The sequence below is a fragment of the Syngnathoides biaculeatus genome, chromosome 7 (genome assembly GCF_019802595.1).
Source record: "Syngnathoides biaculeatus isolate LvHL_M chromosome 7, ASM1980259v1, whole genome shotgun sequence".
In the NCBI taxonomy this organism is placed as follows: Eukaryota; Metazoa; Chordata; class Actinopteri; order Syngnathiformes; family Syngnathidae; genus Syngnathoides; species Syngnathoides biaculeatus.
Window position 1 is genome coordinate 26,851,489 of NC_084646.1, and position 56,478 is coordinate 26,907,966.

At 41.6% G+C, this 56,478-nt stretch overlaps 2 protein-coding genes across 3 annotated transcripts; one reads left to right on the plus strand and one right to left on the minus strand.

Moving 5' to 3' along the window:
* Positions 1–22,764: 22,764 nt before the first annotated feature.
* On the minus strand, positions 22,765–35,948 carry LOC133503538 (fibronectin type III domain-containing protein 7-like). Its single transcript, XM_061825239.1, has 13 exons — positions 35,939–35,948; positions 35,384–35,641; positions 34,816–35,076; positions 31,781–32,041; positions 31,239–31,499; positions 30,811–31,065; positions 30,450–30,707; positions 28,264–28,518; positions 25,183–25,437; positions 24,765–25,025; positions 24,642–24,671; positions 23,059–23,096; positions 22,765–22,932 (listed from the first exon to the last, which is right to left on the minus strand). The coding sequence occupies exons 1-13, from the start codon at positions 35,946–35,948 to the stop codon at positions 22,918–22,920; spliced, it is 2,418 nt and encodes an 805-aa protein (XP_061681223.1). The 3' UTR covers positions 22,765–22,917.
* Positions 35,949–37,104: 1,156 nt separating this feature from the next.
* Positions 37,105–55,695, plus strand: stxbp3 (syntaxin binding protein 3). 2 transcript variants are annotated; one of them, XM_061825603.1, is made up of 19 exons: positions 37,112–37,230; positions 38,701–38,750; positions 39,448–39,529; positions 40,847–40,923; positions 41,013–41,085; positions 41,186–41,286; positions 45,453–45,598; positions 45,868–45,961; positions 46,186–46,310; positions 46,457–46,555; positions 46,673–46,730; positions 47,648–47,713; positions 48,063–48,143; positions 48,273–48,408; positions 49,377–49,483; positions 49,646–49,744; positions 51,060–51,145; positions 54,710–54,858; positions 55,217–55,695. In XM_061825603.1, exons 1-19 carry the CDS (start codon positions 37,185–37,187, stop codon positions 55,318–55,320), a joined length of 1,779 nt encoding a protein of 592 aa, XP_061681587.1. In that variant the 5' UTR covers positions 37,112–37,184; the 3' UTR covers positions 55,321–55,695. The 2 variants fall into 2 exon arrangements, with proteins under 2 accessions (XP_061681588.1, XP_061681587.1); XM_061825604.1 differs by lacking the exons at positions 54,710–54,858; positions 55,217–55,695 and adding an exon at positions 53,551–54,453 and having other exon boundaries at positions 37,105–37,230.
* The last annotated feature ends 783 nt before the right edge of the window (positions 55,696–56,478 follow it).

The window sequence follows — 56,478 nt, forward strand, 5'->3', positions numbered from 1 at the left end:
TGAAGTCCACAATCATCTCTACAGTCTTTAGTGTTCAACGCCAGGTTGTGTTGACCACACCAAAGTTCCAGTCTCGCCACTTCCTGTCGATATGGAGACTCGTCACCATCTTTGATGAGGCCGATGACAGTGGTGTCATCTGCAAACTACAGGAGTTTGACAGTCGGATGCCACGAGGTGCCGTCGTTGGTGTAGTGAGAGAAGAGTAGAGGTGAGAGGACACAACCTTGGGGTGCTCCGGTGCTGATGGTGCATGTAGATGAGGTGGTGTCCACCAGCCTCACCTGTTGTGTCCTGCTCGTCAGGAAGTTGTAGATCCACCGGGAGATGGCAGGTGAGACACTGAGGTAGAGATGTTTGGAGAAGAGTGGTTCAGGGATGATGGTGTTGAACACAGAGCTGAAGTCCACGAACAGGATCCTCGCATAGGTATCCTCACTGTCAAGATGTTCAAGGATGAAGCACAGACCTATGTTGACGGCATCATCCGCAGACCTGTTAGCTCCATCGGCAAACCGCAGTGGGTCCAGCTGGGGTCCTGTGATACTCTTGTGGTGGTCCAGCACAAGGCGTTCAAAGGACTTCATGACCACAGATGTCAAGGCAACAGGCCTGTAGTCATTAAGACCTGAGACTGCTGCTTTTTGGGAGACTGGTATAATGGTGAAGCATTTGAAGCAGGCTGGTACTTCACACAGTTCTAGAGACCTGTTGAAGATCTTTACGAAGACAGGAGCAAGTTGGTCCTTTGAGGACTTTGAGGCAGGTTGGTGACACAAGGTCTGGACCCGGTGATTTGTTGATCTTTTGTTGTGTGAAGAGCTGTCTGATGTCCCCTTCATAGAGGTTAAATTGCGGAGAGGAAGGTGGAGTGGAAGGTGGTGCGGCTTTTTGGGTGCGTAGTGTGGAGGTATCGATTTCGAATCTGCAGTAAAAGCTATTTAGGTCGTCCACTAGCCCGTTTTTGTTTCCTTCCAGGGGTGAATGTCGTTTGTAATTAGTGAGCGATTGTAGACCGTGCCAAACTGATTTTGAGTCATTAGCACCAAGATGTTTTTCCAGTTTAACTACATAGTCTCTTTTTGCAATGTTAATTTCTTTAGTCATCTTATTTCTAGTGCAATTGTAGAGGGCCTTATCCCCACTGAGGTATGCAATCTCTTTAGCCTTTTAGAAAGAGGTTAGACAGGATCTAGATGGACAGGGGGAGCTCCCGGAAGACTGGCGTATAAAAGTCTGGACGCAAACAAATACTTTGTTGCTGGATCTGTTCTCAATCAGGAATAAATCCCACATAGTGATGGACCCATTTAGATTTTTTCAATACTTCTTCTTTTCCTTTCGGCTTGTCCCTTTAGGGGTCGGAACAGCGAGTCATCTTTTTCCATCTAAGCTTATCGGGTGCATCTTCCTATCTAACACCCACTGTCCTCGTGTCCTCCCTCATAACATCCATCAACCTTTTCTTTGGTCTTCCGCTCGTTCTTTTGCCTGGGAGCTCCATCCTCAGCACCCTTCTACCAATATACTCACTCTCTTGCCTCTGGACATGTTCCATCCCGCTTGGAGGCATTTCATCACTTCCCTACCACACTCTCATTTGCTCTGTATTGTTCACCCCAAGTATTTGAAGTCGTCCACCCTCTCTATCTCTTCTCCCTGAAACTTCACTCTTCATCCACCGCCTCTCCCATTCATGCACATATATTCTATTTTACTTCAGCTAATCTTTATTCCCCCACTTTCCAGTGCGTTCCTCCATCTTTCTAATTATTCATCTACCTGCTCCCTGCTTTCACTGCAGATCACAATATGATCTGCGAACATCATAGTCCAGGGGGATTCCAGTCTAACCTCATCTATCAGCCTATCCATTACCACCGCAAACAAGAAGGGGCTCTGTGCGAATCCCTGATGTACTCCACCTTAAATTCTTTTGACACACCGACAACACATCTCACCACTGTTCTGCTGCCATCATACATGACTCATACTATTCTAACATATTTCTCTGCCACACCAGACTTACGCGTGCAGTACCACAGTTCCTCTCTTGGTAGTCTGTCATAGGCTTTCTCTAGGTTTACAAAGACACAAAGTAGCTCCTTCTGACTTTCTTTCTACTTTTCCACGAGCATCCTCAAGGCAAATAATCCATCTCTGGTAGTCTTTCTATGCATGAAACCATACTGTTGCTTGCAGATACTTACTTCTGTCCTGAGTCTAGGCTCAACTACTCTTTCCCATAACTTCATTGTGTGGCTCATCATCTTTCTTCCTCTATAGTTTCCACAGCGCTGAGCATTGCCTTTGTTCTTAAAAATGAGGACCAGCACAACTTTTCCTCCTTTCTTCTGGCATCTTCTCACCCACTAGTATTCTATTGAATACTCTAGAAAGAACTCCACAGCCACCTCTCCAAATTGCTTCCATACCTCCACTGGTATATCATCAGGAACAACTCTCTTTCCATTTTTCCATTCTGTTCAGTGCCTTTCTAACTTCCCCCTTACTTACTTGCCACTTCCTAGTCATTCACGCTGGCCTCTTCTACTCAACCTTTTCTCCCATTTTCTTCATTCATTAACTCCTCAAAGTAGTCTTTACATCTACTTAGCACACTACTGGCACCAGTCATCATATTTCCATTTCTGTCCTTAATCACCTTTACTTGCTGCACATCCTTCCCATCTCTATCTCTATCTCTCTGTCTGGCCAACCTGTAGAGATCATTTTCTCCTTCTTTTGTATCCAACCTGGTGTACAAGTCTTCATATCCCTCTTGTTTAGCCTTCGCCACCTCTACCTTTTCCCGACGTCGCAGCTCAATGTATTCCTTCCGCCTCTCCTCAGCCCTCTCCATGTACCACTTCTTTTTGGCTAATCTCTTTCCTTGGATGACTTCCTGTATTTTGGGGTTCCACCACTAAGTCTACTTCTCCCCTTTACTACCAGAAGACACCCCAAGTACTCTCCTGCCCGCGTCTCTGAGTACATCGGCAGTTGTATTCCAGTCTTCCGGGAGCTTCTCCTGTCCATCTAGGGCCTGTCTCACCTCTTTCTAAAACGCCACACAACATTCTTCCTTTCTCAACTTCCACCACCTGATTCTTTGCTCTACCTTGGTCTTCTTAATCTTCCTACCTGCTACCAGAGTCATCCTACACACCACCATCCTATGCTGTTGAGTTTCACTCCCCCCCCCACCCCTACCTTACAATCAGTAACCTCCTTCAGATTACACAATCTGGACAAAATATAATCCACCTGCGTGCTTCTACCTCCGCTCTTGTAGGTCACTCTATGTTTCTGTCTCTTCTGGAAATAAGCGTTCACCACTGCCAATTCCATCTTTTTTGCGAAGTCCACCACTATCTGACCCTCAAAGTTCCTTTGCTGGATGCCGTACTTACCCATCTCTTCTTCATCGCCCCTGTTTCCTTCACCAGCATGTCCATTGAAATCTGCACCAATCACGACTCTCTCTCAGTCTGAGATGCTCAGAGCTACTTCGTCTAGTTCCTTCCAGAATTTCCCTTTCACTCAAGATCACATCCTACCAAAATAACCCCTACTCCATTTCTCTTCCCATCTACTCCATGGTAAAATAATTTTAACCCTGCTCCTAAACTTCTAGCCTGACTCCCTCTCCACTTGCTCTCTTGGTTGCACAATATATCAACCTTTCTCCTAATCATCATGTCAACTAACTCCTGACCTTTTTCTGTCATAATCCCAACATTCAAAGTCCCAACACACTATTGTAGGGTCTGTGCATGCCACTTCTTCTTCTGCCGATTAAGCCACTTTCCTCCTCTCTTTTGTCTTTGACCTACAATAACTGAATTTCTACATATGCCTTGCAGATTAACAGTGCCGGGGGCAGGCAAAGTTAGCCTAGGCCACGACCCATCCATTATGGAAGTCGTTTGATGAATACTCATATATGTTTGGCACATTTTTACGCCGGATGCCCTGCCTGCTGCAACCCTCTGCATTTATCTGGGCTTGAGACCAGCCTACAGGATGCACAGTCAAATAAAAGCAATCAAATAAACACAGTAAGCACATAAGGTACACAAAATGACATACTACCTGTGTGAAAATATAAAAAGGATATGGCGATTTAAAGGATATGTGGATGGAAGGGATTCTAATACAATGGCCCTCCCTCTAGAAGTTGAAGGTTGAGTCCACGTTCAATGTTTGGTCCTCGTTGTATACTCTACCTAGGTAGTGTTGTTAGCGCGCTAGGCTATATTGGGCCGAGTAGCTTCAACATGAACGATACGGCACCAATTTGGATACTAAGATGTACTAAGATAAGACTTGTTTCATTTCCTATAAGTCCTCACGGCACTTACTCACGTTTGATGTTTCTTCAACAGCACGGTTTGATCACAAACGCGTCTCTTGTTAGCCAGTTAGGCTAAGGTGGTCTGGGCCTATTAGCAAGTTTAAATTGACGTTTCTACTTGCCCAACTTCCTACAAAGTACTCACTGTCCTCGTTATAAACGAAACATGGGTTTTGCTGGTCGTTTAAGTACTAACATTTGATGTTAAATATTAGTTCACCTTAGTTAAATATTAGAATATAGATGCGTTTTGTTGTTAGCGAACTAGGCTAGGCTAACTTGGGCCGAGCAGCTTCAATGCGAACGATACGGCTCTAATTTGGGTACTAAGATTACACAGATGATGATTTTAGTCCACTGAAGTCGTCACCAGAAGAGTCCCACGTTGAGTATTCACAACATTCGGTCCAAAGTCAGCAGGATTTATTGAACTACGATCGGGCTGGCCAGAGCGTCCTGTTTAAGCTGCTACCAGTTTGGGGACTGAAAGCAAAAGCCTAGATTTTTTCAATACAAATACCAATATTGAAAAAAATGAACCCTGGTTTTACACAAACTTGCATTCATTGGCTATGATTGGGGGGAAAAAAGAGGACAGGGAGACGACTCCTCCATACATGGAAGCGTATCGCTGTCACACTTAAACCTCACTATGACAGACGTTTTATTTTCATTTTTTAAATACGCATTGTTATCAAATGAATAAATTGCATTATTATAAATACTCCTTGGTAATTTGAGTTTAAGAATAATTCCTACCTGAAATGAAGTGATCGCTACACAGTCATGTGTATTTGGTTGGGCAACATCCATCACGTTTAATTGCCGAAATCTATCGATCTTTTCTGGTCATTTCAGCTGGTATGCTATAGAATGATCTCTGAATATCTGTAGAATGATCTCTGAATATCTGTCTCATCTGTTGTGACAACCAACAGCACAACAGGGTATTTTAAATTTTCTCCTCCGGTTCATTGTCTCCCACAATATCGAGCACCTCTGTTTGACTGGCAGTATGGCGCCGTGAAAATGATGATGTTACGTGCACGAGCTCCATACAGTAGGTAGTTGAAATTGTTCCTGGTAAATGGCTGCACCCAGTGACTGTCGCAGATGGAAAATTAATGATATAGTACTATACTAATTAGCACGGGCCACGACAAATGTCTGTAAGGGGTCACGTTTACTTCCGTAAAATGCAACCTTGCAGTTATGTGCATGCACAATGTGATCTTCGGTTTCTCCGCAGGAATTTGATCTCTAATAATTGTTCCATCCACAGTAGAAGTAGCATTTGTCAATGTTATCGTAACCTATTGTTGTGCATATGTTTATGTGTGTATATGTTGATATGAACTTCAGTAAACATTAAATTTTTTGTATTTTTTTTTTTTTTTTTGTAATGTGAGCCGCCTGCCTAAAAAGATCGAACTTAACAAGAACATCTGAACTGGCCATCATGCCCTGCAGTGGGAACGTAGCCAAAGTGAGGGATAAATCCTTCGGTTTCATGTTCGAGAAAGCAGTCTACGTGGACCACAGGGTGCTAAAGTCCCTTTTTAGCCCCCTGGCTGTTTACTGTAGCAAGTCTGTTTTGTTGGCGAGTGACTTCACAATTCCTATAGTGATTCCTGCAAGAAATGGTGTCAATATCCAATATTTCAAGCAGACTAGCCCTAACAATTGTAGGTGAGCATTGTAAACAAATCACAAAAAAAAAGTCCACTGATATAGCCATCTATCCATCCATTTTCTGAGGCACTTATCCTCACAAAGGTCATAGAAGAGCTGGAGCATATCCCAGCTGTCATTGAGCAGGACCCTGGGTACAGTACACCCTGAACTGGTTGCCAAACAAATCACAGGGCACACGGAGACAAAAAACGGTCGCGCTCACAATCACATCTAGGGGCAATTTAGAGTGTCCAAGTAATGTTGCATGTTTTTGGGATGTGGGAGAAAACCAGAAAGCCCAGAGAAAACCCATGTAGGCACGGGGAGAACATGCAACCTCCACACAGGTGGGGCCGGGATTTGAACCCCTGTCATGATCCTGCCGGTCCAGCCCTGGCTGCACGGGTGCCCGCGCGGTCGTGCTGATTGGGAGGCACACACCTGCGCCTCATGCTGGCTGATCGGCCCCAGTGTATATAGGACCATGAGGACGACTGGTCCGGCACCAAATCGTTGCGGTTCATGCCCCGTTCCAGCACTCCCGTATATCTGATCGTAGTCCCGTGTGTACCGACCTCCGCCTGTCCTCCGACCAATCCCGTAAGCTTGACTCCTTTGATGCTCCTGCCTGCTTTAATCGATCTCCCGTGTACCGACTACTGCCTGCCCACTGATCTGCTCTCTACGCCCGACGTCCTGACTACTGCTGCTGTACCTGACTGCCTGCCCGATCCTCGACCTTGGAATAATAAACGTTTTTCCCCAATTACCTCTGCGTCTCCCGTGTACTCCTGCATTTGGGTCCTACCTCCGTTCCGATGGGTCGTGACAACCCCACTCCTTAGAACTTAGAGGCGAACGATATAACCAGATGCACCACCGTGTTGCCCCACTGAAATATGTCTATTTATTACGTTTATTACAATAAATGTATGCATTGTTATGGTGCAACCAATTTAGCATTACAGAATAAAAATACTAAAAAGTTAAAATGGGGAGAAAGTGCAAATAAAAGAGAAAGATAATGGAGAAGCTGCAACAAACTGCTCATTAAAATAAAACAAAAACAGAAAAATAAGTTTAAAGTGATGGGACTGGAAATGGTAATGGAAGAGAAAAAAATTACTGAGTAGCAGTAAAGAAATCAATCTCCAATCATTTTGGGGAAGACCACAACCACATAGATATTTGTTTGATTTAGCTTGTCCTGAATGTGTGGAAATTTGAGGTGTGTGCCCAAATTATTCTATTAAAGTTCCAAATAGAATTGGTACCAACTGTGCCTTATTTCTTTTGAAGTGGGGTGGGGGGAACTAAATAATAGAAGTGTTTGCTATATTTTACATGGTTTTACTTCAATTCTAATGCTTTCCATAATGAGTATGTAAAGAATATCTAACACTATTCAGTCATCAATATTTTTACATTACTACAATATTAAGTATTTTACTTTTCGGTCATATCACCCAACACTAGTGTTTATGTTCCACTGTGCATGAAGAGTGTGTACTGTAATGTGTAAGTGTATATGGCTGCTGAGTAGTTGTTAAAGTTAATTGCACAATATAATGCATTGTCTCACCAGTCTGAAAGGTGGCCGAGGTGGCGTTGATCATGTTCTTACAGTTTTCAGACATGGGTGTGACGTGTACCATGAATGTCTGCCCACAGCTCAGTCCGCTGATGTGACAGCTTGTGCCCTGGCTGGAGCATGTCAACAGTATGCCATTCTGGTCCATCGCTGTGGTTTTGTAAAAGTTTGCTTCCAACACTGCTGTCCAGTGCACCATGACAGACTGAGTGGCGCAACTGTAGTCCACTGATACTGAAGAAACTGGACTCAACTCTGCATGTCAACACGTACAGGATTACATTTTATACTTTGATCTTATACATTCAACATCAATATGACATGAAACACTGATTTGGGGACAAGTTGAACAGCTTGTTATTGGATATGATACCATACTTTTATTCCTTTTTTCAACACGGCATTATCTGTTAAGACACTTTTAATTGTATCATACTATCTTGACTTAGCGCGAATTGCCTTAATTTGGCTTGGGAAACTAATGAAACCACACACATTGAAGGCATCAGTCAGAACTAGAATCACTACAATGTATGGCCTTTCACTTTATGATTTTTTTCGAAGTTATAATGTTTATCCTCGGCGGACATCGATTCTCCAATGACTGTTATCCTGAGGTAGTTTGGTGGTTACTGAGTAAAGAAAACAGTTGCTAATAATAAAAGATAATTTTTTGACATTCTAGTTAAGTAAGTTTCTTTCAGGCTGTCCCGTTAGGGGTTGCCACAGTATGACATCACAGATGAACGCTGGTATCTGTTTGCCACAGTTTTAACGTCGGATGCCCTTCCTAACGGAACCCCTCTCGGGCAGTAGAGACCCTAATGAGATACAAACTCACGACCCGTGGTTTACCAAACCAATGCCCTAACGACTGAGCTATGGGGTCTCCGTTTTTTGTATTTCTAAATAAAGTGCAAAAACAGTAATCCATTACATATATGGTTGTATTTTTTGACTCGGACTTTTGTTTCTCCGACCTCAACAAGTAGGTTAGCATAACTTGTGAATTCATTGAAGTGCAGTTTCATTGTCATGGGCGTGGCCATTCCCACTGCCTTGCAAGCACCTGCTCCTGGGAGCTTCCCTACCTGTTCCTCATTTGTGTTACTGGTAATTGTGCCATGTATACAAGCATCATGTGTAATGTTGTTTTCTGCTACTTCGTGGTACCTCATTGTTACGTTCCCGTATTTCTTGTTTCACGTTTTTGACTCATAGTCATCTGACCTTGCCTTTTTCCTCACAATCTGGATACTTTTGCTTTCTGGACTGCCTGCCTGTGTACCAACCATTAAACTGTCTTCTCGAGATACATCCTGTTCTCAAGTCGTGGATATTCGGTAGATCATATTGTGTATGTGTAAAAGTAAACCCTTGGACTGACTAGGTATCCTAGATTTTAATCATAAGTTGAACAATGATAAGTTGAATCTGCCTACTCACTGTTAGTAGTGTATGTGTAGACCATGGGCTCGCTCGGCATCAGGAACCAGCTGAATGAGGATACCGATATTCTATAAGTGGAACATGGGAGGATGGTATCGAGATCCACATTGGTGTCAGAAACATTGTACGCAGTTGATCCGTTGTTGGGTTCATCAATGTTCTGGACCTCAACATGGTACAACAGAACGTCCTCTACTGGCAGCCACATCACCCTCGCTGTGTTGTGCCCTGTTTGGGTCACCGTGACGCCCACAGGAGGCTGCATCACTACAAGCAGAGAATAAAAGAGGAACATCTATACATATCCTGGAACCTTCCAATATTACTCATAAGTTAATCTTGGTTAGTTGCATGTACAACTATCAAATTATAATTCTCCATTATTCAAGTTACTGCTTTAGCTTAGGGGTATCATCAAATGTAAAAAGAAAACTGGCTTTATCATAGCAGCGCTCACTGTAAAACAGTAATTAAATTATCTTAAAACTATTTAGCCAAAAGAGAGAAAGACGCCTACCAGTGTGGCTGCCTTCAGGACGGAATCCCTAGTATTTTTTACGCTTGTGTGTTTTCTGTTCATCTCGGGACTCAAGTACACAAGAAATCAATTACGAACCAACAGAGAGTCTGAACTTTTTTTTTTTTGACAACTCTCGCCACTTCGCTGAATCTTTTCCTAGAGTTACTCATTGGTGCTCTATTTGGAGCGTCGCATCAAAGAGAGCACAGAGGCTCGGAATCCGGTGCACAAGTTCAACTCCACAGGAGGGATTGATCTCGCAAATCTACGGTCCCTATCTCCGTAGCTTCCTGAACTCATCTCCTCCAAGCTTCTCCAGCTTAGTGTCTTGCCTGCCATCTACTAGTGGATCTATAACTTCGTGACGGGCAGGACACAGCAGGTGAGGCTGGGGGACACCACCTCATCCATGCGCACTATCAGCATCGGGCCATCCCAAGGTTGTGTCCTCTCCACTCTGGTCTTCTCGCTCTACACAAATGACTGCACCTCAAGGCACCCGGCTGTCAAACTCGTGAAGTTCGCAGATGACACCACAGTCATCGGCCTCATCAAAGATTGTGACGAGTCTGTGTATCAACAGGAAGTGTTGAGCCTGGAGCTTTGGTGTGGCCAACACAACCTGGCGTTGAACACTCTAAAGACAATCATCACAGCGGGCCCTCACGCTGTCCAAGTGTCTTGTGTCAACTGTCAAGACCTTCATGTTCTTGGAAATTACAGTCTCACAGGCCATGAAGTGGGAGACAAACATGAACTCCATCCTCAAAAAAGTCCAACAAAGGATATACTTCTTATGGCTTCTGAGGAAGCACGGCCTGTCACAAGAGCCGCTGAGACAGTTCTACACACCAGTCTTCGAATCAGTACTGTGTACCTCCATCACAGTCTGGTTTGGGGTTCCCACTGGAAAATCAAACCAGTGAACAGATTGTTGGCACCACCCTACTCACCCTTAAAGACTTGCACACCACTCAAACAATTTACTATTAACTAACAATTGTGTTTCCCATCCTGCAATCCCACTTCTGATACCAATCTAGCACTCATGAGGCAACGAGGAACAATTAAATTTTTAGTTTTGTATACAGAAGTATTAGGTTAGTTTCACAATGACAGGTGAAGGCATGTCACCAGTCAACATGTCATGTACAACCATAATGTCACATACAAACCAAAATGATCACGCCTCAGCAAACAGAACAGCACAATTAGCAAATGCCAAAACACCCAAAACAATGACTGAAGAAACAACCGAAACAAAACATGCACTTTAAACACTTTCCACATCATCAGGGCACAAAGCATGCTGGGACCGCTTCCAGCACGCCACAATACATACAAATTACAATAAAAACACTTTGGAAAACGGGGACAGCTATAGTTAAGCATAATTATATTTGTATACACAGGATTTAATATGCAGCCTTTTTGCTTGTTTTTTTTAATTGCAGAGTACATTTGTTAGCTCTAGAGGATGTGACTTACATGTGGTGACAGTCCTCACGTTGCTTTTGCTGCCCATTCCTCCATGATTTACAGTGTAGATGATGCAGTCATAGTTGGTGAAAGGGGTCAAGTTCCCCACCACAGTGGAATGCTCAGTGATGGTCACGTTGAATATTTGGCTGTTGTCCTCAGATCTTATCTGGAGGAGGTATTGCTCCGCGGAGGGAACCTCAGTCCATTTTACCATAATAGAAGTACTTGACAATGCTTCACCATCTATGATCTGTGAGGTGTCAGGGACTGGGCAGGAAAAAAAAATGTATAAAAGTAAATCACCATCACTGTGCACACATTTTACTGGATAAATGCAGATTGAAATGTTAAGTCTATAAAGTGTTTGCTTTTACCTGTAGACGCTTCACTGCTATCTACACACACTACAATGTACAACTGAAAGACCTTCAGTGTCACACTATAGTTAGTTCCAGGTAGCAGCCCTCTGACAATTTTTTCTGTCTGGGTGGCTGGAAGTGTCACCACAACAGGTACAATATTCGTAATGTTTTTCGCCCGAAGCTCCAAAAAATAACTTGTTGCTCCAATATAGTGCTTCCATTTTACCAGGATAGAAGAAGGACCAGAAGGTGCTGCTGTTAAGATTTTGCACCCTGAAAGAAATATACAGTATAGAATGCTGTGAGAGAAAAAAAAGACATTTGTTTTGTCCATTTTGGAAACTTCAATTGTTTACTCACCTTCCGCTTTATATGATATCTGTAAATAGCAAAGTTAGTATAGTAAATAGCTTATCCTAATATGTTTATATTTCAAGGTAGACTAATTGTTATATTTAATATCACAAAATATTTACCTGTGTTAGAGTTAGAAACGCAAAACAAAATCCAATGGCTCCCAACCATCCCATCTTTAAAATTGAGTGGAAGATTAGTATAGTGTACTCAGGAGCCAAATACAAGTCTAGATGTTATTGAGGTTGAACCTAGTGTCTTTGGGAACCAATCAGCACTCTCTAAATCAGGACAGGCTGACCCACCAACAGCCTCAGGCTGTCAAAGCTGCCCTCAGAACAAGCAGGAGGGCAGAATGCAAACATGGAGGAGAGTGTATAGATTCACCTGTCGACTCAGATGCTGCAATTTGCTTCTTCACCAGTTTTCACATATATGTAAGTTTGTATAACCCGCATTAAAGCAAATTTTTGCATTCCATATGTTGCCTTGGTCTTGAAATCATATCCACTTGTGTTGTATGGTTATAATTACCGTGATATTATTTTTGTTTGTTTAAATAAACAAACAAACTCAACGAACTTTTCTTTTTGGATGGATGTAAAATGAAATTTTTTATGATTTCTACTTGATTTCCTCTATGCATACAAAAAAATATACGTATATATTTATGCACACAAATTTGTTGCGTGCATTGCAGTTGGATGTTAATAGAATCATTAAAAAACTGTAAAATGGCTTAATTTCTCTTTTTTGCCTTTAGAATTGTCATCCAAATTTGACTTTGCTCATCTCTGTCTCGCTTGTCCTTTTAATGTTACTTTTTTCACATAAAGGCATCCAGAAATGTCACAGAATTCAACATTTAGTGTCTTATTTTCATCCAAACAAGAATATATGATACAGAGAGCAACTAAAGGATAAAACACAGGGAGGAGCCACTAAAGCAAAGCAAACAAGTGCCGCGAAACCAAAGTCAAGTATGGGGACTTGGGAATTGGGAATTTTGTCTTTTAATGTCATGCACTGTTCTTTACAAAACTCCACCCCTTGCAAGTTAACATGAGGGATATGACTGACAGAAGTCTAAAGTTGTTAGGTAATACAGTTGAACACAAAAAGTAGATATCCTGTTATGTTTCACATTAACGGGATCTTTCATACAAGGATGAGCCAACATGTACTTTTAAACATTCAAGATGTAGAGATTTTTAAAAAGGGAAGTCAACATGGAAGCTGATGAATGTCTTGTTGCTCCTGTACAACAAATGATAAATCATATTCATTCATTCATAGGCTCCTCATGACCCTGAACAAGCAGCATAGAAAATGGATGGATGGATTAGTAACAGAAAGAGACTCAGAACTACGTTGACATTTTGAACAAATTTGCAAAGAATGGTGAAGAGTACTAATAGGTAATGTACTAAACACAGCCATAAACATTTGTCATCGATTAGATGAGTTTCTTCCAAAGTTCTTTTCATTGGATCTTAGAGGGTCATAATTTGGAGATTTTTGACTTTGTGGGAACACTTTGAAAATGGGCCTTCCTATTCCAACAGGAATTATCAGTGCACAAATCAAGATTCTTAAAGACCTTGATGAAAGACTTTAATGTGGATGAACATGATTTCCATGTACAATGCTGACCTCAACCCTGTGGAACACATTTGGATGAATTAGAGCTGACACAGAAAGCAAGGGCATCTAGTCCAACATTGGTGTGTAGCCTCACAAACATGCTCCTGGAAAAAAAAACATCAAAAATTCCCATGAACTTACTCACTCGGGCTTACCCACAAGAGCTTATACCTGCAAAGTGTGGACCAATGTCAGAATATACCCTACAGAGTAAAGAATTGGATAACACTTATTTCATTGAATACTTGTGACAATATAATATATAAATACTAATCAGACAGCTGTGGCGATCTGCACCCTGCGCCTCCCCTGCAGAGCATAGGCAGTGCTCTTTGTCTCTCTCCCTCCCTCTGCAGCACAAATCACGTCTTTGCCTGCGGATCACATCACATCCTGCATTGACTGTAAGTCTGCGTGCTGCAGTGTTCCAGCCCCAGAGCATTCCACCACCTATGTGGTAAATTGGCCGACTTGTTGGCTGTATTTTGCGATTGAAGAAAGTTGCCCGATTGCCTGAGGTTACGTTTTAACCCTCAGGGTTCTCCTTTTCTTCCAGTGCTTTTCTGTGCATGCTGTGATGTCGACAGCCCCGACCACCCAAGGGAGTAGAGAACACCATGAAACAAAGTATTACCTCGTGTTTGGGGCTGTGAATCTTCAGATGATGCTGAAGCTGAAGTTGACGCTGATACTGGTGTTCAAGCTGATGCTGAAGTGTTTCTTATAGCTGAAGCACATCCCGATGGAAGTATTCTCTCTTCCTATGCAGATTTATGTGCACTGAGGATGCCAAGTTTTTTAAAATCTGGAATCCAACATGGTGCTTAGTGACAAGATACTTTGAGACTGCAAACAGAAGAGTTTCTTTCTTAATTGTTTTTTCAAACATCACACTAATCTTATTCCCTCTGGAGGGTCGAGTGCAGCATGAAGCATGGTAAGCATTGGTATGACTTTAGACCCCAAAACACAGTTTTCCTCTGACAACATAATGGTTGCCTCATTGAATGGTGCCAAAACCTTCAGTGAATCAGAAATTATGCTGAGCTGGTAGGAGGAGAGAGGAGCAATGTCCCTAATCAAGCCACCCAGGGAAGCAGCAACTGGCTCCCTTTCATCAAAAAGGTTCTGCAGCATGTTGTAAAAACTATTCCATCATGTTTCCACTTCCTGGATTAGCTTCAGCATAAGATGACCCATCTGCCTTTGAAACTGCAAAAGTCTTTCCTACAAGTAAAGCAAAATTATTATTATTAATAACTTTCTTTCGGCTTGTCCCGTTGGATAGAAAAAAAATGAAGAAATTACCCGGCATTGTTTTGATGCAGGGCTCTCCGGTGTTCCCATTTTACCCCAGCTCTCTTGGACACAAGAGACACTTCACCTGTGGCAATACACTCGCCCACAAAGTTTATTCTACGTGAACAGACAATGTGTTATTTGCACCCACTGTATGTTCATATGAGCTATGGATAAGAGAATTTCTCTATTATGAAATGAATAAAATCTTTTTTCTATGATTGATTATTATGAGACAATCTCTATTGGGAGTATTGAGGTCAAAGAACTCCGAAACCAGGGAATACTCTCTTTTTTTGCTGGTTTCATCTTTGAATTCCAAACATTTACAAGAACCGGAGCCAAACAAATGACACAAGATGTCCTTTTATGGTTCAACTGACACGCGGTCTACCACAAAACAGCAAACCACTTCCTGAGTCACCAATTACTCGACATACTCTTTGAAGTCTCTGTTCATTTCCCCTGTCACTACCAGGCCACCCTGTTTGTGTTTTCTTTTTGAACTCCTTGGAATTTTCTCAGGCTCACCCTTTTTGGTTATTCATCTCTAGTCGTCTGCCATGGATCCCTGCTAGCCCATGCTCACTTCCTGTGGTCCACCGACAACTTGACCTCGCGCTCTGCCGGCTTGGTCCACATGGAAACTCTACGAATCCCGAATTTGTTCATATGAGTTCCTTGGTACACTTGCTGTTCAATAAACATTAATTCACAACATCAACTCCCTGTCCTCTCTGCACCTGGGTCCTACTTGGAACCTGATCCATGACAGCATAATCTGAACTCATCATGGACCCAGCAGAGATGGATCCCTCCACCCAAACAGAAACTGGACAGAGTGCAGAGCGGAACAACATGACCAACCTCTCACCCTGGTGATTCAGAAGGTACACGACTTCTCGCAAGCCGACACATCCCTCCAAGATCAATTTGCCTCACTCCAAACTTGAGCACAGCTTCTGCTGCAGCATCCACCACTTCCACTGTCCCTGTGACCCACGGAACAGTCAGTAATCTCCTTCAGATTACATCGTCTGCACAAAATATAATCCACCTGTGTGCTTCTACCTCCACTCTTGTAGGTCTTGTAGGTCACTATATGTTCCTCCCTCTTCTGGAAATTTAATACTCTTTCAACCTCTAAGACATTCTTAGCCAGCTCTTCCTTTACAATAACCCTGACTCCATTTCTCTTCCCATCTATTCCATAGTAAAATAATTTAACCCCGGCCCTAAACTTCTAGCCTTACTGCCTTTCCACTTGCTCTCTTGGGTGCACAATATATCAACTTTTCTCCTAATCATCACGTCAACCATCTCCTGAGCTTTTCCTGTCATAGTACAACCATTCAATGTCCCGACACTCAGTTGTAGGATTTGTGCATTCCTCTTCTTCTGCCGACGAATCTGCTTTCCTCCTCTTGTTTGTCTTCGACCCGCAGTAGCTGAATTTCCACAGACGCCCTGCAGGTTAACGGTGCCGGGCGTGGGCATTGTCAACCCGGGCCACGACCGATCCGGTATTGTATTCTTTAGATGAACGCTCATATTTGTTTGGAACAGTTTTATGCCGGATGCCCTCCCTGACGAAACCCTCTGCATTTATTGCTTGGGACCGGCCTACAGATTGCACTGGCTTGTGCCGCCATAGGGGTGCATTAATTTCTGCTCTGACCCTCTCAAACCCTCCCTCACCGAACTCGCCGTGACCATTCCTACTGAGCCTTCAACCAGCCTCCATTCTCTCACAGAGAACCTCACATACCCCTTCCCAAGCCTTTCTCTGGGGATATAGGTTCTTGTAGACATTTTTTTAAAACTGTTTCCTCGTATTTTATCTGCAACTGCTAAGTTATCCCACAGATGAAGCTAAAATTGTTTCTGTTATTAGTCTGTTGTGGGCTACTGGTGGTATTCTTATTGCATAATCCCTCACGTGTTAGCCTTGTTTGACTTATTTTCTGTGGCGCTCAAGAAAGATTTTGAACAACCTGTAAAAGACAGGGAAGCCAGTCGGCATCACCTGGCTCTAACTCTGTAGCTTCGCCATTTGATTTTAGAATTGTAGCTGGTGAGTGTAGGTGGGATGAGGCTGCCTTGATGGGAATTTCCACTGGGGGTTATCTGACCAAAATGGGTATGAGCTAATTTCTAGGAAAGAATCCTGATAATTGGAGGGGTTAATTTCACTAGTAATCCATTTGAATAATCAATTGAGAGAGAGAGATAAAGAAAGAGGAGCTTGCAGACCTGTGCTTGCATTGTCCCTCTGCCCGAGAAGCCAATGCAGCTGTGTACACCTTGTTTGGGACACCTGGAGTCTCAGGCATGAGTCATCGGCTCTGCATCTGCTGTGGGCAACCTGGCCATTTGATTGCCTCATACCTGCAGACGTTAAAAGACATGGACAGAGAGTTCCAAGGTGAGCCAGATTAATTCTTCCTCTAGCTTGCCCTCTCATATTGCTGTTCCATCTTGAATGCTTGGGTGGGGGAGAAGAGAGTCATCTCATCGACTCCGGAACAGATAACTGTTTGATTCACAATGGTTTGGTGCGTCAACTCCGGCTAACACTCAAGGTCCTCTCATTCCCAAAGAAGGTTCCTACCCTGGATTGGGGCTTCATTTCGCAAATTATCTACCAGACTGCGCTGATCTCCCTCCTCATCTCGGTCAACCATTTGGGGATCCTCCAAGTGTTCGTCATCCCCTCTTCTGAGACTGCATCAGTTGTTGGCAAAAGAAGCACAACCCCACAATCAATGGACGCAACCTGTCTCTTACCGGTTGGAGCCATTTTTGGCATTCTCATGATCTTCTTTCAACTGTCCTGGCTTCCACTGAACCTCAGCCACCAGTAGGACCACAAGATCTCTCTCAAGTCCCCAAAGAATACCACAGCTTCTCTCGTTTTCCATAAGGACCTCAGTATTGTTAAAATGACCCCAGTCCCTCACGATCCACTCCACATTTGTGTATGTATCTCTGCTCAAGCCTGTCCCCTCAAGGAGTTTTGGCCCTCGATCTGGCCATACCCAACTGCCATCCATGTCATCGACAACCATCCTGCCTCCACACAATGAAATATTCTGCTTGTGTGGAAGGGAGTTTCAGTTCCTTGTGGACTGGGGGGATTATGGTACAGAAAAGCATTCCTGGGTGTCTTGGAAGTTCATCCTGGATGCTTCGCGAATAAGAGATTCACCCTGGAAAAAAACTTGGTTGGACACCAGGGGGCGTCCGGTAAGGGGAAGGTACGGTGGCAATCGACACACTGTGCCTCCGTACATTGGCTTACTCATTGGTTATACTTTATGTTTAAAACTTCCGGTTGCCAATGTTGACAACATCCATCCATTTTCTGAGCCGCTTATCCCCACAAGTGTCACAGGAGTGCTGGAGCCTCTTCTAGCTATCATCGGGAAAGAGGCGTAGTACACCCTGAACTGGTTGCCAACCAATCTCAGGGGACATAGAGACAAACAACAGTCGCACTCACAATCACACCTAAGAGGAATTTAGAGTTTCCAATTAATGCATGTTTTGGGGATGTGGAAGGAAACTGGAGTGGCCAGAGAAAACTCGCGCAGGCACAGGGAGAGCATACAAACTCTAAACAGGCAGGTCAGTTGTTGCATTGTAAATAGTAAATAATCCACTTATTTTGTTCCATTCTTCAGAAAATGTGTTCCTGTGAAAAAAAAACGTACAGCAAACAAAATAATGAAGAATAGTTTTATTCACAGAAATGGGCATTTGGGTAATGCAGCCCTATGGGGGGCACAAACCAGTGCAATATGTAGGCCGGTCCCAAGCCAGGATAAATGCAGAGGGTTGCGTCAGGAAGGGCATCCAGCGTAAAAACTGTGCCAAACAAAAATGAGCGTTCATCTAAAGAATCCCATACCGGACCGGGTTAACAACGCCCGCCCCCGGCACTGCTAACCTGCAGGGCGTTGGTGGAAATTCAGCTACTGTGGGTCAAAGACAAAGAAGAGGAGGAAACCGGATCCGTCATCAGAAGAAAAAGAGGAATGCACAGATTGTAAGATTGAGTGTAGGGACTTTGAATGTTGGGACTATGACAGGAAAAGCCCAGAAGTTGGTTGACATGATGTTTAGGAGAAAGGTTGATGTACTGTGTATCCAAGAGAGCAGGTGGAAAGGTAGTAAGGCTATAAGTTTAGGAGCAGGGTTTAAATTATTCTACCACGGAGTAGATGGGAAGAGAAATGGAGTAGGGTTATTTTAAAGGAAGAGCTGGCTAAGAATGTCTTGGAGGTGGAAAGAGTATCAGATCGAGTGACGAGACTAAAATTTTAAATTGAGGGTGTTGTATGATGTGATGTATAATGTGGTTAGCCCCGCAGGTAGGATGTGACCTCGAGTTGAAAGAGAAATTCTAGAAGGAACTAGATGAAGTAGTTCTGAGCATCCCAGAGAGCGAGAGAGTTGTGATTGGTGCAGATTGTAAAGAACATATTGGTAAAGGAAACAGGGGCGATGAAGAAGTGATGGGTAAGTACGGCATCCAGGAAAGGAACTTTGAGGGACAGATGGTGGTGGACTTTGCAAAAAGGATGGAGATGGCTGTAGTGAACACTTATTTCCAGAAGAGGTAGGAACATATAGTGACCTACAAGAGCGGAGGTTGAAGCACGCAGGTGGATTATATTTTGTGCAGACGATGTAATCTGAAGGAGATTAATGACTGTAAAGTAGTAGTAGGGGAGAGTGTAGCTCGACAGCATAGGATGGTGGTGTGTAGGATGACTCTGGTGGTAGGTAGGAAGATTAAGAAGACAAAGGTAGAGCAGAGAACCATGTGGCGGAAGTTGAGAAAGGAAGAATGTTGTGCGGCCTTTCGGAAAGAGGTGAGACAGGCTCTCGATGGACAGCAGAAGCTCCCGCAAGACTGGACTACGACAGCCAAGGTAATCAGAGAGACAGGCAGGAGAGTACTTGGTGTGTCTTCTGGTAAGAAAGGGGAGAAGGAGACTTGGTGGTGGAACCCCAAAATACAAGGAGTCATACAAGGAAAGAGATAAGCGAAGAAGAAGTGGGATACTGAGAGGACTGAGGAGAGGCGAAAGGAGTACATCGAGATGCGACGTAGTGCAAAGGTAGAGGTAGCAAAGGCTAAACAAGAGGCATATGAAGACATGTACACCAGGTTGGACACAAAAAAAGGAGAAAAGGATCTCCACAGGTTGGCCAGACAGAGGGATAGAGATGGGAAGGATGTGCAGCAGGAAAGGGTGATTAAGGATAGAGATGGAAATGTATTGACTGGTGCCAGTAGTGTGCCATATAGATTGAAAGAATACTTTGAGATGCTGATGAATGAAGAAAATGAGAGAGAAGGGAGAGTTGAAGAGGCAAGTGTGAAGGACCAGGAAGTGGCAATGATTAGTAAAGGGGAAGTCACAAAGGCACTACAAAGGATGAAAAATGGAAAGGCAGTTGGTCCTGATGACATACCAGTGGAGCTATGGAAGCAATTTGGAGAGATGGTTGTGGAGTTTTTGACCAACTTATTCAACAGAATACTAGCGGGCGAAAAGATGCCTGAAGAATGGAGGAAAAGTGTTCTAGTTCCAATTTTTAAGAACAAAGGCGATGTTCAGAACTGTGGGAATTATAGAGGAATAAAGTTGATGAGCCACACAATGAAATTATGGGAAAGAGTAGTGGAGGCTAGACTCAGGACAGAAGTAAGTATCTGTGAGCAACAGTATGGTTTCATGCCTAGAAAGAGTACCACAGATGCATTATTTGCCTTGAGGATGCTAGTGGAAAAGTACAGAGAAGGTCAGAAGGAGCTACATTGTGTCTTTGTGGATCTAGAGAAAGCCTATGACAGAGTACCAAGACAGGAACTGTGGTACTGCATGCGGAAGTCTGGTGTGGCAGAGAAGTATGTTAAAATAGTACAGGACATGTATGATGGCAGCAGAACAATGGTGAGGTGTGCCTTAGGTGTGACAGAAGAATTTAAGGTGGAGGTGGGACTGCACCAGGGATCAGCTCTGAGCCCCTTCCTGTTTGCAGTGGTAATGGATAGGCTGACAGATGAGGTTAGACTGGAATCCCCTTGGACCATGATGTTCGCAGATGATATTGTGATATGCAGTGAAAGCAGGGAGCATGCAGAGGAACAATTAGAAAGATGGAGACATGCACTGGAAAGGAGAGGAATGAAGATTAGCCGAAGTAAAACAGAATATATGTGCGTGAATGAGAGAGGTAGAGGGGGAAGAGTGAGGCTACAGGGAGAAGAGATAGTGAGGGTGGAGGACTTCAAATATTTAGGGTTAACAATCCAGAGCAATGTTGAGTGTGGTAAGGAAGTGAAGAAACGGGTCCACGCAGGTTGGAACAGCTGGCGGAAGGTGTCTGGTGTGTTATGTGACAGAGGAGTCTCTGCTAGGACGAAGGGCAAAGTTTACAAAACAGTGGTGATTAGAGACGGTGGCACTGAAGAAACAACAGGAAGCAGAACTGGAGGTAGCAGAAAAGAAGATGTTACGGTTCTCGCTCGGAGTGAGCAGGTTGGATAGGATTAGAAATTAGCTCATTAGAGGGACAGCCAAAGTTGGATGTTTTGGAGAAAAGATTCGAGAGAGCAGACTTCGATGGTTTGGAGATGTTCAGAGGCGAGAGAGTGAGTTTTTTGGTGGAAGGTTGCTGAGGATGGAGCTGCCAGGCAAAAGAACGAGAGGAAGACCAAAGAGAAGGTTTATGGATGTGGTGAGGGAAGACATGAGGGCAGTTGGGGTTAGAGAGGAAGATGCAGGGGATAAGCTAAGATGGAAAAAGATGACACGCTGTGGCGACCCCTAACGGGACAAGCCGAAAGGAAATGAAGAAGAAGGGCATTTGGGTGCGCCAAACCTAAGTGACACATTTCATAGATTTGAGTTCAGCCTGAGAAAAAGGAGTGTCCAATGAGGTGATGTTGACATGGGCACTTGTTAACCTTCACATTCAATCTCAGGTGGGTTATTACTTGGGGTAGTTCCTGTAAAAATTGTTTGGATGGCTTGATCATCAAAAAAAATTTTTTTCCAAATGTATTAAATCACCTGATTGGTACATCTTTTAGTCTTCATCGGATTTATTGGTACCCCATTTAGTCGTCATGTGATGTAGCGCTCTTAAGTGGTTATCATTAAGCTTTAGACCCTAGGATGGAGAAAATTCATGATGATCCTAAGAGCTCATCATTGATCAGCGAACCTAGAAAGTAATGCATTAAATTTGTGCTGGCTGATCATGTAGTGGTACACATGCATGACTTTGGTACAGGCAGTCGGATCAATTCCTGCTCAGTGATGGTGTTGATGTCTGGCCAGAGACTGACTGGTGACCAGTTCAGGGTGTAGTCTGCCTTTTGCTCAATATTATATGGGATATCCTCCGATATGCCGTCAACCCTTGTGAGGATAAGCAGCTTGGCAAATGGACAATTTGAGTTGCAAGTACTGAAATGGTGGTGTGCAACATGATTTTTGTGTTGACTAATACTTTGCGATGGCCTTGGCCTCACAGCAAGGGTTCTGAATTAAAAAAAATCAGCCTGGCCCAGAATATGAAGGACACCAAAAATCTTTATCAAGCATAAATGTAGTCAAATTTTCAACTCTTGACACATAGCCCTACTCTTATTTTACATCCACAATAACGTAGGACTTGGCCAAGGCTTGAGAGAGTGTTGATGTGATTTGGTGGCTGACTGGGGAGATAAGATAATATTGATATGAAAGAATGTTTGTAAATTATAATGAATTTTAAGCAGCCCCTTTCAATTCATACAATATAGGCCTCTTGTATTTGACTATTTTTCAGATGAGCCGAACATATTGCTGGCAGCAGAGTATCAATCCATGTTTTTTACAACCCTATAAGCTATCGCAACTCGTGCAGGTCAACATTTGTGCTTCACAATAATTAAATCCATGGTTGAACGGGAGTGCTGAATACTTGGTTTTGTTCAGATAGTTTAATGTGATGGTTACAAGATAAACAGTTGGCATTACACGTCTGGTCACGTATCATTTCTATGGGGACAGATGATAAGGAGCCTTTAAAACTGGCGGATATTATTTTCATCCAAAGAAGGAGGGATAATGCAGGAGGGTCAAAAGGTCTGATGACGATGAATTACGATGAGCTAGTTAGGTCATATGACGGCAAGCTGTGGGTACAAAATAGATGCAGTTACACAAAACCATTTCAGACATCAATCCCGCATGAGCTGATGTTTTTGTTTGAACATTACAAATAATAAAAATTCATTATGCAATACATTTAAGGTACGTACCATCAAGTCATCCACACTCCTCTTGCCTCTGTAATTCACTGCAAGAAAGTAGAAAAAATATGATGTTACAGATGGTACAAAAATGTATTTAAAATGTACCAAGCCAAGATTATAATTTATTTTAATATTACATATTATTATTTGATTCTAAACAAGAGATATATGATATGTACACCAGGTTGGATACGAAAGAAGGAGAAAAGGATCTCTACAGGTTGGAAAGACAGAGGGAAAGAAATGGGAAGGATGTGCAGCAAGTAAAGGTGATTAAGGATAGACATGGAAATATGTTGACTGGTGCCAGTATTGTGCGAAGTAGATGGAAAGAGTACTTTGAGGAGTTAATGAATGAAGAAAATGGGAGAGAAGGAAGAGTAGAAGAGGTAAGCGTGAATGACCAGGAAGTGGCAATGATTAGTAAGGGGGAAGTTAGAAAGGCACTGAACAGGATGGAAAGACAGTTGGTCCTGATGACATACCAGTGAAGGTATGGAAGCAATTTGGAGAGATGGCTGTGGAATTTTTGGCCAATTCATTCAATAGAATACTAGCGGGAGAGAAGATGCCACAAAAATGGAGGGAAAGTGTACTAGTTCCCATTTTTAAGAACAAAGGGGGTGTTCAGAGCTGTGGGAACTATAGAGGAATAACAATGAAGTTATGGGAAAGAGTAGTGGAGGCTAGACTCAGGACAGAACTAAGTATCTGCGAGCAACAGTATAGTTTCATGCCTAGAAAGAGTATCACAGATGGATTATTTGCCTTGAGGACGCTCGAGGAAAAGTACAGAGAAGGTCAGAAGGAGCTACATTGTGTCTTTGTAGACCAAGGAAAAAGCCTATGAGAGAGTACCAAGAGAGGAACTGTGGTACTGCATGCGCAAGTCTGGTGTGGTGGAGAGATATGTTAAAATAGTACAGGACATGTATGAGGGGAGCAGAACAGTGGTGAGATCTCCCGTAGGTGTGTCAGAAGAATTTAAGGTGAAGTGGGACTAAATCCGGGATCCATTCTGAGCCCCTTCCTGTTTGCGTTAGTAATGGACAGGCTGACGGATGAGGTTAGACTGGAATCCCCTTGGTCCATGATGTCCACAGATGATATTGTGATCTGCAGTGAAACCAGGGAGCAGGCAGAGGAATAATTACAAAGATGGGGGCATGCACTGGAAAGGAGAGGAATGATGGATAGGATTAGAAATGAGCTCATTAGAGGGAAAGCCAAAGTTGTATGTTTTGGAGACAAGGTTAGAGACAGCAGACTTCGATGGTGTGGACATGTCCAGGGGCAAGAGAGTGAGTATATTGGTAGAAGGGTGCTGAGGATGGAGCTACCAGGCAAAAGAGCGAGAGGAAGACCAAAGAAAAGGTTGATGGATGTTGTGAGGGAAGACATGGGGGCAGTTGGTGTTAGAGAGGAAGATGCAGGAGATAGGCTAAGATGGAAAAAGATGACACGCTGTGGCGACCCCTAATCGGGACAAGCCGAAAGGAAAAGAAGACATTATTATTTGATTATTACTATTATTATTATTATTATGGTATTTCTTTATAATATTTGATGACATTACAAAATATACTCACCTGTACCAACATCACTTCCTGAGCAAGTGACTGAAAGAGGTGAAATAATGGAAAACGTTTCACCTCGCTCTAAATTAAGGTATCATTGACTTTGATGAGACCGTCAGGGTTGTGCGACCATACCTGAGTAAACTCTCTGAGCACAAAATGAGACTTTGCTGTCTTCTCGTGTCAATGGAGCCACAACTACAAGATAAATGTCCCCGCATTGGACATTTTCAATATTACAGCTGGTCTCTCCTGCAGATGTAGTACAGTTGTAGTAGTTGTTGCTGCCTATCATTTCAGCAATGTAACGGTGGCTGCTATCAGCGTTGCGCCAGAGCAGCCGCAAAGAGTTTCTATCCATCTTGTACACCCTGACACCTGATGGACAACATGCACCTGCACGAGAGAGGCAATGAGTCAGTGACCAGTATATTGTAGCTGTCAGATTTATTGGCATGATCATAATTAAAGAAACAGTCCTGGGAAATTTGTATTTGTAATACAGTATATACTGTATGGGGGCATGTGCAAACAAATCCCCAGAATTACTCACTGGATGAGAAGCCTTGATAGGTGCAGTTGGCACTACGTCCGCTATGGCTGAATGCCTCAATGGTGACTGTGTAGTTTGTGCTGCAAGTGATGCATCCCATAAGGCAGTGAACGTCTTGGGTGTGGCAACTTGCGTGACCACGGGGTGATGTCAACGAGGTGATAAATGAATAAGCACCTTTAGCATGCAACCAGGAGACATTGGTCATCGCCTGAGTAACCTGGTGCACAGTGGGATTGGCAGGACAACAGGGTTCTGGAGGGGGAAAAATGTGCAAAGACACCAATAAAAGGACAAATTTATTTGCCGCTTCAATTTATATAGTCCTTTACAGTAGATGACAGTCACCAATCACACAGTCTAATGATACCCAATAAAATAATGCGGTTGGATCAAAGCGAATCAAAGCAATGTCTTGCTGATGTGAAGTTTGCATCTTCCCCCTGTGCCAGCGTAGGTTTCTTCCAGGTACCCCGGTTTCCTCCCGCATCCCAAAAACATGTATTGTTGGTTCATTGAAGACTCTAATATTCCCGTAGGTGTCAATGTGAGCTTGAATGTTGTTTGTTAATATTTGCACTACAATTAGCTGCCGAACAGTTCACGGTGTACCCAAACTCTTGCCCAGAGACAGCTGGCATAGGCACATGGCCCTCGTGAGGATAAGTGGTACGGATGATACATGAATTAATTAAATAGGATCATTCTCAATTTAATTGCGGTGGCTATTGGTTGAACATTATGGTTGTCATTTGCTGCTGATGATGATTTACATTGGATGGAACTGTTCAGCATCATATTCAGATATAATTTTTATGCTGCAAGATACTGGAAAAACATAATACTGCATGTGGTTTGGGTGTTCAGTTTAACCATATTGATATTTACCATGCCTGTAAAGTAATGATATTTTTATTATTTAATATATTTTTTATGTCGCAAAATAAGCTGGCAAAAGGTCTTCTTCTTTTCCTTTCGGCTTGTCCCGTTAGGGGTCGCCACAGCGTGTCATTTTTTCCATCGAAGCCTATCTCATGCATCTTCCTCCCAAACACCCACTGTCCTCATGTCTTCCCTCACAACATCTATCAACTTTTTCTTTGGCCTTCCTCTGGCTCTTTTGCCTGCCAGCTTCATCCTCAGCACCCTTTTACCAATATACTCACTCTCTTGGACATGTCCAAAGTCTGCTCTCTCGAACCTTGTCTCCAAAACATCCAATTTTTGGCTGTCCCTCTAATGAGCTCATTTCACTCTGCTCACTCCGAGAGAGGAGCTCAACATCTTCATTTCTGCCATTTCCAGTTTTGCTTCCTGTTGTTTCTTCAGTGCCACCGTCTCTAATCACCACTGTTTTGTAAACTTTGCCCTTCGTCCTAGCAGAGACTCCTCTGTCACATAACACACCAGACATCTTCCGCTAGCTGTTCCAACCTGCTTGGACCTGTTTCTTCACTTCCTTACCACGCTCACCATTGCTGTGGATTGTTGACCCCAAGTATTTGAAGTCGTCCACCCTCGCTATCTCTTCTCCCTGGAGCCTCACTCTTCCCCCTCTCCCCCTCTCATTCAGGCTTATATATTCTGTTTTACTTCGGCTAATCTTCATTCGTCTCCTTTCCAGTGAATGCCTCCATCTTTCTAATTGTTCCTCTGCATGCTCCCTGCTTTCACTGCATATCACAATATCATCTGCGAACATCGTGGTCCAAGGGGATTCCAGTCTAACCTCATCTGTTAGTCTATCCATTACCACTGCAAACAGGAAGGGGCTCAGAGCTGATCCCTGGTGCAGTCCCACCTCCACCTTAAATTCTTCTGTCACACCTAAGGCACACCTCACCATTGTTCTGCTGCCATCATACAAGTCCTGTACTATTCTCACATGTTTCTCCGCCACACCAGACGTCCGCATGCAGTACCACAGTTCCTGTCTTGGTACTCTGTCACAGGCGTTCTCTAGCTCCACAAAGATACAATGTAGCTCCTTCTGACCTTCTCTATACTTTTCAGTTAGCATCCTCAAGGCAGATAATGCATCTACGGTACTCTTTCTAGGCATGAAACCATACTGTTGCTCACAGATACTTAGTTCTGTCCTGAGTCTAGCTTCCACTACTCTTTCCCATAACTTCATTGTGTGGCTCATCAACTTTATTCCTCTATAACTCCCACAGCTCTGAACATGGCCTTTGTTCTTAAAAATGGGAACTAGAACACTTTTCCTCCATTCTTCAGGCATCTTTTCGCCCGCTAGTATTCTGTTGAATAAGTTGGTCAAAAACTCCACAGCCACCTCTCCAAATTGCTTCCATTCCTCCACCGGTATGTCATCAGGACCAACTGCCTTTCCATTTTTCATCCTTTGTAGTGCCTTTCGAAATTCCCCCTTGCTAATCATGGCCACTTCCTGGTCCTTCAGACTTGACTCTTCTACTCTTCCTTCTCTCTCATTTTCTTCATTTATACACTTCCCAAAGTATTCTTTCCATCTATTCAGCACACTACTGGCACCAGTCAGCACATTTCCATCTCTATCCTTAATCACTCTTACCTGCTGCACATCCTTCCCATCTCTATCCCTCTGTCTGGCCAATCTGTAGGGATCCTTTTCTCCTTCCTCCTTCGTGTCCAATCTGGTGTACATGTCGTCATATGCCTCATGTTTAGCCTTCGCCAATATGTATTCTCCCTTATTTCAGATGTGTAATAAATTTTAGGCTTTTGTTGTTTTCATCCTTTTCATTTTCTTTTCTCCTGCATCTGCCACTCTTCCAATGCCCACTGTTGTTGAGATTCCTACTGTACATCTATGGGTCCACTCTAGCCAATAGGAGACCAATATTTAGGGGCACAGGGCCATGGATAGTGAAATACATTTAAGGTCACATTGGATTGGTCAAACTTGGATAAATACCACCTGCATGCAACAAAGCATACAATACTGAATATGTAATAATTTTATTGCACGTCTTTGTGATACACATACTGCTTTTGCCATTGTTGCGATTCTGCACCCCTAACTCTTTTCAATTCCTAATCGAGAATCGTTCATTCTGTTACAAAGCATAAATTCTTTACCTGTTTCCAGTGTTTCAAAGTAGCTGGGTAAACTCTGTCCAGCAGCGCTTGTTGCGATGATGGTAACCTCATAGATGGATCCACAAGGCAGATCTGTGAGCTCACAGCTACTTCCACTGGAGGTGCAGGTGTGTTTTTCATCTTGTCCCATTGCGCTCACAATGTAAATAGCATCACGGTTGCTTGTTGTCCAGCTCACGTTGACACAGGAGGGGTTTTTATGATCAAGCTGAATATGCAAGGGCATGCATGGAGCTGTCCCGGAAGAATTGATACAGAAAGATTTAGAGTGATAGATACCAGGAGAGATAAAAATGCTTATTTCAGTGATTATCTACAATATGGTATGAGTACCACAACCTTTTATCTTCACTAGTGTCGCGGGCATGCTGGAGCCTATCCCAGCTATCTTGGGCAGGAAGCGGGGTACACGCTTAATTGGTCCCCAGCCAATCCCGGGCCACATAGAAATAAACAACCATTCACACATTCACACCTGGGAGCAATTTAGAGTCTTCAATTAACCTGTCACGCATGCTTTTGGGGAAGTGAGAGGAAACTGGAGTGCGCGGAGAAAACCCACATGGGCATAGGGAGAACATGCAAGGTCTACACAGGCGCGGCTGTTTAAACCCAGTTCTCTGCACTGTGAGGCAGATGTATTAACCGTGGTCCAGCATTAAATGTTCAAATCATGCATAATGTGATCGGGCCTTGAAATTTTATTATGTTAGGCGACACCGTGGCGCAGCTGTAAAGCATTAGCATCACAGTTCTTAGGTCTAGAGTTCAATCCCAGTCCCGCCTGTGTGGAGTTTGCATGTTCTCCCCGCGCCTGCATTGGTTTTCTCCGGGCACTCCGGTTTCCTCGCGCATCTCAAAAACATGCAAGATTAATTGGACACTCTAAATTACCCCTAGGTGTGGTTGTGAGTGCGACTGTTTTTGATCTCCATGTGCCCTGTGATTGGCTGCCAACCAGTTCAGGGTGTACCCTGCCTCCTGCCCGTTGACAGCTGGGATAGGCTCAGCACTCCCGTGGCCCTTGTGAGGATAAGCGGGTAAGGAAACGGATAGATGTATAATGTTACATTTCCCTGTCACCTTATCCTAATGGAGGGATACGTTATCTGGCCTTCATGTCCCTGATAGGGTCACCCACGGGAAAAAGGTCCTAGGTGAGGGACCAGACAAAGCACAGCTCCATAAACCCCTATGACAAACACAAAAATTGGATCTAGGGGTCCCTTGCCCACTTGCAGGTCACCGGCCCCCCTTCTGGAGCCTGACCGGGAGATGGGGCTCGAAGCCAAGCAGCTGGTGGCCGGACCTGCACCCATGGGGCTTGGCCAGGCACAGCCTGAAAGGGTAATGTAGGTCCCCTTTCCCATGGGCTCACCACCTGTGGGAGGGGCTATAGGCGTCGGGCGCAGTGTGAGCTTGGCGGTGGCTGAAGGCAGGACCTTAGCGATCCAATCCCTGGCTACAAACGCTTGCTCTAGGTATGTGCAATGTCACCTCTCTGGCACGGAAGGAGCCCAAGCTGTTGTGTGAGGTCAAGAGGTTCCGACTCGATATAGCCACGCTCGCCTCCACATAGGGCTTGGGCTCTGGTACCAGTCCTCTTGAGAGGGGTTGGACTCTCTTCCAATCTGGAGTTGCCCAAGGTGAGAGGTGGCACATATGGGTATACTTATTTCCCCTGGACTTGGCAACTGTACATTGGAGTTCACCCCAATGGAGGAGAGGGTAGCCTCCCTCCGTCTTTGGGTGGGGGGAAGGGTCTTGACCGTTGTTTGTGCTTATGCACCAAATAACAGTTCAGAGTACCTGGATGGATGGATGTGTGTATATTACTAGGCTTTTGGTTGTTTACAAAGGAGAAAGAATTACAATATATGTCAATTATTAATACTTCAAACTTTACGGGATAAAATTATTGGGGAACATCAAATTATAACATGGGTAAATTATGATTTCATCAAACCTCATCAGTCACATAGTTATGGTCTACATACAAAAAAATCCTAGTTGGAGTAGGTCTTGTTTCGAGACCCGACAGGACGAGTTTCTTAAATTAACAACCATCCAAAAAATCTACATTAGTAATCAGAAATTGAGTATTAATTCATCAACTTTTAGCATTGTCTTTTGTCATGACTCATACTAGTGTGTATGTGCTCTACCTGTGTCTTTTGTATGAGCTTTGCATGCATAATTACAGCCGCTCATGTCATTGCAGGGGGTCACAACCACACTGTAGGAACTATCACAGCTGAGGTCAGAGAGGGCGCACACTGGTGCAGTGTCATTGCACAGGATGACTTCTGAAATATCCGCTACTCGAGTCTCATACAGTTCTGCCCCCCGAGATGCTGCCCACGTGATCTCGAGAGTTTCTGTGCTCACCAGGGAGACAGACACGTCGTCTGGACAACAGGGCACTGATGAAGACATGTTACACACAGGTCAGCATACAGGCAGACAAGGTTCACAGTAAGAGGAACAGAAGACCACATGTCATGTCACGCCTGAGCTTTTACTTACATGTAGTATAGTTGACAACAGGTCCTTGAGGACTGGAGCCGGCATGGTTGTAGGCGAACACATACATATGGAACGTGTAGCCACATTGACAGTGGTAATTGCAGGTGTTGCTGGTAGTGTTGCATGTCAACTCACTGCCGCCCCATTTCTTGATGTAGGCCATGTAGCTATCCGCATAGGGCTCTATATCCCATGACAGAGTGCAATTTCCTTCCACTGACTCCACCAAAGCTAAAGATTCAGGTGCGCAGGGGACTGAGAGGGACAAACAACAACAAATACACATGGTTTAACAAAAAAGTTATTGTGATAACGCTAAGCATTTAGTTAGTGTCAGTACTTGTTTCTTAGCACTTAGTCTTTATAATTTATAGTTTTTATGGCTCTCAAGGGAAAAGTTCTTTAAGTATCCAAGATTTCATACTCACAGGTGATGAACTCAACAGGGCTTGATGGGTAGCCGGGCCCTGCGTCATTGGAAGCGAGAACCTGGATAGTATGCACTTCACCACAGGCCACTGGTGAGAGGATGCAGAGGCTGGATGTGGTGTTACAAGTGAGGTTTTGATCACTTATCACATAGTACTCTACGTTGCCATAAACCTGATTTAATTCCCAGGACACAGAGAGGATAGCTTGGTCAGCACTCATCACCACTGAGACATCAATGGAAGCAGGCATCGGAGGTCCTGTCAGTACACAAAGATGAAACATAGGAACACATTCGAGATTAAGTCCCGGATACAGATGTCCCTAGGACTTCAATTGCCAATAAACATACTAAATTACATACAGTAGTTGTCATGGTTTCCTCTCTGAATTCATTAGTGAAAAAGAATCAAATCTGACTGACATACTGTAAGGGCTTTTTTCCCACGTATTGAGACTATATTCGATTAGAAACTTGTGCAATCTATCTCTTTTAGAAAGTCTCATAAAGCGAACATAAAATGACAAAGTTTTTCCTCACGTGTTGTCTGGTTGATGTACAAACTTCTCTCTCCCTTTCGTTCTTCAGCATCCCAGCCATACCCCATGATCATGAAGAGCGAGCCGGCATCCAGTCCAGAGAATGTCACACTGTTGCTGGACGTGTTCTGTTTCATTGGTGTGTTGGAGGAAACGTCGTACATGACCACAGTATACTGGACAGCACTGTCAATGGGGTCCCAGGATATAACAATGGTGTCGTTGCTTGGACCAGAAGTGGAGAGCTGAAGAGGAGACAAAACTGCAAAAAAGAGGAAACATGGATGAGATTTGTTTGAACAATACAGTATCTCCAAAGATGAGGAGTAATTATTTAGTACAGTAGCTCAATTTATGGTCTCACTCATTTAATTACAGTAATATAAAAAGTATTACTTATTACTTGTACTTTATTTGCTAGCCTGAGAACACCTGATGTCGTCAGATCTCGGAAGCTAACCGGGTTTGGCCCTGGTTAGAACCTGGATGGGAGACGGCCTGGGAATAGGGCTCACGTGACGTCACCATTTTCACGGCGCCATATTGCCGGTCAAACAGAGCTGGTCGACATTGTGGGAGACATTGAACCGGAGGAGAATATTCACAATACCCGAGACCTGTTGTGCTGTTGGTTGTCACAACAGACGAGACAGATATTCAAAGAGATCATTCTATAGCATACCATCAGAAAAGACCAGAAGAGATCGATAGATTTTGGCAATTAAACGGGATGGATGGTGTCCAACCAAATACACACAACTGTGTAGCAATCACTTAATTTCAGGTAGGAATTATTCTTCTCAATCTCAAATTCCCAAGAGGTATTTATAATGCCAAGTTGGATCATTTAAGACCAATGTTTTTTAAAAAAAAAAAACAAAAAAAAACGACAGGGAGTCATCTCCAACGTACACGGAAGCGTGTTGCAGCCACACGTTAAACTTCGGCAAACCTCTCCTCGACAGAATTTTTTGGTGCCTGTGGAGCGATCACTTCATTTCAGGTAGGAATTATTCTTAATCTCAAATTACAAAGTATTTATAATGCCAAATTGGTTGATCTGAGAACAATGCATATTAAAAAAAAATAAACATCTGTCGTAGAGAGGTTTAGAGGTGTGTGTGTGCATGTGGCCGAAATCCGCTTCCATGTACGAAGGACCTGACTCCCCGTCCTCTTTTTTTTCCAATCCTTTAATGAATGTGGTTTGTGTAAAACCAGGGTTCATTTATTTAAATATTATTATTTTTATTGAATACCATCTGAAAAGATCGATGGATTTCTGCAAAGGTTAATGTGGCCGAATGCACTTCTGCGTGAACCCGTCGCCTTTTTTTTTCCAATCATAGTTAATGAATGCAATTTTGTGCAAAACCAGGGGTCATTTATTTAAATATTGGTATTTGTATACAATATCTGGTGAAAAGATCGATAGATTTCGGCAAAGGTTAACATGTAGCCGAGTACGCTTCCCCATTCACGAGCCCTCTCCCCGTTGAGAACAGATCCATCAACAAAGTATTTGTATGCGTCCAGACTTTTATACACTTTCAAAATTTTCTGAATAAATCTCAACGACTTACCTACCAGATACATGTGTATATGCAGTTGTCCAAGATAAGCGGAAGCGAATTAACAGTCCAATTTCTTATTGGCGAAAACATCGACTTCGGCATTAAATATGGGTCCTCTATACCCTCTGGGCGTCGTGCTATAAGACATATTTTCGCTTCGTCTCAATGGACTTGGCATTGAATAATGCTTTGTTTGGCCATCAATATGGCCAGTCACAGGATTTCAGTGACGGAGGTGCACAAGTTCTAAACCAGGTGCGATAAGCTTCTCTCCCCAGCTAAATGCAGAGGGGTCGCGTCAGGAAGGGCATCCGACGTAAAACTGTGCCAAACAAATTTGCATTCATATAAGATGACATGCTGTGGCGACCCCTAATGGGAAAGGCCGAAAGGAAAAGAAGAAGAAGAAGTCTCATCCGTATTAGTTGGATCATCAAAGAGGTTTTGAACTCTGGAGTTTGAAGTGGAGCTGGAACGGTTCAATAACTGTTCAATCTAATACCAAGTTTAATCTATAATCTAGATTTTATCAAAAGAAAAAAAATAATTTAGATCAATATAGTGTCTTGTGAGAACATCAATATAAAAAATTGCGTGTGAATATACTATGTATGCAGTACTGTACTTTGATTTCTTATGTTAGCTGTGATTTCACCCCAAATACAGGAGCCAAATCTTTTTCAAATTCAGGTTTGGCTTACATTGGTGGGACTAAATGGAACGGTCCTTAAAGGGTTCAGGTCCAGCCTGCAGGAAAGGACCTACTTTGTAACCATTGGAAATGTTGATTTTTTTTTAAACTGTTTTCCTTTTTAATTGTTTAATTTCTTTGTATTCAAATGATTTTAATCATGTAAAGCACATTTATAAACATTTAAAGCACAGTTACCTTGTGATTGAAATGCACTATATAAATAAATCTGCTTTGCTTTGGTTTACATTTGTAAAATGTTGCCATTATTGATACCAATATGTAATGTATATTTAGCTCAACAATGGTAAAATTAAAAAAAGACACACAATGTATACCACAGTTTCACTATTAATGTGATCTGCCAAACCAAGAGATGAAAATATGAGTTGTTTTTTCCGCTTATGGATTGGATGTGGCCCCTTGGGTGAGGGTGGAGGTGAGAAACAAAAGGATACGTGCTAAATATGAAGTCAACTTTTTGTGTTTTACAAAGAGCGAGCAGGTAACGTTACCGCCGATACAGGACAGGCCCGGGAGGCTGCTGTCATATTTCTCGTATGATGAAAATCCACAGTGTCTGAAACATTATGAAGTAAATGTGATTGTATTAGACCTTGTGTTATGAGACAATGGAAAAGATTCAGTGACCACTTCGGGGAATCGGGTTTGACGTGACTCACTTTTTTTCCATTCTGTATAATGTACCAATGTATTATGTACCATTAGACATTGTAAGATGTCCCAGACATCATAATGGGAAAACTGTACCTGTCTTTCCAGTCACAGAGGGAGAGGGCTGGTTGCGGCCTCCGCTATTCCCTGCCATGATGCTCAATGTATACTCAGTGTACGGTGTGAGGGAATTGATCTCAGCTGGGGATGAATAAACTGTTTCCTCTCTGTAAGAACTGTCAGAACTTTGGACCCGTATAATATAATGGGTTGCTCCAGGGACCAAGTTATATTCAACTATTAAGGTTTGGCTGTCCTTTGGCTTGACTTTCTGGATGGGATCCATTAACTCAGGTGCTGAAATAATAGAACAGTTTTGATATAGTCAGAACAACTGCAAAGGGGAAACAGTTTTTTAGCATTGAAAATCAAATGCAAATACAATGTCTTATTAATACAATTTTCATTAACTTAAAAACACTGCAACCTCATCACTTTTATGAATCACAGTAAGAGTGGACGATTAAGAGCAAATCCAAAATAATTAATTTTGGAAAATAATTTACATCATATGACTGCCCTAGTTTACCCCTTAAATGTGTTACTCCCATCCCCCCACCCCCTCCACACACACACATATGCAATTTATGTATGTAAAAATCACCTGTTAATGACTGAACAGTTGTAATGTCCAGTGGGACTTGGTTATTATCCAAAGGTTGAACCGTGAAGACATATAAGGTGTTGGGAGACAAAGAGTTGACAGTGCCCATGACTGTATTTTCACCAAATTGTGTGAAAGCAATGATGTCCTGCGTGCCTTCTAGGGACACGGTGATCAGGTATGAGCTGGCTCCGGCATACCTGTTCCATCGGAGAGTTGTACTTCTGGATGTTTTTGTGAAAACTGATGCTGTAAAGGCTGAATGACAACACAACAAACATTTTTTGTCACACAATAAATACTTTTCTGTTGTAAAAGACCTTTTTCTTTTTGGTTGTGTGTTGTTAGATATCATTTGACAATATTAGGTTACACCAATATCAGTAAAAATATTTAGAAAAATACAATACCAGTTTGAGCTGAAGCCTGTAAATACCGATCAAATAAAATGATTAATATATATGTTCAAACAATTCATGTTAACATTTATAAGTACATAATTTCTTGGGGTTCTTTTATCAAGATTTTTAGTATATAAAGGAGAAAATTTCTTACCGGTGTCCATATACACAGCAAAACAAAAGTACTGGTAACAAAACCCTTCAATACACCCATTCTTCACAACTCACTTTTTTTTGTCTTGTTACCACTCTCTCAGCTATGATAGATTCAAAACCACGTCTCACTCTGATCTGCTAACCGTGTTGGTTGTAATAACTACACTAAGTCACGCCTTTTTACCATGAGTATCCAATCAACTTTGCGATCGTCACTGGACATGTCTTATAGACCAGGGGTGTCAAGGTAATTTTTGTCGTGGGCCATATAGTAACTATGGCTTCCTTCGTAATGAGTGTGAAACCATCCAAATCTTAAAATGCCTCATCACATCCCTCCATCCATGTTCTTAGCCGCTTATCCTCACAAGGGTCACGGGGAGTGCTGGAGCCTATCCCAGTTGTTAACGGGCAGGAGGCAGGGTACATCCTGAAGTGGTTGCCAGCCAATCGCAGGGCACATAGAGACAAACACCCACACCCAGGGGCAATTTAGAGTGTCCAATTAATCTTGTATGTTTTTGGGATGTGGGAGGAAACCGGAGTGCCCGGAGGAAATCCATGCAGGCACAGGGAGAACCTGCAAACTCCACACAAGCGGGGATGGGATTGAACCGGGACTGCCTGGAGGAAATCCATGCAGGCACAGGGAGAACATGCAAACTCCACACAAATGGGGATGGGATTGAACCCGGGACCTCAGAACTGTGAGACCAACGCATTCCATCTCTTCCAACGTGCTGTATTATTATTATTGTTATTATTATTATTATTATTATTATTAATTAATTAATTAATTTATTTACTTATTTATTTTTAAAGGAGTCACTGATGGCGTAGTGGTACACACGCCGGACTTTGGTGCAGCGCTCCTGTGACCCTTGAGAGGAAAATGGACAGGTGTGTGTATGTATATATATATATATATATATATATATATATATATATATATATATTATATATATATATATATATATATAATATATATATATAAATACTTGCTTTTATTTCTCATTGGAAACGAGAATCTGTTATACATTGCCATACCTAGATTATAAAGGTTATGTGTTTTAAAAAAATGATTGAAACAATAAAAATCGAAATGAATGACATACAAAAAATTGAAATAAACCACATGCTTGCGGAATTTTTGCAAGCGGAAGTCTAACCGGAAGTCGTAATGTTTGGTTTTCTGCGCCACTTACACACAGACAGGAAAAGGCACCGAGGCGGAAAAAGTCAAGATGGCAACTGGTTCAGAGAACGGACTGAAAAGAATAGTATGGAAAAGTAAGTTCGATTTCATAGTAGGTCCTATATCCTCCTTTCAAGCTAAACATAACGTGGTGTATTTGTTTGGTAGAAATTTCAGCAAAGTACTAGTTGCTTCCTTTTGTCTTTGCATTGGTGAATGACAGAGACAGTTTGCGACAAGTTTCACGGCGATGTGAATTCAGGCGTATAAACAGCAAAAGACAACTGTGACCTTTGGCGCTTTACTTCCTATAATTGAGCAGATAACCACGTTCTTGCCCCGAAACAGTCAGTCATAAATTGAGGCAATGATCATAACTATGTAGCCACCCCTTATGTTTTCTTCGTACCGGTAAAGAGAGTTCGAAAATGACAGAATGCTAATGGCACTGAAAATGCGGAGACCTTTAAAAATGTTTGAAAACCATCAAGGGACTGTAAAATCATGTAGAAAAATCTTTTTAGTAGTTATAGTTAATTTAAAAAAATAATAAAATTAATAATATTTTGATCATAAAAAAATCCACATTAGACATTGGTACACTCGCGAGATATGCATTACAAGTTCCCCCTATGATTAATAGTTTTCCGTGGATATACAACGTCACTATGTGCTGGTGGGAGTGTTACTGTGCTTTGCTAAATACTTTTATATCAAAAAGACAATAGAGGAGTGTGTAAAATGAGCTCTAGTTTGAAAGAATCAAATAAAGATTTAAGGATTTGTACATTGAAAATTTTCAAAGAAGTCAATGGCAATCATTGGGAAATATGTGCCGGAAATCTTGATTTCCTCAGTAGAAAAATGTCTTGATGTTTCTCATTTGCTGAGATGGAAACCATATGTTTAAACCGAGTAGGATTCACTCGAGCCACCTATGGATCTTATTTTGATGATCAAACTGATAGCAAGAAATTTATCAGAATTACTTCAAACTTCACAGAAATCACCACCACCATGTAGTTTTTATCATCACAGAATCCTATGAATGTATGATTTAGAGGTCGTAACAAAGGAAAACTTAAACTTTGTTCGAACCACAGAAAATCAAATGGATTGAAAAGTTAAACAACAATGTGAAAATTTTGAAAAGAATTAGGTCATCAAGTAAAGTATTACTGTGTGCAAAACAATGAAAAACACAATTTTGGCGGATCTCTGGTAAATTCATTTACCAGATTCCTGTCCTCGTGAAATGGAAGGGGAATGGCGGACATATTTCTGGATTTAGCAAGGTACTCATATACAGCGCTTATGCTTTATATTTGTACACATCAGTAAATAAGAATCAAAGTCCTAGGTTTCAGATGCAAGCTCTTCAATGAACCAAACATGAAGAAATGTGTTTTTACTGTGACTAATATGATTCAACTTTCCAAGCTAGAATCACGTTTCTTTGACGGTAGGAACGGTTGGTATTTTATATCAGCTCTAAAAATAATGCATTGATGTCTTCAAAACAACCATCTTCTGCCTTGATTTCTGACATATTAACGTCCTTATAGGAATCAAAGAAACGATTATTGAAGACTGCAGAAAATCAGAAGTTTGGAAGGTAAGTGGGTTGGTTTTCTTTTTGATTGCCACTCAGTTCCATCTATCCATTTTTTTTTAGTTGCTTATCCTCAGGTGGGTCACGGTAGCAGTGGAGCCAATCCTAGCTATCTTTGAGCAGGAAGCCTGGTACTCCCTGAACTGGTTACCAGCCCATCGCCGGTCACATGGAGACAGACAACAGTCACACTCACAATCACACCTATGGGCAATTTAGAGTCTTCAATTAATGTTGCATGTTTTTGGGATGTGGGAAAAAAACGGAGTGCCCGGAGAAGACCCACACAGGCACAGGGAGAACATGCAAACTCCACACAAGTGGAGAAGAAGGCGATTTGAACCCCAGTCCTCAGAACTGTGAGGTGGGCACTCTAAACTAGGGGTGCTCAATGTGTCGATCGATCATGAGGCAGTTTTGGTCAGCTTATCATCCATCTCGTCGCTTTATTCGGCGATAGCACGCACATAAAGCCGTGTTCTAGCAAGCTGGCCTCTTATTTAAGTTTCTTTTGCTTTCTCCACGGCAGTCGCAGTGAGGCATGCGTACAAAGGTCTTGGCACCCCTGCTCTAAACAGATGACCACCATGCCCCCTCCCACTCACTAATTGATTTGATTACTTTGTAATATTTAGTTCCTTTAATTGGGAGTACTGTTTAGCTTAGTAAGTCTTCATAAGCCTGTTAATCTTCTCTGCAGATATTGATTCTGGACCAGTTCACCACTAAGCTCCTGTCATCATGCTGCAAAATGTCTGATCTGATGCCAGAGAAAATAACAAGTAAGTTAATCACTCGTATCTCCAGTTATCACTACAGGTATTTTGAAAGTTCCAGGACAGAGTCAGCCTTTATTCACCCCTATTGATTTGAAATAAAAACAATCACAATGTGATTCAAATGTAGACTTGTAGCTTTCATTGTAGGAGGCTTTGTGAAAATATGACATTGACCATTTTGGAGTGACAGGCAATCACACAACCACAATGAATATTACCTCAAAAGTGTGTGTGTTTCTTCCATTTAAGTGGTATATAACAAGTCATTGTTGATGATGTGACGCTGACAAATCAGAATCAGCTTTATTGGCCAGTGTGTAAAAATACACAATTTCACAAGATGAGTTATGATCTCTCTAGTGTTTCATCTCTTCGCATTCAACCAAATGCTTGAGTCTGTCTAAGAGATAAAAAAAATATATATATAGATTGGCTAACCAAATGTAGAATGAATATAAATAATCAAATGAATGCTCTTACAAATGATAAAGAATGTTTAGTTTGAGACATTGACATACAGTACTTGCAGTGAGAGTAGGTGACTTGATATTAAGTAACATCACATAAAAATGGTGAAATTACTGTGCTATAATATCTTTTGCAATAAGTTACACGTGTGTCCCAATTTACAATGCAGAGAGAAATAAAAAAAAGAAAATCAGCGCACACACACAACCTTTTGCTTCCAGATCAATCACTGTGAAGTCTCTGCCCATGCACAAGCCACATGAATAGTTCCAATTAAACATCAAATATACAAAGTAATATATGCTTAAGGAACCTAAATTGCAGCGATAAACACATTTTCCCTAACAATTAATGACTTTTGGCCCGTCTCCACAGGCTCTCTGTGTTTTGATTGCATGGAGACAAGCCCCAGTCTACACGGCGTGAGCCCAACAAGAACACATTGTTAAGAACATTTTTTAATTAAAGCCACGTGGTAGGTGCTGACCATGTGTCCAAGTCTCACATATACAATGAATCGGGTGGTCAATGGTGCCCTTTGGCATGCAAAGTGAAGTGTGGCTTGCGGCCCCATACAACTATGAGAAGGACCATTCATGTCTGATCTTGGAAGGAGTTAACGGTTTTGGGCTCACAAATAGACTACCGGTAGACTGGGTGCATCCCGGGGGTCACCTATTGAGTACCCCTACAATAGACTAACTCGGTGCACATCTCTTTTTGTAAAAGCGGTCTTCAAATATTTCTTCTTGAATGTATATGAGAAACCAGCATTGATGCACTAAGAATATGTAATTTTTATATACTGAGTGGGTGTTGTCATCAAACAAACTCCCCATCTTTTTTCTTCAGTTGTGGAGGACTTGTACAAAATCAGAGAACCTGTTCTAGAAATGAAGGCCATCTACTTTATGACACCAACAGCTCAGGTAGGCTATTACTGCTCATTGATCTCCAAAACTCTTTTCATTACACAGTATTGATTTTTACCCTAATTCTGACACCTCCCATTTTACAGTCTGTGGATGCCTTTATTGCAGACTTCAAGCCTAAACCCAAGTACAAAGCAGCATATGTTTATTTCACTGATTGTAAGTAAGTTGCAAATGGCTACTGATTTGCCATGATCAGAATATTGTTTTGGAATATTTGGGAGATCTTGCATGCCAATAAAAGTGATTTGTCCACCAGACTGCCCTGATGACCTCTTCAACAATATGAAGCTGTACTGTGCCAAGTATATTCGAATATGCAAGGAAATACATATGTCCTTCATGCCTCATGAAGCACAGGTATGTTTTCTTTAAGACCTTGAATGTCATTTTTCTTTTTGATGTCCAGATTTCTAGGTGCTAGTCCGGTGCCCTTGCCCCACCCTTTGGGGACCTCCCGAGGTCACCAGAAACACTATAGGCTTTAATGGGATTGCTAATAAGAACATTAATTATACTAACATATCAACTTGGGTTTTTACAGGTGTTTAGATATTTAAAAAAGAATCCCACTGCACCACTCGAGTGTAACACCCTGCTCATTTTCCCACATCCTGCCCTTCCCTTTTATATTCTCTTACGTGGTTCTCTTAGTTAATTTTTCCTTGTCCTCACCGGATGCCCCAACACACCCCAATCTACAAATAAGTGTTGTAATGTTACCTTTGTTAGAATATGTAGACTGTTTAAAACTTTTTTTTTCTGTCCATCTGCATTTTCAATACACTTAAAAATATTTTTTAAAATTAAAAAGAAGCAAAGGGAGCATTTTAAACTCTCCACTGATGAACACCAAAACTGTTCCACTACAAAGGCATGCAACGCCATGCAACAGGATATTTTTAAGCAAATCAAATTTATTTATATAGCCCATTTCATACACAAGGTAACTCAATGTGCTTTACAGGATTAAAAGCATTTGAAAACATAGAAATAAAAACAGCTCGTTATTTAAAACCGAAAAAAAATAAAAATACAATTAAAACAGAAATCAGTAAAATGACAAAATGATACTACAAATTACTTTTATTCTAAATTCTTTACAGTGGCCCCCAGTCAGCTTTAGAAAAGCTTAAAAAAATGGAAATACTTTAAAAGGCATGAGGGGGAAAAAAGAAGTTTTCAAGCTTTATTTAAAAACATTCTCACTTGGGGCTGATGTCACTTCTATTGCAACTTATTCCATTTGTGTGCAGCATAATTGCGAAATGCTGCCTCATCATGTTGGGTTTGGACTCTGCACTCCACTATTTGACCTCAGTCTGTCGATGTCAGAGCCCACTGGGTTTGTATTCCGTAAGCATTTCTTGTGATGTATTCAGGACCTAAACAATTCAGTGATTTAAAGACTGGTAGAAGAAATTTAAAATCTATTCTAAAGATGACTGTGGGCACTGTAAAGAATTCAGAATTGAAGTAATTTGTAGTAACTTTTTATCATTTTGCTGATTTGTGCTAATATTTAACCTGATGGATTATATTTAAACAACAACAAAAAATTCTCAACCTTGAATAAAACAAATGTGAAAATGTCTAAACCGGGACCAGACCGGGAAGAAACAACCCTGACGTCGCTGGTGCTGAGCATTACAGACCATTTGTTCTAGCTAGGCCAAGATGCCGACGTGTTGTGCCCAAATTGCAACAAAACTGAGAAAACGCACCCAAATTTGTCCTCATTTCACCTCCCGTGGGGTCAACATGACAGAATAAAGCTGTGGCTGTCACAGTTGAGGCTCGTTCATCAGCTGGGGAAATTTGGATGCATCTAACCATTACTGTTTATTAGCCGCCTAGCATTTTGCCTCATGCTGGTCCTGTATAAGCAACAACATACTTTATGAGGCACCACGGATGTACAGCTGTAAAGCGTTGGTCTCACAGTTGTGAGGACCCGGGTTCTATCCCGGACCTTCGTGTGTGGAGTTTGCGTGTTCTCCCCGTGTCTGCGTGTGTGTAACCTGGCTCCTGCCCGTTGACTGCTGGGATAGGCTCCAGCCCTCTCGCAACCTTCATGCGGATAATCAGCTAAGAAGATGGATGGATATATAGAATGAAGAAAATAAGTATTTGAACACCCTGCTATATTGCAAGTTCTCCCACTTAGAAATCATGGAAGGGCCTGAAATTTTCATCGTAGGTGCATGTCCACTTTGAGAGAGATAATCTAAAAAGAAAAATCCAGAAATCACAATGTATGATTTTTTTTTTAATGATTTATCTGTGTGATACAGCTGCAAATAAGTAATTGAACACCTGTCAGCTACAATTCTGACACTCATAGACCTGTTAATCCGCCTTTAAAAGTCCACCTCCACTCCTGAATCAGCACCTCTGTGAGGTTGTTAGTTGCATAAAGACACCTGTCTATGCCATACAATCAGTAAGACTCAAACTTGTAACATGGCCAAGACCAAAGAGCTGTCCAAAGACACCAGAGACAAAATTGTACAACTCCACACGGCTGGAAAGGGCTACGGCGAAATTGCCAAGCAGGTGAAAAAAGGTCCACTGTTGGAGCAATTATTAGAAAATGGGAGAAGCTCAACATGACGGTCAATCTCAATCGGAGTGGATCCCCAGGCAAGCTATCACCTCATGGGGTGTCAATGATCCTTAGAAAGGTGATGAATCGGCCCAGGACTACACGACCAGACTTGGTCAATGACCTGAAAAGAGCTGGCACCAACGTTTCCAAGGTGACTGTTGGTAATACACTAAGACGTCGTGGTTTGAAATCATGCATGGCACGGAAGGTTCTCCTGCTTAAACCAGCACATGTCAAGGCCTGTCTTAAGTTTGCCAATGACCATTTGGATGATACAGAGGAGTCATGGAAGAAAGTTTTGTGCTCAGATGAGACCAAAATGGGACTTTTTGGTCATAATTCCATGAACCTTATTTGGAGGAAGACGAATGATGAGTTCCATCCCAAGAACACCATCCCTACTGTGAAGCATGGTGGTGGTAGCATAATGCTTTGGGGGTGTTTTTCTGCACATGGGACAAGACGACTGCACTGTTTTAAGGAGTTGATGGCCATGTATTTTGACATTTTGGGGAACAACCTCTTTCACCTCTCAGTCAGAGCATGTAAGATGGGTCGTGGCCGGGTCTTCCAACATGATAATGACCCGAAGGAAACAGCCAGGAAAACCAAGGAGTGGCTCCGTAAGAAGCATATCAAGGTTCTGGTGTGGCCTAGCCAGTCTCCAAACCTAAACCAAATAGAAAATCTTTGAAGGAAACTAAAACTGTGTGTTTCTCAGTGACAGCCCAGGAACCTGTCTGATCTAGAGAAGATCTGTGTGGAGGAGTGCGCCAAAATCCCTCCTGCAGTGTGTGCAAACCTGGTGAACAACTGCAGGAAACGTTTGACCTCTGTCACAAAAATAAATCATTAAAAAAAAATCATACATTGTGATTTCTGGATGTTTCTTTTTAGATTATCTCTCTCAATGTGGACATGCACCTACAATGAAAATTTCAGACCCCTCCATCATTTCTAAGTGGGAGAACTTGCAATATAGCAGGGTGTTCAAATACTTATTTTCTTCAGTGTACATGTAATCACTTTAGGGAAGTCCCAATTTTTGCCTTTTTTTTTTTGCATTTTATATTCCAGATATGAATAAACCATTAGATAGTGCTACGCCATACTCAGAAAATAAGCGCACATTTTTTATAAACTTCGGACATAGCCCATACATAGCATTCATATAGATCATATAGCATTCACATAGGATTCCAAGACCGTTAAAAATGTGTACTCACCGATTTTCCACTGCATGTACATGTGGTCCTTTCGTCAAACTGTCATGGATCATAAGTAAATTGATATGTAACACGTCTTCGTCCAAACAAACAACTTCGTATCTATTTATTATGCAGACATGTGGGTCGTGATCCAAGTTCATTCCGATACGCTCCATTTTTTGTTTGACCTTTTCAAACTCACGACAACTCTGGCATTTTGCCACAGTTGGCATAAGGTCACAAAGAATACGAACACCGAGCCTGTCTGGAAATCTCCGAGGTTCATGTTATGCTCCTCCGTCAGCGTCACGCCCCCTCTCCAACACGTCAAGTTCCACCTGTGTGTATTCTGGCTCAAACGCAGAGGCTTGAACGCTGTACATTATTTTTGCTTTGTTTGCCCAATGGCGGGAGGAGTAGTAACACGCACCACAGACTTGCTGTTCTACTCGCTTTATTGGCTCTTAGCACACAAAACGTCCCTGCTCTTCCATTAAATATTATTTTTATGTGGACCAGGTGGACTTGGCAGGTTGACGGTTCAGGTTAAGATGTCAAATTATTCAATATGTAAAATGTTAATTTGATAACGGTGATCTGTGCATTTTTAGTTCCTATCCCTCTTGATCTTGTGTAACCCTTAAAGGGAATTATTCATATTAGTTCTAAATAAAAAAATAAATAAATCAAAACATGTGAATGCGTTTCAGGTCTTCACGTGTGATAATCCGGGAGCCTTTCAGAGCCTCTACAGTCCCTACAGTCAGGACAGAAAAAAGACACTGGGGATGCTCGCAGACCAGCTTGTCACGCTCTGTGCCACATTGGATGAGTACCCTGGAGTCCGATACAAAAAGTATGCCAGGGTGATGGATTTTCTCAGATTACATAGTTTTATTAAGCCTTAAGCAGAAGCTGTTTAAATGGGAAAAGTTTGTTTTGAAACAACAGAATTTGATACATAATCTTAACAGGGAAGTAGGAGGAACATTAAATATATGTTATTCTTTAGTTAACTGATACTTAAGCTATTTATCAGCTGCAACATTAACCATATACCTTTGTGTAATATTGGTGTATTAATCTTAGCAGTGGTGAGACATGGTGACATATTTTCTCCACTAGAGATCCCAACATGGAGTATGCTAAAATCCTGGCAGAGTTGGTGGACAACAAGCTGTCCAGACACTATGAGATGGATGACAGCAATAAGAAAAAGGTCAAACATCTATTTCACTGAGAATGTTGACAGAGATAACAAAGCCTTAGTTTGGAAAAACAGTGCATTCTCATAATCCACTATGTTGTCACAGATGCTTTGCGTCACCTAATTTCTTGATCAGAATGTAAAAACACAACATGGTTCCTTGACATTAACTCCTAGTAGCTGCTTTTGTTTTTGCAACATTTGCTTTCTGTTTTATTGTTTCTGATTCCCACCAGGACAAGACTCAGGCCCAGCTGCTGATAGTCGAAAGGGGCTTTGACCCTTTCACCCCAATCCTGCATGAGCTTACCTACCAGGCCATGGCCTATGACCTCGTTGATATCCAGAACGCCACATACAAGTAATGTACCCTTCCATTTTTGTGATACCACTGCAATATTTTCATAAATTTTTTTTTGGTTTATGTACATGTAAAATAAAAAAGTACATGTATAGATGCACATATGTGTCATGATGTTCATGACACAAACTGGGTCTTGTTGACAGGTATAAGTCTAAAGATGGCTCAGAGAAACAGGCCCTGCTAAATGAGGATGACATGCTCTGGGTTAAACTGAGGCACAAGCACATTGCTGAGGTTTCTGAGTAAGTCTAATAAATAAATGTAGGGGGGAATGGTAGTCTGGTGGATAGAATACCCTCTTTATTGCCCTGCTAACCCTTTACTAAACTAAACATTACTTAAATATATTCCTAAACCAGACAAATCCCAATGATGGTCAAGGAAATATCTGCAAACAAGAAACAACCAGATGGGAAGGTACAGTTGCACTTATGTGTGTGTCACTTACCTGTTGTTGTGATTACATTTGCAATGATATAGAAGTGCACTAAAGCAGCACAGTGCCGAAAGCTGTAGAGCATTGGCGTCAAAATTCTGAAGACCGGGGTTCAAATCCCGGCCCTGCCCGTGTGGCACTCCGGTTTCCTCCCACATCCCAAAAACATGCAACATTAATTGGAGACACTAAATTGTCCCTAAGTGTGATTGTGAGTGCGACTGCTGTCTGTCTCCATGTGCCCTGCGATTGGCTGGCAGCCAGTTCTGGGTGTACGCCGCCTCCTGCCCGATGACAGCTGGGATTGGCTGCAGCACTCCTGTGACCCTCATGAGGATGAGCGGCTCAGAAAATGGATGGATTGATGGATGGATGGAAGTGCACTAATTTCTTCTGACAAGTATATGGACTGTTTTTATTCCTGTACTTTGTGCAGCCACATGAGACAAAATTGTAAAAACACCTATTAGTATAATACAGTTCACATCTTTGCAAATTTTAACCAAATAAACACAGTTAAATTAAGGGATGGTGATGTGCAAGACAAGTTGTTTTATGAACTAGCTGTAAGTTCTTTTTTTAATTCTGTAATTTGCATTTCCTTGTTGAATTCCCCACTAAGTAGATATTTTTATCCACTTGTGTATTGGAATAGATGAAATAATCCAAAAGTTGTACAATGGTAGTTGATATTTTGGATTTACAGCATTCTGCATTCCTTATTTTTGTATTATTAGACTTTGATAAATACTTTGTGCTTGATTCCATCAGATTGTCAAAATGAAACTCCTGGGCTGTGGCCAGAGAGGACTGTACTTTCATTATAGCTTGTTTTCTATTGTAAATTTTATACCACACAAAACGTTTTATATTACATACATTTTTTTTTAAATTTCAGATCACCATCAACAATTTAGCCCAAATGATGAAAAAGATGCCTTCATTCCGTAAACAGCTGACACAGGTATGCGTGACTGACTTTTCCACATCTCAGGAACTTGACACGCATTCCCCACTTGACTGTAAGCCACTCCACTCTAATGACTGCGATAAGTGTGTGTGTGGTGGCTTTTTTTGTAATAGGACAAGGTTGACAATCTAGTGTTAGTTTGGAAACGGATAAACGACAAGCAGTTTTGGTGAAGGGAACATGTTCATTTATTTTCTATTTGATCTAAAATATCTTCCATTGTGTATTTTGAGTATGTTGAACAAAGGTTTCCTATAGTTTCTGATTCTGGCTCTTCAATCTTCAAAAAAGGGTTACATTTTCATCATGTTCATTGATTTTTGCCTCTTTCTCTAAACACTAGAAATCTGTTCACCTGCAGTTGGCAGAAGATTGTATGAAACATTTTGCCAACAATGTTGAGAAACTCTGCAAAGCTGAGCAGGTCTGTCTCAGCTTGTTGTTTTGGTGAAATCGTTGGATTAATTTGCTTTAAATAAATTGGGATATTATTAAGTACCTGAAATATATATTATTGTATTTTTGTTTTTTTTCTTTTCGTGCCACTGTGTAGGACCTTGCTATGGGCTCAGATGTGGATGGGGTGAAAGTGAAGGATCCCATGAGGACTCTGTTGCCAGTGCTGCTGTACCCATACAGCACCTATGATAAAATCAGAGCTATGCTGCTTTACATCTTCAGCGTAAATGGTACATTACAGAGACCAGCCTGACCTTCAAGAATCAGCTGTTGAAATCTTTATTCTAGAATACTACTTACCATGAATAGTGGACTTTCAAACAGAGTGACATGGCAGTGGCGGAGGCCTTTTAGGTATCGGTATGACGCAGAATGCTGCAGTTGAGTTGGAAGTACAAGAAGACTAATACGAGAGTTCATCAAAGAGTAGTGGTTACTGAGAAAGATGGTCTCCTCGCCCAGTGAAAGAAAAGAGAGATTTACAAACATTGGAAGAGATTACCAAATAGCTTAAGACAGTTGAACTTTGATGGCGGGGCCAGGCCAAGGAGAAGGAAAATAACATAAATTAATATTCTATAGGAACAGCAACTTCACGCATAAAGAAGAACCATCACCTTTATTGTTATGAACATGCATGATTGTTATGAACATGCATGTACACACACGAAATTTGTTCCCTGCATTTTACACATTACCGTGAACAAACGCTTGTTAGTGGAACATACTGGAGCAGGGGCCAGCTGTAGTGCCCAGCGGAGCAGTTCGAGGCATCAGTGTCTTGCTCAAGGACACCACAGCACTGTGTTTGAGGGATGGTGTGGTTGGGGTCTTGAACGTAGCTCTAACACGTAGGCGATTATCTTAACCATAGGTCCACAGTTTCCAATAGTTCTTGAAGAATTTTAGCCAAAAGAGCAGTGGCAGCAAAAGTCAAGCCTGCTGTTGTTAATTTCCCTCTGGTGGCTGGTTGCAATCCATGTTTTAGATTCTCCATGCTTCCCTCTTACTTCAACGCCACAGCTGTCTGGTTTAAATAATCTCAGCAGTCATATTTGAATCTTATTTTTGTATTGTGAGATAAACCTGTTTACCGTACTTTGTATTTTATTTAATTTTGCATCAGTTTAAAATTTAGGTGACTAAACGGAATATCAGCTGAGGTTGAAACTATAGGTTGTTTTTCATATGTCCCCAGGAACAACAGATGAGAATTTGAACAAACTCATCCAACATGTGAAGATTGAAGATGAAAGGGAAGTTATCCTAAACTGGAAAGAGCTTGGAGTCCCGATTATCACATCTGTATGGGGAGAATCGAAATTGGTTGATTGAATGTTTACGACACACAACTGCTCAATTGTTTCACTTAAAAATCAACATTAGGAAGGAAAATGGTCAAAATTAACAATTGATTTGGAATGTAATTTATATTTTGTTTTCAATTCTGTTCGCTTTTTGTTTCAGCCGGGTTTTTTCCAACGCAAGCCTGCCAGACGTGACCGTTCTCATGAAGAAACATACAATCTTTCCAGGTGGACTCCTGGAATAAAAGATGTAATGGAGGTCGGTAAACTATTCTGTATTTAACTAGATTTGTGTTTGTGCTATTCGTGAACAGATATCCTCTCAAATTGTGACACTTGAGTCAATGAATTTAAATTTAGAACGACATTGATGCACTCAAATACTATTTCTATGAATTTAAGTGGTAATGGCAAATAGATAATGACAGAACATGAGACATGAAAGGACCATATTGGACAAAAAGGGAATTTTAAAATTGATGTGGGTTGCCACAGTAATCTATTGGATAGCATTTATTAAAAAAAAATATTAAAAATGTCAACAAAATCACCTTTTGACAATGTTATTTGAGTCAGATCATCTGATATCTGTGTTCTGTTGTTGTTTCATCAGGTAGTCTTTAGCCTAGATGTCTCTGCATAATAACATCATAAGGTACACTTAATCGTTTACACCATTTTGTAAGAAAAATCACCATTAGCATAAAGACTTAAAGCCCAAGTTGTGTGTCCTCGTCACCCCCTTTTTTCTCAGTTAACGTTTGTGTTGGAAAACGTGTGCTTTCATTTTTTTTCATTGTGGGAGTTTATGGCTCTGAGACTTATAGTTTGATTTTGAAGCTTAATTATAACAACTTTCTAAGGATTGAATTGAGTTGCTGTTTTTCAGTCATCTTTTATTAAAACAACTGAAAATCAAAGTAGCTCTCACAAAGTTAGTTTGCATAACAACAAGTGTAGTCTGCCCTTCGTCCAGTCTTGGCTAGGATTGGCTCCGGCACTCCCGCGACTCTTGTGAGGATAAGCGGCTTGGAAAATTGACATGGACATATATTTACTTGTATATTTTCTGTTGTTTTTGTTTTATTAAATAAACCATGAACAAGCACAAAGTAAATATTTTCTTTCTCTATCGTATCCATTTTTGAAGGACGTCCCCCACAAACATCACATCGATTTGCACTAACATTTGAATGCATATTATATTGTACAGTTTGTCAAGCTATATTCCAGTTTGGGATCTCCTAAATAAGATAATGCTACATAAAACAATACTCAGATGTTACAATGTTACAATTAGACTTCTCAGTCATTACGACATATGACAGTACCTGGCTTTTCTTCCTTTCCATCACTTTAGCAGACATAACTCTTGAATTGTCATGTCTGCAGTTTTACTTGCATTACACAACGTTTTTTTTGTCTGATTAGCAAACACAGCAAGCATGTCTGAAGTATATTTGTTTCAAATTTAAAGAAGTTGACGCTATTTAACATCGAGCGGTTGCACCATTGAGCTTTTGCAGATATGAAACTAAATGAACATTCAGTTTTCTTTTTTTTTTTTCCCTTAGGATGCTGTGGAAAACAAACTGGACACTCGGGAATGGCCACACCAGTCTGAGTGTCCAACTGCTTGGAATGGTTCTGGAGCAGTCAGGTAGGTTTGGTGAGAGAAACATAATGTGACTTTCGGGAATGCAGATTCTGTTTTTCATTAGGTTTTCTGCCACATACCAAAGACCATGACAGCACATTGTTTCCCTGTAGTGTTTGTTTTTAAGCCATTACTGTTGGGCCCTGTAGCTCAGTGGTTAGAGCACTGGTTTGGTAAACCAGGGGTTGTGGGTTCATATCCCACTGGGGCCTCCACTCCCTGAGAAGGGTTGCGTCAGGAAGGGCATCCGGCGTTAAAATTGGGCCAAACATATATGTGCGTTCATCTGAGATGACACGCTGTGGCGACCCCGAAAGGGACAAGCCGAAAGAAACCCCCCCCCCCCCCACTGTTGGGCTCTGCAGCTCACATGAATTGAGTTTTTAACAATACAATGCAAAAAAAAAAACATTTATTGCAGGGATACATTACAAACATCCCCGCAATAAGTGGAAAATCTGCAATATGGATCAACAATGTTTTTTTTTTTTTTAATAATTTGAATCCTCCAGCCCAGACGCTTAAACACCTTTCAAAGTAATAAAATACACCTTTGGGAACGTATTCGGCCCCCTTGAACTTTTTAACCTTGCGCCACATTTCACGCTTCAAACATAAAGATATAAAATGAACGTTTTTTTGTCAAGAATCAACAAGTGGTACACAATTGTGAAGTGGAACGAAATTTATTGGATTTATTTGATAGTTAATACGTTTTTAACGAATAAAAACCTGAAAGGTGGTGCGTGCAATATTTTTCGGCCCCTTTACTTTCAGTGCAGCAAACTCAATCAGTTCAGTGAGAACTCAGATGTTCAGTGAGGATCTCTGAATGATCCAATGTTGACTGATGATGATAAATAGAATCCATCTGTGTGTAATCCAGTGACAAGTGGCCCCCAAAAAACATGGAATGAGAACTTCAATCACCTCTAAAATCTTGTAAAAATAAAATCATGAAGAAAACAATTGATGACTAGAGTACAACCAAATCAACTGGTCACATTGCTCTTTTGACAAATGTTAAATTATTGCTATTTAAAATGAGTTTTTTAGGCAAATACTCACAATGAAACAATTTGTAGGGGGTCATCTGAGAGAACTTTAGTCTGAATTTTCTGCCTCATGAGCTTAATCGTGGATATTTTTGACTGAAAAGAATATGTTCACTGATGAGCAAACAGTACGAAAAGAGCAAATGTCACTGTGGAAATTCTCAGGAGGATGACATAATGGCATATAAAGAATCAGAATGATTCACATCTATTTGCGCAAAGGTCACCAATTGAATGTTTTACAGAGAGTTCTCTATTCTGGAACATGTAATTTTCAAATTTCTAATGTGTAGGAACTACAGCTGTCACTATCGAATCCATTTGCAATCAATTATCCTATAGAAAAAGTATAGATAAAAATACATGATTAAGTAATCACTGCCTAGACCCAATCTCCTCTTTCTCCACTCCCAAAACCATTTTTTTATTTTCTTTTACTACTGAGATGCATTTTGCGTTAGATTTACAGTATATTTTATGTACTGTACATCTGTAAGTGTCTTATAAAACATTTACAGATGCTCCTCTGTCCTTCTTGGCAATGTTGTTCACTGGCCCAGCATGGAAAGAGGCCAAATTTTTGTGGTTGACTTAGCAGAGCTTGTCAACGTATTCAGCCCCCTTGAACTTTTCAACCTTTCGTCACTTTTCAGGCCTCAAACATAGATATAAAATTAACATTTTTTGTCAAGAATCAACAAGTGGGACACAATCGTGAAGTCGAACGAAATTTATTGGATAGTTTATACCTTTTTTAACAAATAAAAACCCGAAAGGTGGGGCGTGAAATATTTATGGCCCCTTTACTTTCAGTGCAGCAAACTCACTCCAGAATTTCAGTGAGGATCTCTGAATGATCCAATGTTGACTGATGATGATAAATAGAATCCACCTGTGTGTAATCAAGTCTCCGTATAAATGCTCCTGCACTGTGATGGTCTCAGGGTTCTGTTTAAAGTGCAGAGAGCATCATACATGCAGCCAAGAGGCCCATGATGACTCTGGATGAACTGCAGAGAGCTACAGCTGAGGTGGGAGAGTCTGTCCATAGGACAACAATCAGTCGTGCACTCCACAAATCTGGTCTTTATGGAAGAGTGCCACAAAGAAAGCCATTTCTCAAAGATATCCATAAAAAGTCTCGTTTAAAGTTTGCCACAAGTCACCTGGATGACACACCATACATGTGGAAGAAGGTGCTCTGGTCAGATGAAACCAAAATCGAACTTTTTGGCCACAATGAAAAACGATATTTTTGGCATAAAACCAACACAGCTCATCACCCTGAACACAGCATCCCCAATGTTATACATGGTGGTGGCAGAGTCATAGTTTGGGTCTGCTTTTCTTCAGCAGGGACAGGGAAGATCGTTCAAATTGATGGGAAGATGAATGGAGCAAAATACAGGACCACTCTGGAAGAAAAACTGTTGGAGTCAGCAAAAGACCTCTGACTGGGACGGAGACTTATCTTCCAACAGGACAATGATCCAAAACATAAAGCCAAATCTACAATGGAATGGTTCACAAATAAACATATCCAGGTATTACAATGACCAAGTCAAAGTCCAGACCTGAATCCAATCGAGAATCTGTGGGGAAGCTGAAGAATGCTGTTCACAAACGTTTTCCATCCAACCTCACTGAGGTCAAGCTGTTTTCCAATGAACAATGGGCAAGAATTTCAGTCTCTCGATGTGCAAAACTGATAGAGACAAACCACAAGCGACTTGCAGCTGTAATTGCAGCAAAAGGTGGTGCTACAAAGTATTAATGCAAGGGGGCTGAATAATATTCCACGGCCCACTTTTCACGTTTTTTTTTTTTGTTAAAAAAAAGTATAAACTATCCAATAAATTTCATTCCACTTCACCATTGTGTCCCACGCGTTGTTGATTCTTGAAAAAAAAATTATATTATATCTTTATGTTCAAAGCCTGAAATGTGGCGAAAGGGTGAAAAGTTCAGGGGGGCCGAATACTTTCCCAGTATTTTCTCAGTTTAGACTTTAGTGCATGCCAAAGGGTCATATGTACTTCAATGCCTGTACTTCTGGACTGGCGGTGTGAGCCTCTGGGAGTGCCGGGTCTGTTTCTCCCTCCACTTCTTGGGTCTGGTTTTCTCCGTGTTTCCCTCCTGGTGGTGGGTGGACTACCATTCCTGGGTGTACAAGCACGCTAATTAATTTTATATCTTTATGTTTGAAGCCTGAAATGTGGCAGAAGGTTGAAAAGTTCAAGAGGGGCAAATACTTTCACAAGGCGGTGTAGCTGATGCTTTTTTTTTTTTTTTTTTTTTTTGTCCCCACAGCCTGAGTAGAAACTCTGTAGTACATTTTGCAAAACCAGTTGCCCGAGTTATCATCAAATAGGTCTTTGGTATTACGGGCAAAAAAAATATAAGTAAATCGAAAATCAGGGGGTTCCCTGTGTTATTTAAATTCTAAATTTTACATTAGGGTTAGGTTAGATTTTGATCATTTGAATGCTGTCATATATTCTCTGTCACACAGTGCACGTCAGAAGCACAAATCCAGCGCTCAGGACGAACGTCGGACTGGCTCACGCCTCATTATCTTTGTCATTGGAGGAATCAGCTACTCTGAGATGCGCTGTGCCTATGAAGTCACACAGGCTGTCAAATCTTGTCAGGTCATCATAGGTGAGCCTGAATGCAAGATTATACATGAAACCGTATCATATACATATAACAGAACGGTATGCATGTTCTCCCTGTGCCTGCGTGGGTTTTCTCTGGGTACTCCGGTTTCCTACCACATCCCAAAAGCATGCATGGTAGATTGATTGAAGACTTGAAATGACCCATAGGTGTAAATGTAAGTGCGAATGGTTGCTTTACTATGCGCCCTGCGATTGCCTGGCAAGGTAGCTGGGATGGGCTCCGGCGTGTCTGCGACCCAAGTGAGGATAAGGGGTACAGAAAATGGATGGATTGAAGTCAAGGTCAATGTTTCTTTGTTGTTTTATTCCCTGATATCACTTTCTTGTTTCAAATCTAGGATCTTCCCATATTTTGACCCCCACCAGCCTGCTGGATGATATCAAAGCCCTAAGCAAACGTCCTATGGAGACTTTCTTATTGGAGGAGAGAAGCAATGAGTAAAATGTCATCCATCTGACAAAATGCTCCAATTTACTATCCTTCACATATTATTAGTCCACTCAACAAAACCCCTTCTATGGGTGCAGCAAGGGAATGTTTTAGTCTTTTTCTGTATTACAGTAGGTATGAATGCAGATTAAAATAACTCAGTGATTTGTGTTGATAGCTTGACACCTTGGGTTTGCCTTGAAAAGCTGAAATGTACAGTTAAATATGGGTATTAGGAAGGTTGTTAAGTCACATGACTTGGCCTCACCCTGTCCTGGAAAAATACTGGTAACTTTTATAAGACAGAATTGGACATTAGCACTAATATAATGTACATATTGTATGTGATCACAGAACATTCTTCTTCCCTTGTAAACTTGATCTTCCATATGTTATTTGTTTCCAAGCACAGTATTTTTCTTTTTTTGTCTATAATTGAAATGACTAATAAATGGATGAAGCGGTTCTAATTATGCCTGTTTTCTTTGCAGAAGATATATCAAAAAAACAGCCCTAACGCTGCAAATCACCAAGCATTATTAACTTTGCAAAAGCATTTTTATGCCGCCCTTGCATTTGCTCTTTTTTCATAATGTCCCCAATGAAGCAAGTTGTCAGCAAGAGCAGATAATCAACACAAATAAACATTTTTGTTCTGACTTTTCAAGACTGGACAATATATGAACAGCATATGTTCTTTTAAACGTGTCATATTTTACCAAACTAATGTATTTTAGTATTTGCAATGTTATTTTGCCTCAGTGGTGTCGTAGGAAACATGAACTATTCATACCGTACATCCATTCCTCAGTTCCAGACGAATTTATGCCTACAGCCCTTAAATTTCTTCTGGTCATTGATGGTGCCTGACTTTGGTTCGAACAGTGGGGGATCGATTCCTGCTATGCCGTGACTCTTGTGAGGATAAGCTGCTTGGAAAATAGATGGGTGGAATTTCTTCATCATCTAAATCACAAGAACTCTCCGCCTGCCTCTCTGAACCTGAGCCAGTGCTGTCAGCATAACACGTGTACTCTCACAAGTGGGTCTTCCCCACTACTGGTAAACTACTATAGTGCACTAGCAACAGTCCAAGGCCAAGCAAAGTAGTCATGCCTCACGCACTGGTAGCTTCCTTATTAACTATGTCAATGAACTGCTCTAACAGCA

Coding starts and splice junctions, on each gene's coding strand:
- LOC133503538 (XM_061825239.1), bottom strand. Junction 35,077..35,383: donor AACTGTTCAGTCATTAACAG/GTGATTTTTACA, acceptor CTATTATTTCAG/CACCTGAGTTAATGGATCCC. Junction 24,672..24,764: donor TGCTCAGAGAGTTTACTCAG/GTATGGTCGCAC, acceptor CACCTCTTTCAG/TCACTTGCTCAGGAAGTGAT.
- stxbp3 (XM_061825603.1), top strand. CDS start 37,185: ATGGCAACTGGTTCAGAGAACGGACTGAAAAGAATAGTATGGAAAA. Junction 46,556..46,672: donor CACATTGCTGAGGTTTCTGA/GTAAGTCTAATA, acceptor TTCCTAAACCAG/ACAAATCCCAATGATGGTCA. Junction 51,146..54,709: donor AATGGTTCTGGAGCAGTCAG/GTAGGTTTGGTG, acceptor TCTGTCACACAG/TGCACGTCAGAAGCACAAAT.